Raw genomic sequence first — 68,933 nt, forward strand, 5'->3', positions numbered from 1 at the left:
TCTTTATTATTCAGTAACCTAATATGTTCCTGCATTATATAATATGAATGATATGATAGTTAAATACAGCGGACTCAATAAATTGCTCCAATATAATTATGTGCTTCCTTTTCAAATTCAGCATATTATTAAATAAACTGAAGAGTTCATTAATACCACGTACAGTTAGAGCATTTTTCCCAAAATCTCTAGACCCAGCAGAATCCCACTTAACAATGCCACATGTAGATAAGATATTTACTGCTATCTTAGACAACAATAAGTTAAGTGGATTAATGGTGATTAGTGATCATTTTCCAGTCTTTGTTGTTAGCAACAATTTCTATATAAAAAATAAGGATAAAAGTAATCCACAGTTTAAGAGTAAGAACAGAGGAATCCCTCAAATCTTTCACAGAGGACTTATTGAAACATAACTGGGAGTCTGTTTTGCAAGAACATAATGTCGATATAGCATATGATAATTTTTCTGAATATCTTTAAAGTATTATACAATAAAAACTGTCCATTAATAATGTTCTCTCATAAAAACAAATACTCAGAAGCTCCATAGATCACAAATGGTTTACAGAATGCCTGTTAAAAAAAAAGGACAAATTATATAGAGATTTATTAAGGCATGGGTCTTTGGAGGGAGAGAATAAATATAATATAAAAATAAATTAACTGTTATAATATGAACAGCGAAACAGGATTATTACAGTAAATGATTAGATAGAAATAAGAAAAATATCAAAGGAATTTGGAATGTATTGATTAATTTTATCTAGAAAAGCTCGGGAAAATTAAATTCTGCAGTTTTTTGTAAATAACGATGATAATTTTAAGGAAATGAATGATGTTGTACATAAATTCAATAAATATTTAGTGAGTGTGGGACCCAAACTGGTAGAAAAAATCCCGCATTCTACAACAACTGGAGCTCTGAATGAAACATTAATCAGTAGAAATCTTTATTCAATGTTTCTCACTGCTGTGAGAGAAAGGGAAATGAAAGATATTGTCAATAAATGTAATAACAAGAGGTCAACTTACTGTGATGGCATTGACGTGACAGTAATCAAGAAGGTAAGTTATTCCAATTTATAAATCCAGTGACATACACCATTTCACAAATTATAGGCCTTTTTCTCTACTTTAACAGTTTTCCAAAATTTGGGAGAAATTATTTGTGGATAGATTAGATAGATGCATTAATAAACATTAACTGCTTTTTGAAAGTCACTATGGATTTAGATCACAAAGATCTACAGCAATCAGTCATTGAATTGATAGAAGTCACCAGCGCCTTATATAATAAGAAATCTGTAGTTGGTGTATTTGTTGATCTAAAAAAAGCTTTTGACACAATAAATCACAAAATATTAATTAAGAAATTGGAGTGTTATGACATCCAGGGAGTACTACTGCCCTGGATGAAAAGCTATCTAAGCAACAGGCAACAATTTGTGCAAATGGATGACTGCCAGTCATTGTGCTTGGACATTGTTTGTGGTGTCCCCTAGGGGTCAGTATTGGGTCCAAAATTAGTTTTCCTTCATATTATTGTCATCTGCAAAGTTTCTAGAATACTTACTAGGGGTGTAAATCACATCCATCATGGCGATTCAATTTAGTATCGATTTTCTGACCCAACAATTTCATTATTTTTGATACTCAAGAATACACCACGATACGATTCGATTAATTGTTTGTTTTTTTTTTGTTTTTTTTTACCTTTTTTGCAGGCAAGACAATCTTTCAAATTTGAAATAAATCAATGAAAGCTGTAATATCATTATCCGTTTTTTTGAGAAACAACAGCAAATAACAGAAGTAGAAAAGTTCTACTCCACCTATTCCTATTAAAACCTCATTAACTAAAAAAAAATAATAATGCCCCTGCGTTATAGATTCTAAAAGGCTTTGCATCAAAAAATACTGCACAAAATCAGTGCAATGAGTGCAATGCAATACCTCCGCTCCAGAGTGTTGACGTCCCGACCCCTCCACAGACACTCCGCTGCTCCTCTCCCAAATTGTAGCTGACCGCAGACAGGAGGCCGGCTTGTTTTGTTTTTATGACCGAAATTGCGGAAAACAACTCGTGAAGTTTGACCCGCTAGAAGAGCGAGGTGCGCGGGAACGCTGGGACCCTTTTTCCACCTGGATCTCCGCTCTTTTTGGCCCTTGTGTCCCTCCGTCGTCGGACTAAACTCGCCCCAACTTCCTCTCTGCCTCGACCGTATCTAGACCCACAGCGTGTAGCACAGACCACGCTTCAATTTTTAGCATAAATCAAAAATGTGTCAAGCTTACTGCAACACACTGCTGCAGGAGTATAACCAGGAAGCGAGGTAAGCAAAACAGGTTTAGCGGCACCGCAGCACGGGAGGAAGAATTACGCCCAGGAGCAAATGGATAAAAACAGACCGGAGGGAAAAAAAATATAGTTTTGTATCGATGCATCGATCCAACAGCCGACGATCTGATGCATCGATACAAAACGATTATTATTTACACCCCTAATACTTACATTTGTTTTGTTTGCCGATGATAGTAACATCGTTCATACATGTGATCAGCATATTTGGATCAGCTTATGGCTTACGTCAACTTTGACTTATATCGACTTAAGATATGGTTTGATATCAACAAACTATAATTAAATTTGGATAAAACCAAGTTTATGTTGTTTGGAAACTGCGAAAATAAAGAAAATTTACGTATTCTGATAGATATTGTGACAGTAGAGAGAGTTAAGGAATTTAAGGTCTTGGGTGAAATTAACGCTAACATCTGCATTACATCTGAATGTCGATGTAAAATAGTGTAAATTAATGTATATATATTCATCCATCCATCCATCCATCCATCCATCCATCCATCCATCCATCTTCCTCCGCTTATCCGGGGTCGGGTCGCGGGGGCAGCAGCTTAAGAAGGGAGGCCCAGACTTCCCTCTCCCCAGCCACTTCTTCCAGCTCTTCAGGAGGAACCCCAAGGCGTTCCCAGGCCAGCCGAGAAACATAGTCTCTCCAGCGTGTCCTGGGTCTTCCCCGGGGCCTCCCCCCGGTGGGACGTGCCCGGAACACCTCACTAGGGAAATGTCCAGGAGGCATCCTAAACAGATGCCCAAGCCACCTCAACTGGCTCCTCTCGACGTGGAGAAGCAGCGGTTCTACTCCGAGTCCCTCCCGGATGACCGAGCTTCTCACCCTATCTCTAAGGGAGAGCCCAGCCACCCTACGGAGGAAACCCATTTCGGCCGCTTGTATCCGCAATCTCGTTCTTTCGGTCATGACCCAGAGTTCATGACCATAGATGAGGGTAGGAACGTAGATCGACCGGTAAATCCAGAGCTTCGCTTTTTGACTCAGCTCTCTCTTCACCACGACGGACCGGTACAACGCCCGCTTCACGGCAGACGCTGCACCAATTCGCCTGTCGATCTCCCACTCATTCATATATATATATATGTATATATATATATATATATATATATATATATATATATATATATATATATATATATATATATATATATATATATATATATATATATATTTATATATATATTTATTTATATATATATACACACAATTATATACATATATTAATGTACACTTGAAGGACATGAGGCATGTTGATCTAACCACATTATTGTAAAATATGTGCTTCATCTTCTCTTCATGTATAAGGAAGTTAGTGCAGCTCACATTGGTTCCTGCTGTGTTTTATTTACCTCTCTTGCAGGCTTCATGCAAAGGTGAAGGGAAGTGTGTGTGACGTGCGTGGGTGTGCGCTCCGCTTTGCAGCAGCAGCTCCATGCAGGCCACATTCCCTGAGGCACAGCAGTTGTATAGAGGAGTGACACCATCGATGGTGGCAGCATTCACCTGCATGAGCATGTGGAGTCAAACCCCCGCATTGCATTCCTGATTGTGAAACTTCAAGCATCAGTAGGACGGTACTTACATTAGCTCCAACACTTAGTAACGCTCTTACACACGCTACGTGTCCTGACAGACAAGCTTCATGGAGGGGCGTCACATGATCGATGGTGTTGATGTTTGCATGATATCCCTGCAAGCAGACACAGGATGGGAATCATTGCTGACTGCAGCTTTGATGCAGCAGAAAACAAACAAGTTTAACACCCAGAAACAGGTCTGGCAGCCAAGCCTCTGTATTGCCAACACAAAATAAGATTATGGGGGCCTCAATCAGTTTATTTGCACAATCTACTATAACATCATTACAGCTCTGGCAGTGGTGTTTACAGTCTCCTAATTGTATGCATAATCTAGTATTACTAAAAAAAGAAAAGAACTAGTATGAATTTTATAAACATGCCATGTGGGATCTACCTTTTGGCTCAAACTGCAACAATAATGTGCAAAAATAAACTTGTGCAAGAAACAACATAGAATATAGCTTTGACAAAAACATAAATTAAAATGTAGAAAAACAGACACAACTGAATCAAACAAACCACCAAATATCAAAATGAAATTTTCTCCAATTATCAGTTTGTCTGAGACATCTACATTAGTCATTTCCTGCCTGTGTGTTTATCTGAACTCAAGATCAATTTTTTTTTTTTTTTTTTTTTTTATGTATAAGTCATTGGTTTAATATGGATTTGTCAGGATCTCTGCACTGATGCCTGGGCTGATCATTTCACACACCTGCTTAACTCCACTCAGTTCTCATTACTCGCTCATCTGATCCACCTGAATGAGTCGTATATAACCTGCCTTCAGACCAGTCAACAGTACCAGATTATTTCGAGTCATTGGTGAAACTTATTCCAGCATTCTTAGCTCTGAGTTTCTGATCCTGACCTGTCTGCCTCTCGACTTCTGAGCCTGCCTGTTCTCATCTGATTCTGATTGCCTGACCTGTCTTCTGGTTTCCACCTAACCTGACTAACTGCCTTATCTCTGCCCGCTGAGTACCGACCGGATTTGTTTCCAGCCTGCCGTCATCCACCCTGTCAGCTGCTCTGTGAATCATACCTGGAACTATGACCCGACTCTGTCCTGGATTGTCCTTTTGCACTTCACCGTCTCTCTGATCTCCTGCCTCTGACCATGTACAATGTCCCCTACCTCGTCTTTTACTGTTTATCCTGCTCATGTACGTCTTCACGATTCTGACCGCCTGCCTGTTGTTGGGATATATTGCCAAAATGGAGCTAAGCCAGTTGGGTGAGCCATCTGAAACCATCCCCCTTTTCTTTTCCACTAAGAAGAACAATGGATTCCCGCCACAAAAAAGAACAAAGGATTTCCAGAAGACCACTGTACCGACCCACGGTGGGAGGTGGTCCCCTTAATCACAGACCAATCAGCTAATACTCACACAGGAAGTGCCCCCACGTCACTCGTGGTTTAAAACCCAGAGCGCGGACTCCATTTTTCCTCTTTGTCCATGGGTTTTCAAAGCCCATCAGGAGAGGCTCATTTCACGTGAAATACCAGAAGAAAGCTAACTGGAAGTAGCTTTCGTTTTTCCTGCGTCAAAAGTCACGGATCGCAGTGTTCCATCGTGCATAGCGGCTGCGCCAACTGGGGAGACGGAAGCCTTTGAAGCTGACAGCGGATTGAGTGCGTCTTTTCCCTTTTTGTACGGACCGGCTGAGGAGGACGCTCCTCGCCGATCATTTCCGCAAAATTCATCCTCCATGACTTGAGAGCACATCGAGCCCTCTGCTGTAGCACCGAACTGACTGAACTTTCCCGAGGGCGGACCCGGTGCCGAAAACTCTGCGTGGCCGCAACCAGGCCACGGTTCCCTTGGAAACACCACTCCTTCATGGACCGAAGGCAACTAACAGTAAATCAATTTCCTTTCCTTTTCGATGCATTAATGAGGTGCTGCGCTCGGCGAGATAGACAGGTAGATTCAGGGATTTGAATTAATGCTGATTTTTAAACTGTGCTGGTTATAAGAGTTGGTTCATTTGGTTGAAGTAAGTGTGCTGTGAAACTGCAAGTGATATTTCTTTCCCATCTTTCTTTTCCTTTCCTATCTTCTTTTGTTTCTACCTTAAGACCATTATAGAATTGCCACATTCAACCACGTGGGGGCCATCTTGATTACAGACTGCCAACCCCCCCACATTTTTTCTTTGTTCCTCTCACCACGTGGAAAAGGGGGAGTCCCTCATTTAATTACATGCCCTTCTCACACACAGGTACACTGTTTGTTAATGTGTTTTGCTAAACGACTTCTGCTTTTTATCATTTACCAATTTTTAAGCTGGATGTATTAATTTTATGATTAATTGCACTGTTATCATCATACCTGCTGCTAACGGACATTAGAGAATGTATTCATATCTGGCATATTTGAATGATCTCAGAAGCCAGTAAACGGACTCTTATGGTTTTATTCTTTTGTTTTCTATTTTGTTTTATTCTTTATTTTCGATTTCTTTAAACTAGTCATTTAATCTACCTCGTGTTTATTTTTCTAGTAGCGTGTAGTGTTTGCATAGATGTTAGATTTTCTGTAATCCTAAATTATTAGAATAAAGACTTTGGTTAACTTGTAGTGGTTATGGTCTTTCATATAGCGGAGGATTTATCACTCAGGTCAGATCCACCCCCCTTTTTGGTAATAGTGCGAATAAACAGAGATAAAAGGTTCTTTATTGATAATTAATAGCTCTGCTGGCCACTTAACCTGGGTCACTAGATTGGTGGAGACCTGGATTTTAACAGCCGGTCCAGGAACCCTCCAGAGGTGCATCCGCCACCCCGGTAAGTAGATAATTTAAAGCTACAATTATCCAATTAAGAACACTAAATTGATTTTACCTTTCGATAATTAGCTATAACTCCAGTTCTAGTTAATCATTTATTCATTATCTGCAGGATATTATTTTGCACATCACTGTCCTCCGATACTCCAGTCCTGCATGTGGGATTCTCTGTTTGACAACCGCCTCACTGGGTTGGCGGCCCGCCAGCAGGGCTCTACCTCTACTCCTGGACCAGAACTGGACATTAAGACCAGAGGTTCCCGCTGTAGACACTGACACCGCCCACTCCATTTCTCCACTCCATGAATACTGGGTCCACCAGTTCTGAGCCGAACAGGTTAAAGACATTTTGAACTAAGTAAATTATTTTAACATACACTATTTTATTTTGTTTTATATATATTAAAAAAAAATCATTATAAATTAGAAATTTATGAACATCCTACCTCAGCCAGCAGCCTGCGTAGGACCAGGAGGCGACCCTGAGAGGCTGCGTCATGAAGTGGAGAGCGATCTGCCCAGGAACCTGCATTAGAAAACACAGCATTATTCTTCATTTTTAAAAGTTTATATATCTCCTTTACTCATATTTCAACAGTGTGCTTGTTCAGGCTAGTTAGTCAGAATGGAACAGCAGTCATCATTACATGTTAACATTGACCACATCAGTCAGCTTCTGCTTAACATTTACCTCCATGTAGTCTCCAAAAACACATATAAATCAAGCTGCTGTTAATACATGCTCATATAGAAAAAGAGGGAAGATGGGGAAACATCTTGGTTTTAAGTAAATGAGGGTTTTAGTACTTTTATTGGCAGACCTATTGATAATGTTCAAAAAGCACTTAAATAAATCCCCTAACATAAACCAATGATTTAGACAAATAAAACCTCCAATTCAAAAGAGGTGGGCTCCTATATTGTAGCATCCGATGTTTGGTTAAGTGATGCATTTTGGTTATGTGCTGTATACTGCTAGAAAAATGTCAACCTTCAAAGTCAGAGAAATCAATATGTAAAGTGTAAACTATAATATGGTTTTCAACCGTGCTTCCCTTCCTCTTTGCACATAGTAGTTTAGTTTAGTTTAGTTTTACTAGTCCTAGTTAAGAGTTCTAAACTGAAATACGTTTGACTTGGAGCTGAATGATTTTTGTTAATAAACTCTTATATTTTGAACAGAAGTTGTGGTGAATTTATTCCGTGTATGTGCAGAATTAACTGTTTGACCATGATTAGTGCTCCAATCACTCTTTCATCTAGTGTTCTAACACACAGTTGGTAGGGCTGTATGTTCATAAACAGTATATAACAGCCGAAATAATATCTGATTAAATAAAGGTATTTGCCAGCCCTACCGGGGAGGGAAATAAACATCTTAAAGTATCAAAACAGTAGGATTAGAAAGCAGAATATTTTCTTACTAACTACGGTATCAAAGCCATATATGGCTGCCCTGCATTTAAAATGTACTGATAGCAACAGTAAGGAGAGTTTAAACAGCAGCACTTATGACAATTTACAGCAAATAAACGCTATTACAACCAAAGCAAAAATAATTCCACTGCATTACATTTTGATCACATGATCTTTAAAGAAAAGGATAATTGTCAGATTATTTGATTCAATGATTCAATTACTTTGGCAGATAATTGGTTATTAAAATACTCAGCAGCTGCAGCCCAACTATACACCCTGTTTTGGTGAATGTTAGTGCTGACTCTGTTATTAAAAGGTCAATCATATCATTATTCTGACCTACAACAGTGTGATATTTTTCTATAATCTAGTTAAGTTAATACATAAATGAAACTGAGATTGACAGCTCTCTGCATGTGTTTCTTGTTTAATGTTACAGTTAAATATTAACAAACTGACACATTAAACTCCTTCAATTGGCATCTAAGGTCCCAAGTCTTGCCTTCACTTAAAATTAAGGACATTTCTCCTTCAAATCTACTAAAAAAAATTAATGTTTGGAAAAAATAAAAGCTTAATCCAATCACTAACAGGCTCTAATTACTATTTTATTATTTTATGAAAAGCAGTTAGAGTTTCTGCAGTCCTGCTACCATACTGTCTGTAGATCAGCTGCAGGATATTTTAGGCTTGCGCCATTAGATCTCTCTGGGCCATAATACGGTGAGAAGCTGCGCAGGATTAAATGTCAAACACTGAACTGCTCCCAGTCTGAGCTGTTCTTTCATTCTTCCTGTTTTCAGGCCATCCTGTCCCCATGCAGCGAACCTACCTTGGCTGATCAGAACCCCCCAGCAGGTCCGCTTCCTCTCCGGGGAGTCACTGGATCCAGACTCCGGCTCCGCTGCTCGTTTCCTGGACATCCCTTCTCCAGCTGATCCTGCAGGGACTCCATGTACCGCGGCGGAGGCTCACGTGCTGCAGTCAAAACAGGACAACATGAGTCAGAGCGAGGGGAGGAGCCAGACCCGAAGATCACTCTGATTGGCTGACATTATTTGATAGTTTTTGCAGAATCAGGAAATAACAGTAGAGGAAACAAGAAGGATTTGGTTTTAATGGTACATTAAAATTATAATTATATTATATTATATTATATTATATTATATTATATTATATTATATTATATTATATTATATTATATTATATTATATTATATTATATTATATTATATTATATTATATTATATTATATTATATTATAGTAAAATATAACATGTGAATATCAGAATTCAATTTTAGTCACTAAAAACTGACCAGCTGTTTGCATTAACCTCCAGCAGATGTGATCTAATCCAACTGTAGTTAAAAGCCTTCAGCTGATCCAAAATGCTGCAGCCAGAGTTCTGATGGAAATTAAAAAGAGAGATCATATCTCGCCTATCCTGGCTTCTCTTCATTGGCTTCCTGTTAAATCCAGAATAGAATTTAAAATCCTCCTTCTCACATATAAAGCCTTAAATGGCCAAGCTCCATCTGATATCAGAGATCTGATTGTTCCTTATGTTCCTAACAGAGCACTTCGCTCTCAATCTGCAGGTTTACTAGTGGTTCCTAGAACTTCTAAAAGTAGAATGGGAGGCAGATCTTTTAGTTATCAGGCTCCTCTCCTGTGGAACCAAGTACCAACCAAGGTAGTTTTCCTCCCCACTGTCGCTGCATGCATGCTCAGTGTGATGGATTCAAGTAGATTTGTGATGGATCAAGTAGAGCCTCAGGCCGGCCGAGACTCTTGATGTTAATAAGGCCTATCTTTTTAGCCTAGCTTTTTATTTTATGCACTTTTATCTTATGCTATTTATTATTCCATTTAAATTTATTTATGGGTGGGTTTCCTGGTGTAAAATATGCAAGATATTGCTTCCTTACAGCTGCATCAATCCTGATTGTTCATTTTTAGGATTTTAGTTAAGAGACAGCAGATGGGGGTCAGATGTCATATGTAGAAGGGAAAGAGTGTTATGTAGTTGTGCTTCTGTGACTGTAGGTATCTGTCCTGTGTCATGTACTAGGGTTTGCAAAGGCTTTTATTTAATGCTTATGCATTTAGCAGATGCTTTTATCCAAAGCGCCTTACAAAGTAGACATGCATTTGTTTAAATTAGCCAACAATGTAAAGCACTTAGTGTTACCAGTGGCATGATAGTGTGCTTTATAAATACAGTCTAAAATGATTTGATTTTAAAAAGCCTTAAAAATATTAGGGTTTGAATTGACACAATGTAAACAAACAGAACTGAACCAAGTCACTGTCCATAACTATAAGTCACTTAAATGCCATTTAACCAATAATATAATGTATACACATCGAACAGCTGATGAGTGACACAATTAAAGATGATTGCTTATTATAGTGAACATTTCTATATACTGATCAATAACACACAAATAAAAGAAACTAAGTGATTCTTAACAAACTACAGAAATACACACTGGTGTTTACAACATTTTATGGCAAGTTTCAAATCTTTAATTTAAAAAATAAATACATTTTATAACTATGTAAAAGTATCTGAAAGATGTTTGATAAGATCTGATTATACTGTCTTAAAAATAAATAAATAGAATAAAATAATAATAAAAAATATGCTGCCATGAGTTAGCATGTAGTTTAATATTGATTTATACCAATAACTTATTGTATTACATAGAGTAATTATAGTAATATTTTCTCAGTTGTGTTAGATCTGGATATTATAAAATAGGTATTATTAAAAAGACTAAATTGAACTGATTAAAGTTTGTGGTGCATCTAGAGCCACAATCTACAGAGGTTTGCCTCAATGCCGTCAGAGAGAGTAAAACAATAAATTAACTTTGGTGAACCTGATTTATTTATTGTTGATGGGAAACTGTAGTAGTTTCGCCAGTCAGCAGGGGGCGGTAGTGACTCATCAGAATGGTTCCCCCACGGTTTGGAAGGGAAGAAGGACTGAGCGCTTATTCATCTCTACATCTGAACATCTACAGAGAACATGCGATGAAACCAGTTCAACCAGTTAACCCCAAACATTATGCACCAGTAAAGTAACACCACATACAGTCTGAACGGAACCGATGATTGGATTAAATCTTATTTTGTTTTTAACACGACGGTCTCTGTAAATCGGAAGTGGCGGAGCATTTCCGGGGAGCACTTCCTGTTCCGGCTGGTCTCCATTATTGCCTCCTATGAGCTCCTGCTGCCTGCTGAAAGATGAACACGGTTCTGTCCAGAGCGAACTCGCTGTTCGCCTTCTCCCTGAGCGTCATGGCGGCTCTGACCTTCGGCTGCTTCGTCACCACAGCCTTCAAAGACAGAAGGGTTCCTGTGGACATCCACGTCTCCAAAGTGATGCTGTAAGAGTTTGATTAATAGCTGCTGTTTCTGGCTGCTTCCTTCCTGTTCTGCCGCCTGCTGATGCTTCCCAGCTGCTTCAGAGATCGAGGCTCAGCGCTCCGTCCACCTGATGGTCCTCTGCTGTCAGAGACCTGGGAGGATCTGGGCGATTCTTTTTTCTCTAGATTGAAAACTTTGTTTCATAGAAAGAATTTAAAAAATCCAAATTTACCTGCTGCTTTAAGCACATTTATTCACCATTTCCACAACCATCTGGACCCTACCTGTATGGAAGTGGCTGCATCATGCTGTGGGGATGATTTTCCAGTGCCCACCTGAGCATTACTAATATCTAACCCAAACAGATGGAAAACTGCCTGCTGAAGCAAAGTTTGTTGCCCTGCTTGGTTTATTTCCTTCACTGCAGGTTTGCTGCTTCTTCTTTGTCTCCAAAAAAGCTTCTTCTTTCCATCTCTGCTGCGTCAAAGCATCTAGACCCACGCTGGACATTCAGGTCCAGGAGCTGCTCTGTCAGACCAGCATACCCATAATCAATACGCATGCGTAAGACGTCAGTAACCTGAAAATGTTTCTTTTTAGAAACTGAGTGTTTGGATGACGTCCGGCTCCAGATTTGATTTTGTGAACTAAAATAAGCTCCACTTTCCCTCAGTGATCATCTTCTCTTTACAGGAAGAATGTGGATGACTTCACAGGACCCAGAGAACGAAGCGACCTGGGGTTCCTCACCTTCGACATCTCCGCTGATATCCTTTCCCTGCACCGTGGAGATGTTAGTAGAGCTCTGTCCAGGCGCTGCAGAGAGAACACCGGATTCTTCTCAGATACCAGAGCTCTGCTGGCTGTCATCATCTCCTCTCTATAAGCAGTAAACAAACACACGTCTGTCCTAGAAAATGGCTCTAGATCAGTGAGAGGTCAGAAAATGAAGCCATAGGTCATAAGGTCAGAGGTCACAGTAGATGGTGTTAATGGGGTACATTATACTGGGTTTAAACTGACTGGATTTATTGAATCAATGATCTATGCCCATGAAGGGGATACATCTATTATAGAACTACAACGGATAGATCTGCCCCTACAGATCAGGACCATTTTATTTGATAGCTGATCTAGAATCGTCTTCAGTATTGGGATCTCTGCTCTGGGTCCCGCCCTTTTCATGATGTCATCGCATCTCATCACTTCTAAAGGCTGAATAAAGGCCAGACCTCTGGAGTTTAAACACAGATATTCATTACCTAGATCTTAGCTTAACAGACAGGCTGCTGCTCTGAGCAGATTAGCTGCTTAAAGAAACAGCTGCTCTTTACTGTCTGCCCTCCGTCATGAGAGAATGTGGGCGTTTGTTTACAGTGCAGACGCAGCGCGGTTTAGGCAGCTGCTTCCTGGGCCTCGTTTCAGAAAGTGGAATCATTCAGAAGGGTGAATAAGTTCAACATAGAAATATCCAATTAATCCCTCCAGTTACTCCATGTGATCATAGGGATATTTTAACATCACTCTTTTCACCAGTCATTATTGAATCAATTAATCAGTTATTAATTTATCTAATGATATTGTAGCCACAGATCCCTCATATGTTACAGAGATAATTTTTTCTCTGTGCTGCCTTTGGTTGTCATGCTGAAGATAAACGGTCAGAGTTGATGTTAAAATGTTCAGATCTCCATGGATCGATCACATCGTCTGCAGAGCATCATCCCTCTGCTTTGGTGGGGAGGAGAACTTTCCTTCCATCCATCCAATACAGATGAGTTTACCTCCAGACTGAGGCTGAATCACTTCAACCATCAAATAGTTCAGGTTTTGTTCACTTTCTAACGGAGCTTTTCACAAAGGAAACATCTAAAAACTGACTCAGCATTTAGTATCATAGGCTACGTTCACACAGCAGCCTGAAGTCACCCAAATCTGATTTTTTTGCCAATATGCCACCTGGATCTGATCTTTTCATTTAAGTCTTAACAGCACAGATCCAATTTTTTCCAATGCGACCCAGGCCTCCTGGCTCTGTGGTCCTGAATCCGATACGAATCTGATCTTTTTAAATGCGACCTGTGTGTGAACAGCCAACTAAACGCCATTAATACCCAACAAACGTCACTACTCTGGGTCTTGCTACGAAGAAGCTGCAAGCAAAACAACAACCATGGTGGACGATGATGCAGAGTGCAGTTTTTATGTTTAATCCTCTTGAAAAGATTAAGTTTTTAAGGTTGGGAAAGATCACTAGTTGTTCTCCAGCTCTACCATCCATGTTTACCTTCCTAAACACAAAGCACGCTGGCCTGTGACATCATTGCTTCCTCTACTGCGCAAGCAGGACACTTAAGTTATATGAATGCAGTTCACACAGAATATCACATACAAGTTGCATGTATTTGAAAATGTGAACGGCAACGCAAAAAAAATTGGATTTCACAAAAAAATGGGAATTGAGCATAAAGGCCTGCAGTTTGAACGTAGCCATAGAGTGATTAGATGCCTTCAGCACAGACATCATTAATCAGAGATGAATGAATCCAGTAAAATATCACTTTATGCTTGATGTTGTTGAAGGAACAGGGTTTAAATCTCATGAAGTAGATTGAACAGGTTATAACGGTTTTCTATGATGTGTTTTGATGAATCTTAGCTTAGTTCTGCTGTCAGTCATTCCTGTAAATGAAATAAAGGTTATTAAACACGTGTTCATTTATGGAGGTAAACATGCTTTTATTGCTCCTTAACCTTTCCCACATTTGGAGCCGATTTTCGACTGGAACGTCAAACAGCTGTTCCTCTACCTGTCTGCTGAATACGCCACAAAGAGCAACGTAAGTAAAGGACGGCGCTGAGCTTTGAGCCTGTGTGGCTGGATCAGCGCTGATCTGACTGCTGAACAGCAGCAGGTCGTTTATCAGTGACTTGACGAGGAAACGTTTCAATCTTTGTGTTTTAGTCTCTGAACCAGGTGGTGCTGTGGGACAGGATCGTTCTCCGAGGGGAAAACACCAAACTGAACCTCAGAGACATGAAGTCCAAATACTTCTTCTTCGATGACGGAAACGGACTCAGGTCAGAAACATCCCGCTGGTTTTTATTTTCGATCCTTTTCCCTGCAGGTCTGTTCACCAGAGCAGCTTATTTAGCCTGATCTGCTTCTGATGTTTAACCCTCATGTTCCTGAATGGGATTGGCTGACTGTGGTGTCTGTGCTGCGTTCAGGTCCAATAAAAACGTCACTCTGACTCTATCCTGGAACGTCGTGCCCAACGCTGGAATCCTCCCCCTGGTTGCTGGAAGCGGACACATCAGCCTGCCTTTCCCCGACCAGTATGAGGCGACCAAGAGCTACTAGACAGCAGAGACCCGGCGTTCAGCAGACTGTTCACACATTGTTCTTTAGTTTCTGTGTTTGTAATAAAAATAAAGGGAACTATCAACGTTCTGTGTGGAAAATGTTGATTGTTGGTATCACAGGTTTGATTGCAGGGGATGGATGGATGTGAAAGAAAACCCCATGAATATGAATGTCTCTCTGTGAGGTCTGACTAGCTGCCATCAAGTATGAATCAGCTGTTGTCCTCAGATAGAAAACCTCTAACCAATCTGACTGGATGATCTGGTTGGATTGTTTCTGTAAATTTCCTTGAGATGAAATGTGTTGTGAATTGGCGCAATAGAAATAAACTGATTTAAATTGAATCCATAACATGATCAGCAGGTCTGTTTATTGCTAAAGCTCTGATCTGCTCACTTTGGGTATATTTACTCTGTATGTAAAGAAAAATCTCATATTAGGAAAAAAATGCTTTAAAACAAAACCATGATGGTTTATAACCATAGAACAACTGTAACTAACCAGGTTTATGCTTGTTTTTAAGGTTGATCAGTTTTTAACATATGATCATGGTTTATTTTATAAACTGCTCCGATTCACCATTTCTGTCGCCTCTAGCCACTGCACAGAGTTACTTCAATAACTTCCAGGTTAGTTTGGTTTCTAAGGAAACTGTTGTCATCAAGGAATTGACTTCTGTTCTATCTGACACCAAGCATGTGGTGACAGTGGAGAAGAAAACTCCCCTTTAATAGGAAGAAATCAACCAGGCTCTGTGTTTCTGCAGGCATTAAAAAGGAACGTAGAGGATTGCATTTTGAGTTTTTTTTTTGTTGCTGCACAAAACATGTTCTGTATGAATAATAATACATTTAAAAAAATGCAATACAGAAATGAAACTTTAATAAAAATGACTTGATATAAAAAAGATAAAGAATTGATAAGAATCCTTTTTCAAAGATTTTAGTTTTTCCAACATTTTCTGTGAGATTTAGAAATTTCTTTCTTTTCAAATGTGTCTCTGTGTTGCCCTGCGATGGACTGCTACCTGTCCAGTTTGTAACCCCCCTCTCCCCCATAGACTACCACCCCAGCTGTCATCCTGACAAGGACTAAATAGGAAAAATTGGATGGATGGAATAATTTAATAATAGAAAACTGTAGGTTTTTCTATAAATGTGCTTAAATATCAGTATTTATTCACAGTAGAATAGAATCTCATGTCAAAGCTTCAACCAGGTCAAACTTTTTAGGTCAGAGGACGGAAATGCAGGGATGACCTCATTGGTTTATATTGGCTGTTTTCCCAGATATGTCTAAACTGGCAGAAAAATTATTTCCACACATAAAGTTCCTAACTTAACTTCCCGATTCCTAAATGTGCCATTTATTGGCTATGAAGGACAAGGTGGTGGAATAATGTGGATGATTGATGGTGCCATTGACGCAGGGCGCCACCTGCTGGTCATTTTAAATACCTGTCCTCATCAGATCAGGTCATGTGCATCTGACCTCTGATTACTATAATTGGGTTTCTGACTTTGTTAGAATAATTTTTGACTGTCAACATTTGATGCGTTTCTGCAGGAGATGAAGGGATGACATACGTGTTCTGGAGATGTACAGCACAGGTGTTCTGTGTTAAAAGATTTAGCAGAATGTTGTCATGATGGTTGATGGTAAAACTGATTAAACATTTACATCATATGTTGCACATCTGGCCTCCCTCAGTAACTTTTAATAAGTTTTCATGATTTTTATTTTCATGTCTGTAACAGTGCAGCCACATCATTTCCAGCTCCTGTCATTTATTCCTCACCATCCGGTTTTTCCTGGTCCTTCAGTGCTGCTGCTCAGCTCTCAATCAGCAGAGAGAGCACCTGACAGTGAGGGGAAGTCGTATCCCTCCCACAGATATGTGCCTTACGTGGTAGTATTGGGGCAATAATTATGCAGATTTATATTTCTCTGGATGCGCGCTGACTTACACACAGATGGACTGCATCTGGTTTATGAAGATCATTTAGTGAAGTTAAGAATGTTTGTTGAATCAGATATATTGCATTCATAAAATCCCAAAGTAGCAGAAAAGATGAGAGAAATTTATGAAAATGTATGATGCATGAGGCCCAATGCTTCTAGATCTGCTTCTGCTGCTATAATGTACCATTAAAGGAAATACAGAACAGAGGAATTATCTTTTATTGATACTCTGCTCAGATGGAGCCAAACAACATCTGCTTACAAAGATCTTCTATTTACAAAGAAAACACCAAAAAAACAGACGGGCTGTTAAATGAAATCACTAAGATAAAAGTCCTGTATTATGTGGGCCGCAGTCCGGTCTGACCGCTCCACTGTCATCAAATGATGATTCTCTGCGTTCAGTCCAGGCGTTGGATGAGCTTCTCCTCCATCATACAGAAGAGGGCAACATGGGACAGGTCAGAGATGAAGGCGTCGCAGGCCCGTCTGCTGACACCCTTACAGCCTCTGAGGTCCAGCAGAGTCAGAGAGGAGAACCTCTTCAGGTAGGACAGGCAGCCGTCGCTCAGCTGGTTACAACCTGTCCAAACACAAACAGTCAGGCATCAGAAAGACGCGTTTCCTCTTATTTCAGATCTCCGGTGCTCAGACACCCACCAGCCAGAGTCAGCTCGCTGAGGTTGTTGCGGGTGTGAGTCCCAGCGGCTGCCAGCAGCGTGATACAGGAATCCGTTATGTTCTTGCAGTGAGCCAGGTCCAGAGTCTGCAGATGGGGCATGTGGCGCTGCAACAGCCTGAGGGTGGACTCGCTGATGTCCAGGCCGGACAGACGCAGCGTCACCATGTTCCTCAGCCTGCTGCGCGACGACTCCAAACCTGCAGACACGGATTCAGAGCACAGCAGTGGATCAGTGCTGGACTCATCTCCACGTTACACATTTGTTTCATTACCATCACCATTAGCAGAGGGAGACGAAAACAGGATCTACATAAAATATTCACACAAACTATTACAAGACAAATTATTAATTTAACAGCCATCCCTGAGTTAATCCAGATAATCTCAGCATTTCCAGAACTTGTTTGCATCTTGTAGTGGTGGACTCCTCCAGGCTCTGAGTGTAATAATCTAACAGGCAGGTTAACTAAAAACATCCATAAACCGATTAATGTAACTTAATTTACCAAATAAAGATCAGTTTTATTGTGATTATAATAGTTCTGCTCAAAGGATTTTTAAGACAGGATTTTCTGGATATCATGGGTCAATTAAGCCTTGATTCTGCTTCACCAAAGCAATAATACATGTCACCATGGTGATATTTTTCGTGCAACTAGCCTGCTCCAGACTGGTGAAGTTAATCCTAGTGCCTCATCTCTTCAGTCAGCATCCCAGCGATCCCAGAAACTAATGGCTTTATTATTTTTAACAAAAAGGATGGACCAGGTACACTGATAAATGATCTAGAAATAAGTAAAACATTTCTTAAATTAAGTGTCTTTACCCTCAATTTGAGTAAATAAATGAGATAATTTGCTAATGGAATTAGCATTTTTACTCTTAAAATAATATAATTCGATAATATACACTTGAAATAAGAGAATGAAATTCTGCTTCCTTATTTTAATTGTAAAGACATAAATTTGGGCCATAAAAATAGCTCTAAACACTTTCTTTACAATTTTTATTCTCCTAAATATTTTTTTTTTAATGAATGGTTTAGGATGAGCTGAGCAACTTTATTTGATCAGATTTGTTTCCATTGTATCGTTAATAATGGAACAATTATCTAAAAGACACGTACAAACCAATGTTTTCCTCATTTTCAATATTTATATCAATTAATAATTAAACAACTTAAACTGTATCATTTATTTAGTTCATTTCTGCCACAACCCCTGCAATAACACTGTGCCACCCCTAGATGGTGCTCCAAGGCTGGGAAACACTACACAAAAAAAAAACGATAAACCAATACTATAGCAGAAAAAAAGCCACTAATACTGGCTGTAGATTTCAGGAGGCCGATATTTGGTCTGGATCAGCATCTCTGTATGGATCCACCAGAACCAGCCTCTGATACCTGAATCTGTAGAAGAACCACAGTCACCCTGGGCTTAAAGGGATAGTTCGGGATTTTTGACATGAATCTGTATGGCATCCCCATCACCAGTGTCATGCAATCACACCGACTTACCCCTGGCAGCATCCTGTGAGCAGAGTTCTCGTCCAGCTTTGGTCAAGCCGAAAGTAGTCCAGCAGGTTTGCTAGACCCAGCGAAATAAAACGTTTCTCTTCCCAAAACATTATGTGTTCAAAAGAGTGATATTTTTGCATCCCAAAAACATTGTAGTGGAAAAAGTCACACGTCGTTATCAATTGGTCCTATTTTCCGCTCATATTCAGAATTCAAACCTCTGAAAGTTCTTTAAATATGAAATTTGTTTTTAATTCAGAGTAATTTTCATGTGAATGTGCTTTACTGGAGGCATCCATGTTTGTCAAAGAACACTACTGCCACCTACTGGTTTGTGACGTCACGGTGCGGTATCGGCTGTTGATCAAGTCCCAGTGCTGTATCTGGTGTTTGTCACAACGCGCTATTATCCAAGTCATCTTGAAAACATTCTTCTTCCAAATGTTGGCTACATATTACGTGTTTTTAATCTGGCCAGAAGTTCGATGGCGAATCCTTCCTCTTCAAGTTGGCAATCCAACGATGAACCCGTCCGTGGAGGATCAGGAACAGGAAAGGTGAATAACTCCTTATTTTTTCACTTTTACCCGATGTATTCCAACATGCAGCTGCCATGCACGTGGGCATTGTCAGTTTCACTATAGCTCTGGTGATTTTCAATGGTGAAGTCCTCTGGAAATCTTCAATAATTGTTGTTGATTGCAGATGTGTCTAGTAGTTCCCATTGATTTAGCTTGTAAAGCGGGGAGAATGGCGCTAGGCTTACCGCACCGTGACGTCACTGCTGGAAGATGGCAGGAGGGAGGGGTTACTATATTTGGGGAAAAATGGCCGCTCCCAGACTCAGTGATCGCAACGAAAATTACTACTTTTATTTTTTTACTGATTAGCACTAAATTCATTAAATCACCGCAAACGTCTTAGTTTTAGGTATAAATAATGATCCACTGATCATTAATCCATTAAAGAACACCTGAAATATATTGAATATTAAAGCCCTTCTTATTGAAGCGACTGTCCTTTCAGAAACAGAACCTCTGATTTCTATGGTTCTAAAGCCCAGAGAAGAATGAATGCCACTCTGGGAGGGTCTGACGGCGTCATCCGCTGACCTGGAGGAGTGACGATCTCTTTAATCTGGGCCTCTCTGATGCCTTCACACCAGCGTAGATCCAGCAGCTGTAACTGGGGCAGGGTGGGGGAGACCAGCGCTGACAGACAGGACCAGGGCAGACCGGTCAGCCTCAGCTCCCTCAGACCTACAGAAACATCCGGAGCTGCAGTGAGACGGCGTTCTGGTGGACGGGGGAGGAGGGTTGGTGGTGGTCTGTACCTGGGAGTCTGGTGAGAAGGCAGTTCAGCTGCCTCATGGCCAGCGGCGTCCAGGACAGGTCCAGAGAGGTGGGATGGCGTTTGATGATGCCCGCCAGCGCCTGGTTACTGAGCGGGTTGCACCGACTCACATCGATGTGACTCCACAGGCGTTTGTCACAGCTCCTACACAGACGGACAGGAGGAGGTGGTTTAGAGGGAAGCTCCCAGCTCAGCATCCAAACCAGAGAGGAGAGACGTACCATTTATACCAGGCTTTACAGACGGTCATACAGGCCAGCAGCTCCGCTCTGTTCAGGTATCTGAACACAGACACCCAGATCTCCTTCTCCCCGCCCCGATCGCTGCCTGCGTCCTTAAAGGACGGCAGAGACAGCAGAGAGGACGGAGCAGGAGCAGCAGCCTGGTCTTCCTCAGAGGAAGAGGCAGAGTACGTTCTGCTGCTTTTTTCTCCCTGACTTCCTCGCAGACGAGGCCTGAGAGGAGAAACAAAGGAAAATTCATCACGACACAACAAATGTTTTAGATTTTAACACAATTCAACCTTTCAGGATCTCAAACATGCAGCTGCATAACTGATGGTTCATCCAAGGGACCCAACTCACCTTTAATATCCCTATAAATCTCTGAGGACCTTCAGGACTGAGAATGTTTCTACTTTGCCGCCTAAATATTTGCTGATCATCATCAAGCAAACTGAAGGAAGAGGAAGCTTAAAGTCGTTAGGGAAGCGGCCGTTCCAACCGTTGCATTTCTGAATTCTCCCGAGTGGTGCCCGACTTTACGCGAGTGAATAAAGTGAATGTGATTGGTCGATTATCAAAGGGGCTGGATTATTGTGGCAGAAGGTTCCTATGCAAGTTTGGTTGTGGCCGGTGTCTCTGAAGCATTATGCTAACCAGTTAGCAACTTAGTGCTAGCAGGTTCCCAATGGGAAATTCCATTGGGACCAAGTAGCACTAAATTGGTGACTTAGAAACGACGCTGTAAAGGAACGCTATGGACAGAGGAAACATGCAAGAGGAGGAGAGTTTAGTGTCGGAGGTCGTGGATGAGTCTCCTCCGTCATCCATTTTTTATTTAGAGGAGGAAAGCGGGACGAAGATGTTGTGGAAGAGGACGCCAGGGCGGCAGAAGCTTGGTTTGGTGTAGAAGGCTTCCAGCCGTACATGTTTGAGCCCTTGCCTCGCAACGCTGCCAGTTCTGTTAGCTCTACGCCTGCTGAAGACACAGACGTCCATCCCCGTGAACACTGGAAGGAACTCAATGGGAAAGGAAAGGACTCTGATTTCAACCGTTGCGTATATTAGCTGCGACATATGAATCAAGATGCTATGACCGAAACCAATTGATTGACAGATGACCGGTATATGATTGGCCGAATTTAGGTGTTCAGACTGTAGCTATAACTAACTGGCCTGCATAACGAAAAACATACAGATTTTAAGACAGGATTTTTTATTTTATTTTTTTTATATTTTATTTTTATTTCTAAAGTTTGGGAAAATATGGTCTGATAAAGTGAACATTTATATAAATGTTTAAGCCAGAATGATTCGACATTTAAATATGATTTAAACCCCCAGTGATGCAGAGAAGGTGAGCTCTACCTGCCGGGTCCTCTGGGGGTGAAGGTGTCGGCAGAATCAGCACCTCGGACTCTGGAAGGTTTGGAATGAGCCGCCTTCCTCTGGATGAAGCCCTGCTGACCGCCTCCCCCTGCTGCTGACCTCAGCCCCATGGCGGCCTCCAGCTTCGGCACGATGGAGCCTGAACAGAGCAGACAGGAAGCTCACGGGTCAGAGGAACCTCCAGGGTTCGGGTCTAAACATGACAGATTTCTGAACAAGCTGAAGAATAAAGCAGAGGTCCAGTTAAAGGCGTCTGAAGCTTATTGACCAGACAATGAGGCCATGGAGGAGATCGGATTCCTGAAACTAATGCAGGATGATGAGGATGTTCTGATCCGATCCCAGGTTGTGGCTCATGGATCGGATTTAATTCAGGTCTGCTTGGTTCAGCTGGTTTGTTCCAAATCAAGCTTTTCAGCAACAACACAGACGATGCTGAAGCTCCTTGTCTGTGGGCGTGGCCTGCTGGGCTCAAGCTGCTCAGATCATCCAGCTCAGAGAGACTTTGATCATTAAAGGGTTTTCATGATGGAGCTTCTGTTCTTCATTAATTCTCCTGTTTCTGTTCTAAAGCAGGTTTTTGTTTCCAATGATTTATCCTCATGAGTTCAGCTGCCTGAACAGCAGCGCCTCGCTGACCTGTGAGGAGAGCTGAGGCTGTCCAGGAAGCAGCTGGCTTAGCCACGGGGAGCTAACACTGTAAAGCAGCGGTCCACAGGTGAGCTATAGTCGGTCCATCGACCCGTGGTCATCATTAATGATGTTTATTAAGCTTAATGTGTTACTTTACTGGCGGAGCTTTCGCCAGATATTCATCCGGATCAGAACTACAGAAAAAACAAATCCTGACAGTCATGTTGGATTCATGCTGAGTGGTGCAGAGTAAAAAGAAAAAAACAGGGTCCCAGACCAGAAGCGGCACCCGGGTCCCTAAAAATGACTGTTACCTGGGTCCCTATAAAAGACTGTTACCGGGGTCCCTGAAAAAGGACCGGCCCCAGAGTGAGGGTCTGCTCACCTGACTGGCTCTTGGTTCTGTGAGGCTGCTGCAGGGTGACCGTCAGGTAGGAGCCGCTCAGCAGCTCGTCGTTCAGGTCGGACACCAGGAGAACCGGAGGTTCTGGGTCTGAATCCCAGCGACCGTCCTCCTCCTCATCCTCCTCCTTTTTCAGCTCTTCATCTTCAGCGGTGTCCACCTCCTCTTCTTCAGGGTCGTAGTCCTGCCCTTCGCTATCCTCGTCTTCATCGTAGTCCCTCCTGCGTCTCCTGTGTTTGTGCCGCAGATATTCCTTTTCTTCCTCGCTCTCGCCTTCTTCTTCATCATAATCGTCATCATCGTCGTCGTCGTCATCATCATCGTCTTCATCGTCATCCGACTCTTCTGAGTCGTCGCCCCTCCTTTGCATCCTGGAGCCTCCGCGGAGTCTGACCCGGCCTCTCCGCCCCGCCTCCCTCATGGCCACGCCCCTCTTTAGTCTGAGGCCCGACATGGAGCCACCCGCCCCCAGCCCCCCTCTGCTCCCTTTGTGGGACAGGCCGCCCCGCAGCAGACCTCTCCTGTTGGCACCGAACGCCTTCCTGGACATGTGGCCGCCTCCGTGAGCAGAGAGAGCCAATCTCCTTCTGTGCGACGCTGGAGAGACAGAAAAGATCAACATGACCTACAGCTGATTAACGAGGAGCTTCAGCTTCATGTTCTGACCCAAACCCACAGTTATCGTCGTCACTGGCCGAGTCCTCCCCATCCTGGCTGTGGAGGTGGCGTCTGTAGATCTTTGCGATCCGAGCGTCAAGCAGAGACGAGGATTTCCTTTTCTGGACATGAGTGGAGGAAAGACGCAGGCTCAGAAACTTCAGCTTCATCAGGTTTTTATATAACAGAGCAACAGCTTTACTGTGGCGTCCCTCAGGGTTCTATCCTTTCACCCCTACAGTTTCCCTGTGAGGACGACTGCTAGCGTCTCCCCGACAACCTTCCTCCATTGTCTTAGTGACATCAAGGCTTGGTTGGTTTAAAAGTCTTAATGAAAGCAAATGCAAATTCTGTTGTTTGGATCTGTTGAATAAAGAACATGTTTGTCCTTCAGACACCAGCTGGAGGTCAAACCTATAATGGAACAACTGCATCTATTTGATATGAGACTGACAGCTATCCCAGCATGCACTGCAGCAGCAGCAGCTTCCAGGTTAGCGCTCACAGAGCTCAGAGTATCAAGTTAAAAGTTCTATTTTCTGTTGCTGTTGTTCAATAAAAGTACGTTTTAAGATCATTTTAGGCGAGAACATTATACTTTACGCGTCACTATATGGTCCATCTACTGATTTAATGAATAATTAATTCTGGATAGAAAGAGAGGTTGATGCTACAACTACAGAGAATCAGAGGGAAAAGCTCAAAAACTCTTTTTTTTTTTTTTTTAAAACGTCAGAGGAATGAAACTGATTTAAAAAAACAAAACAAAAAAAAAAAACAGGCAGCTACTGATCTGAAGGGACTAAATACACCTAAAGTTTATTAGATGCAAATGTTTAAGAATGAATAAAGATATAACTTTTCTTCCCCTAAGCAACTTTTACTACTTTGCTTAGCGCTGTTCCATTACCTGAAAAATGTATTCTATCATAAAGCAAAAAGCAAATAAGGACAAAGTTAGAGATGAGTAACTTCTGAGGACTCACCAGTGAATCCGCTCTGTCTCCTTTAGACTGTGGGAGGAAACAGAGAAAATAATCATTAAGAAGGCTTCAGTCCAGGAGTCTGATCTCTGCAGTTTGATCATCAGGCTGATCCAACATGGCAGCTCCTCTGGGAGGGCAGCCTAAATCAGCCTGCTAGTGTTAGCTTACCTCTCTGTCAGTGATGCCCTGGACACATTTGGGGCACTCCCAGCAGCTGGGCAGGTCTTTGTTAACCACGCCGTCACCCTGAACCTGAACAAACAATCAGCAGCAAATCAACAGACAGCATCTGGACCCAGACTGAGGACAGACGGCAGGAAGACTGAAGAAATAACTAAGGTCTGATTGTTGAACATCTTTCTTTCATTATGTATAATTAGACATTTTGTTTATGATGCATTTAAAGAAGATTCTCCCCACGATAATCAGCAACCTTTTGATCTTTATCAACATGTTCTGGGTTCCTGATGTTCGGTTGGTTCCTTTTGTTTTGATATTCAATCAGACCAGTGAGGTTTCAGTTAAGAGTAATTTTCATGTGAATGTTCTTTGCTGGAGGCATCCATGTTTGTCAAAGAACACTACTGCCACCTACTGGTTTGTGACGTCACGGTGCGGTATCGGCTGTTGATCAAGTCCCAGTGCTGTATCTGGTGTTTGTCACAACGCGCTATTATCCAAGTCATCTTGAAAACATTCTTCTTCCAAATGTTGGCTACATATTACGGGTTTTTTCTCTGGCCAGAAGTTTGAGAATGGCGCCAGGCTTACCTCACCGCAATGTCACTGCCGGAAGATGTCAAGAGTGAGGTGTTACTATATTTGGGTAAAAATGGCCGCCACCGGACTCAGTGATCGTGACGAAAATGATTATTTTTATATTCTTACTGTTTAAGACTAAATTCATAAAATCACCGTGACCATGTTAGTTTTAGTTGTAAATAATGATTCATTGGTTATTCCTTGCTGACCGGAGTTTTCCTTTAAAGCTACAGTGTGTAATAATTACAGGGATATACAGTCAGAAATGTAATATATTATACATAACTATGTTATTTATCATCATCTACGAGCTCAGCCTCTTAACCTTAATATTTGCGTTGCCTTAGAATTCGTTATTTATAATTACATAGGAGCGGTTCTCGCAGCCATGGAGGCAGACATCTTTGCGCTACGGCAGCGCAGAGCCAACAAACTAGCAATTGCAAGATCGCCCATTACGCTCGAAAGTAACTACGGCAAGTTGAGAGAGATGAACTGAAATCTATACCCTACTCAGACTAATGAAATACTATCTGTAAAATTATCTATGTAAACAAACCTCATCACTTGAGAGGGTACGTGATGCGGACGTCGTGGAAGACATTTTGTCCCGTAACGCTCACCGTACTGTTGGGGGGGAGAAGCGGTGGGGGGGGGGATGTTCATGTTGCTGCAGTCTGCAGTCTGACCGCTAGATGTCGCTGAAAATTACACACTGTAGCTTTAATATATTACCCAGTTCTAGCCTGATGCCTTTAGTTTCGGAGACCTGATGATGTCGTAGAACGCAGACCTCTCCAGGTTACCCACAGAGGGATAAATAACGATCTTATTAACTCCAAACCAAAGAGGAACCTCCTGACGTACCGTGAGGCAGGCGGGATGGACGATCTGGGCACAGCTGGAACACTCCATCAGGGTGAGGGAAGGGTCTCCAGTTTCCTCCTGATTGGGCTCTTTGCAGATCTCACACACAGCAGACAGAGGAAGGCCCGGCTGATGCAGACAGAGAGGAACCAGACATGATGCTCAGAATCACCACCTAAACCACGCTTATCTACAGAGACGCAGTCATCAATGCTTCTAGGGGGAGAGGTGCTCTATTCTGGTATGAGCTGCTTTTTCTCAGGCAGGTACAGAGAAAAGACATTTTTACCCGATTTGTTTTTTAGGATTCATGTTTCTTAGAGAAAAGGTCAAACAATGGAGTAAAGTAGAGAACAATCAGCTTTTTTCTTCTTCTGTAGATGGTTTGAGGACCAAATGTAGATTAATTTCTCCCTCTATGGACCTAAAAGGCCGTCTGCTGCTTACTGAGAGGCACTGCCGCAGCACGCAGGTCTGCTTGAGCTTCCCTGGTCCTCCAAACTTCTTCATGTCTCTGCAGAAGTTACACTCTCCACACTCTGGCCTAATGCAGGCCTCACAGCGCTTACATCTGCAGGGAAATACAAGGCAACCATCATCATCATCATCATCATCATGGAGCCTGAACACAGACGAAAATGTTCTGCATCTTCAGAGATGACCTTAATTTCTATAAAGCAACCGACCCGACTCTAACCATCAAACACAAACGTTTCCGTCAGCTTGGTTACCTGACTCTGCGCCGCCTCAGTGAAGACATGGAGGCAGGTTTCTGAGGACGCTGGACGGTGGTTGCTGAGGGCGGTTTAGGACGAGGGGCTGGTGGCGGTGGGGGTGGAGGAGGAGGTGGCGGTGGCTGATACCATGAGGGCTGGTTTACAAACAGAAAGATTCAATTGTTAGAGAAGCAGAGAAAGGAGCAGATATGATGAAACATCTTTAACTTCAGCTGCAGGTTTTCTTTTCCAACTCCAGCAGCTGCTGCTTATGCAGCACGTCCAGCGCCTCAGATGCTCAGAAGCTCATCATGCTCTGCTTCAGCTGCTTCAAGAAGCGCTGCTCCTGCTGCTAGAAACGCGCTGCAAGTCCTTTTGCTGCGTGTCAACCATACACTTTGCATGTAAACCAGCTGCTTCAGCATCGTGGGGTCTGAATGTAGCATAATTCAATAATTTCCCTCATGACTTAATTTTGAGATGCTTACTTTTTGTTAGCTAGAAGCAACAGCAGCTTCTAGCTAACAAAAGGAGGCAAAGAAAAACTGTAAACAGTTCCTGGACTGTAATTGTTCTTATTTTACAGAGTTTCTGGCTGTAGGAAAGCTCACCCTGGGCGGCCACTTGACGATGGGTTTCCCAGTGTACGCCAGTTTAGGGTTGTCATTAGCGTGCTCCTTCAGCAGAGCCTGCAGCACAAAAACACAAAGAAGCAGATTATCAGTCATCAGTTCAAACAGAGCGGTCAAGAGGAAGTGGTGGAGGTTACCTTGAAGTGCGTCATGAGCGTGGAGGCGTTCTGGATTCCAGCTGGAACACACTTCTTGTTGGACTGCAGCGTCTCCAGTTTGCCGATCAGACTCCACAGCCCCTCCAGCTCCAGGGGAGTCAAATGGACTTTGGATGGGGACTTTTCAGACTGGGCGCCTGAAGGCTCTTCGTTCTTACCAGAACCCTCGTCCTGCAGCTCACGAGCTAAACCAAACGAGACCCACTGATTTTACTGAATCAATCATTTTATTTATTTTAAAACAGCCCAGAACATAAACAGCAAACTATCTGTATGTCTGCCCTCAGTGAGAGAGGAAGCAGCAACAATAAGGCTAGTTTAAGAAATCTACATCATTATATTTCAAGATATTATTCTTTTAAATGAATTAAAAACTGACTGAATAAACAAAAAAATGTTTTGGTACACATTATTAAAGTCATTTAGAAGAAACAACTAAACAAGTACCTATTAAGTTACTGCATTAAAAAAGCATAATTATGAAACATCTGATTTCTAATGAAAAGAGATCTAGATCTATCATTAACAGACAGGGTATGTCAGATCTTTTTTTAATGAGGTAGATGCCAAGTGTGATCTAGCTCACAGTGCTGCTAGCAGACCTGGGTGGTTATGCCTGCTCTCAGGCTAATGTTATAGCTAAGGTAATGATGGAGTCGCCTGGGCGAGCAGGTGGCGCAGTGGTTAGCGCACACGACCCCGGTACGGAGGCCTTAGTCCTCGACGTGGCTGACGCCGATTCTAATCCGACCTGTGATCCTTTACTGCATGTCTCTTCCCCTCTCTCATAGCCTCTTTACTGTCAGCCTACTGTCGAAAAAAAACAAGCCACTAGTGCTGTAAAAACTCAAAAACCTGTTCTGATTGTGATAAATCTCACAATCTGCCAGTCTGTTCAATTCACAGATAAACCCAAAGAGCCTCCAACTGCTAACAGAATCCAGAATGTTTGGCCGTTTCTCACTATGCATACTTGTGCTTTCTCGTGTGCTCGTGAAACGTTACCCCCCTCAGCCCTGGTGCTGTTCCAATGCACTAGAACAGCAGACTGAGAACGGACTAAGTCCCCGGAAGTTGTCCTGACCCCTTCCTCTTTACCCAGCATGCATCAGGGCAGACTTGTCTGTTCTCCAGACTGACAGCTGTCCCAGCATGCACTGCAGCAGCATCTTCCAATGGATCGCTCACAGAGCTCAGAGTATCAAATTAAAAGTTCTCTTCTCTGTTGCTGTTGTTCAATAAAAGTAGGTTTTAAGATCATTTGAGGCGAGAAAATTATACTTTAATCTCCACTATATGCCCCATTTACTCATTTAGTGCATAATTTAAAGAAAATATTCTGATGTTGAGATGATCGCGGCAACCAGCAAAGCTTCAAGGTTAACAGCAGCCCGTCAGCAGCAGCCATCTCTCTGCATGTGTGAAGGACCGCTGACTGTGATGGCGAGTTTTTTGATTAATTTGGCAAAATGTTCATTTGATTTGTGTTTATCTGACTGTGTTCATTATCATTCCCCCACTAAATGAAAAAAGTCAGAATTTATCATTACCTAGAGATTATTAACAGGCTAACTCCAGCCTAACTTTGAATCTAGTGATGTCATCAGTACGCCAGATTTACGCTGCATGCTCCCGTTCTCCCCGAGTCCAGACTTCCCTATGTTCTTGTCAAGAATATAGTTGGCGAGGACACGAGTCCGTACTCGCGTTCTAATGAATTGAGAAAGGGCCTTTATTTTTGGCTCATCTGACCACTACAGCATTTTTTCTTTAACAATCTGAATTTTAAAACCAACTCAACCGTGAGAAGAAAGGACACGACAAAGTATGTGCTACTACGCCACTGCTAGCCTCTCTGACCTAACAGGAAACACATAGCTAAGCAAACCAATCAGGCGTATCCAACTTCTTATTATTTATATTCACAAACTTTCAATGATTTCAAGGACACATGGAATCCTGGGTTGGTGCTGGATAATCTGTAAACATTTTCAGAAAGCTGTATTCATTGTGTGTGTCTACATACCTGTACCCAGGGAGTATTTCTGAAACTCAGGTGTGAGGTAAGAGGTCTTCGTGAGGCTGTAGACGTAGCGCTCCAGCACATACCAGCACATCTCATAGAAGAAGGGACAGCGGAACTTCATAGGAACCTGCAGCACAGGTGAGAGGACTTAGACCAGGGGTGCTCACTACGTTGATCGCGATCTACCAGTCGATCGCCAAGGTACTATTGGTAGATCGCATGACAAGGTGAGGCGAGATTGTCATGAACTGACGCTATGCAAATAAAGTTGAATTGTTTTGAATAAAAAGTAGACGTCAGCCTATCAGCCAAACCGACACTTGATTGATACACAGGACAACCAATCAGATGACAACCAATCAGATGACAAGCTTGTTAACTTTGCTAATTTTTGCATCCTAATTTTTCGCTCGGTTATGAAAATGAGTGGGGAAGCTGGACCAAGTAAGAAAAAAAAAAAACGTATCACTTTCATACAGAATGGGAGGAGGACTTTTTTTTCACAATGACATTTTCAAAGTGCGTTTGTCTCATCTGCCAATCAACCCTCGCAATACTAAAGAAGGGAAATGTGGAGCGACATTTTCGGACTCTTCATGGAAAATACGACACTGAATTCCCACCGAAAAGCGAGCTGAGAAAGACAAAGGTGAAGGAGCTAAAATCCCAGTTGTTGGGACGGCAGTCATTTTTCACACAAGTTACTTCTAAAGCTAAAGCTGCTACCGAAGCATCGTTACGAGTAAGTCACATCATCGTTAAAAACAAGAAGTCATTCCGAGATGGAAAAAGAGGCATTCGTTGAAGCAGCGGACTCATTGTTCCGGGACTTTAAAAATAAAGCAGAAATCTTGTCTTCGATCAAAGCTCTCCAGCTGTCAAGGAGTACAGTTACACGGCGCTGTGAAGCCATGGCTGAGGACTTAACGCAGCAAATGTGGAAGGACATCGGAGATTGCGAGTGTTTCTCACTGCAGTTGGATGAATCTACGGATGTAAGTGACACAGCACAGATGTGCGTTTTTATTCGTATGGTGTTTAGTGATATGACTGCAAAGGAGGAACTGTTAACATTACTGCCCATGAAAGAAAAGACGCGAGGAGAGGACATATTTCTGTCGTTTAAAATCTTTATTGAGAAAACCCAGCTGCCGGTGTATAAATTGGTGTCTATCACCACAGATGGCGCACCTGCAATGATTGGTCACTTGAATGGATTTATTGCCAAGTGTAGGCAGGACGATGCTTTCCCAGATTTTCTGAATTACCATTGCATAATCCACCAACAAGCATTATGCGCTAAAATGCTCAACATGAAAGAAATCATGGATGTCGCAACGAAAATTGCCTGTGCTATTCGAGCCCGGTCTCTTCAAAGACGGTTGTTCCGTGCACATCTGGAGCAGGCTGACTGCGACCACTCTGACTTGTTGCTACACACTGATGTGAGGTGGCTTAGCCGAGGGAAATTCCTGCAAAGATTTCGAGAGCTCTGCCCAGAGATTAAGGAGTTTCTCCGTGAAACTGGGCATGCAGAATACAAACAACTAAGTGACGGTGAATGGCTGTTAGACTTGGCATTTTTAACTGATCTGACAAACATGTTGAACGACCTCAATCTAGAGCTGCAAGGAAAAGACAAAACAGTGATCAATATGATCAGCTCAGTTAATGCTTTCAAACGCAAACTGCAACATCTGTCCTCAAAGCTGCAGCGTCATGATTTGGCATACTTCCAGAACCTGGCGTCAGAGCTGGAGATGCAGGGGAAGGCCTGTGTGCAACTTGACAGTGAACGCTACACAGAACAGATTGACAGCTGTATGTCAGAGTTTGAAAAACGCTTTCAAGACTTTTCTTTGCTGGAGCCAGTTGCAACATTCATGTGTTTTCCTTTTCTGGAAGATGTGGAGATTGATTCACTCTCATCAAAAATTGCAACACTATTTCACCTGAACTCTTCTGGAGTGGAAGATGAGATATTCACACTACAAGCTGACATTGAGCTGAAGTCCAGAGCTCATGGACAATTCTGGAACTTACTAGCAGAGGGAAAGTATCCCAACATGAGGAAATGTGCTATTTCCTTGACTGCATTTTTCGGCTCCACTTATTTATGTGAGTCAGCCTTTTCCTACATGAAGATAATTAAGTCCAAGTACCGCTCCACTATGACTGATGAGCATTTGGAAATGTGCTTGAGGCTGGCTGTCAGCAGCTACTGTCCTGACTATATATCCTTGGCTGATTCAATTCAGTGCAAGTCATCAGAGTGAACTCAGAAAATGGCAAAGAATGTACATTGTTATGTTGTGTTGTTCAACATATGTGGTTATACATTAAAATAAGTTGTAAGAATCCTCAATATATTTTTCTCAATAAATATAATGGGTAGATCATTTTGACTTGGTCATTTCAAAAGTAGCTCCCATGCTGAAAAAGTGTGAGCACCCCTGACTTAGACCCTGTCCTGCTTATTAACGGATCCAGAGACGGCGTCAGAACCTACCCGCGTTCTGTCCTCTATGTTACAGATGTTCAGCTGCATGGGGATGTTGAAGCTGTGCAGGAAGTTTCCTCCAAACACCATGGAGTCCACGGGGGTATAGACGGCATGGATCCAACCTGAGGGTTTAATCAGCATTATCCTCATCTCAAACAGAACCGCGTCGGACTCGTTCAGCTCTTAGCGTACCTGAGGGGATGATGAAGGTACAGCCCGGCTTCAGTTCGATCCTCTGACAGTCAGACACTCGGTCTCCCAGAAAAATGTCTCCCTGCTTTCCAGACAGAACCCAGTTCTCATAGAGCTCCAGGCTCGGATCCGTAGGAGGAATCAACCAGAACACCTAAAACACAAAAACTCTTTCTTTAACGTTTACATACCAACAGCCCGTCTTCATGTGGTTTTAGATCCCAGCTGTTCAGATTCCTTCAGTGGATTTTGTTCCTACCTTCCTCCCTTTCAGGATGTGGTACCAGACGGACGTCCCTCCAAAGTCGATGTGGAAGTCTGTGTAGCAGCCTTGGACACTCATCAGGCAGTACCTGTGGTTGGAGTCAGACGGGTCAGGAGGGTGGGGTCTGGGTTATAACTGCTGGAGAGGAGGGAGTGGACTTACTTCTGGACCTTTGGGTACTGCATGTCATTGATGGAGTTGGTTGAATCCCTCTGTCTCTCTTTAAGGTGACGAGGCCACATGTTGTCCACCCAGTCTATGAGCTCCACCTACAAACACAGTCAGAGGACCGATTTAGGAACAACCAGGCTGGCTTAAATGATGTCAGAGAGCTGTGGGATCCATGACGCACCGTGGTGGGTCTCTTGACCAGATTCTCCAGCTTGGTGTGGCTGAACTCCAGACTGATGACGTTATAGAGTTTATCTCTCTGAGACACAGGAGTCTCGTAGTAACGCGTCCACTGGGCCATGGACATCTCTGTCCCCTTCTGGGTGCTCACATCCATCACATCTATCATGCGTCTGGAACCTGAGCGGGATTAGAGGTCATCTGATGTCAGAGACGGCATTTAGAATTACAGACCGTCTGACTGGAGGGAGGGAGGGAGGGAACTAAATGGACAATATGGCCACCAATAACTGCCGGTAAAAATCTTACCAACAAACGTCTTGACGTCATTGACGCTGAAGTCCGGTTCTGGCATCCTGCAGAGAAACAGACCGAGGTTCAGATGACAGATTAGCTTCTGTTTGCCACCATAAACAGAAAGAGGATGTAGACAGAGGCTGTTCCTACTTCAGACCCAGGCCATCAGGCTTCTCAAACAGGATTGGGTCCCTCAGGCCTCCTCTCTGAACGAACTCATATGTGAAGTCTGTTAAACAAGGAGGAGCAGACAGAGACGGGCTGGATGAAGGTCTGATGATGGTTAGAAACGACACGCCTACGGTCCACACATACCTTTTCCTTCCATGCGGACGATCCGGTCAGAACTGAACCTTTCGCTGCTGACTTTCTCCTCCAAGTCGAACGTCCTCCTTCCATCGATCTCCTCATCAGAGATGCCATCGTCATGGTAACGTCTTCTAGTTCCGGCCCGCTGATGTGGAGCACAATAAGGAAGGAGAAAAAAAACTAAATAAAGTGCTTATCATCATTCCATCTCTATTCTCCCACTCTGCAGAATCTGTTAGTTCAATCTCTAACGTTCTGCTCTCTCTGCTTTTTCTCATAGTAGCTTCATCTGGTCTGTTCCTGTTTGGCTGTGACTCCATCCTGGAGAGAAATATCAGCTGTGCTGCTGCCATCAACACCTTTGTTTGTTGATGTTGGAGCTTGGCCTGCTTTTCAGTGTAGTCCTGTTTCTCTGACTGTGACTAACTGGATGTGCTCTCTTCATCCTCTGACATGGGAGCTGGCTCGGAGCTCGTCTGCCTGGCTGTGTGTTTCCTGGACGGGGCCGCCTTTTACAGCTGCTTTTTGTATCTCTGCTTCTGTCTCCTTGAACCCCAGTGGGCCTCAGCAGATGGCCGCTCACACTGAGCCTGGTTCTGCTGGAGGTTTCTTCCTGTTAAAAGGGAGTTCTTTCCTCTCCACAGTCACTGCTTAGTGTGTGGGATTAAACTTGAGTCAATGAGTCGATTCAGTCAGCTGGTTTTCCTATAATAGAAAACTTTGAGTCAATTTAACTGGTGAACTGTAAAGTGCCTTGAGATTACGTGTGTTGTGAATTTGGCGCTATAGAAATAAAATGAATTGAATTCAAATTCCAGACTGTAGCTAAACCAGGAAGAAACTCCAACCTTCAAGGTTCAGAACCAGAACCCAGTAACAGAATAAGGTAGATGATGCTGACCACAAAGGAGTTTCGGTGAAATGCTACAGACAGCACGATGAGGGGAGGTCAGGCTTCTGATGGAGCAGAGACCCTGCTTTCTCTGCAGAGATGGACCAGCGCTGAACGACCTCATCACTGCCTGATGCAGTTCCTGTCCGAGTGTGACTTTAGAGGCCAGTTCAAAGATTGTCCTCAAGCGACACATTTAGTTTAGCTGCTCAACTGAATGTTCCTTAGAAGGCATTAGACTCCGTTACACACACTAAATGAGAACACAGATAAAGGCTAACTAACAACAGAATGAATTCTACAGGTGCGATAGGAACTAGGCCAGCAAATAATGATTATTTTGCAAATTGATTGATCTTTTGGTTATTTTTCGATAAATAATCAAGATAGCCAAAGGTTCCTTAAAGAAGACTTCCTACAGAAGTTAAAAAACAAGTGTTTTAAGACGCTTCGCTTCCCATCCAGAAAGCTTTTTCAAAATGTCTGGAATAGCGTTGAGTTTGAGGCTTTATATAGTGGACCAAATACAAAGCATTGTTTTTGTTTAGGAAACATGCAAACTGAAACAAACAAACAAGTCCACCCCTTTGAAATGGGGGTCGTTTGGTTTCTTTTGTTAACCTGCAATGCCCCATACCTGTCTATTAGAGACTGTCATTTTTTCGGGAATCCCACGGGTCATGGGATTCCCGTGGAATTCCTGTGGGATGGGAGTCAGTATTAGTAACGATCACGGGATTGGGACGGTACAGGATTAAACATTAACGGGAGCAGACGGGAGCGGGAGCAAACCAATAGTAACTTCCGCTCTGAGTTTTTCACCCGCGCTCAAAAACAACAAGAATGGGAGTGGTGCAGGAGCGGGAGTCATTCTGAATGGGAGCGGGATGGGAGTGGGAGTAATTTCACCAGGAGTGGGACGGGACAGGATTTAGATTTCTACTCTGGCCCGGGATCGGGATGGGACACCATTTTTTTCTGTGGGAGTGGGACGGGACAGGAGTGAAAATCCACTCCCGTGTCAGTCTCTACTGTCTATGTCTCTGAAAGGGGGGTCGTTAAAGGGAATTGTTGGTCTGGCTGAACAGGCGAGGTCATCTGTTCCCCTGTAAAGGGGTTGGGGCTGCAATGATAGCGGGAAGGAATCAATTCTTTCACTGCATTGTAGGTTTCTGAAAGATGAAACCTGAGTCCACCCTCTCTGTTAATGGTTGTTTTCTCTTAACATAAATGGCTTCCTTCACACCCCTCTAAAACCGCCCGTCTTCTTTGTCCAAAATGTGAACATTCTGGTCCTTAAAGAAGACAGGTGGATTGAGAGATCCAATTCCGGTTCATATTGCATGTTTTCAAACAAGGCTTTGTTTTGGTCCACGCTATAAAGCCTCAAACTAAATGCCATTTCTGACATTTTCAATTGAAAAAGCTTCCTGATGGGAAGATAAATGTCTTTAAACTTAGAATCAAAGTCCAGTGGATTGTTTTTTTTGTAGCTTTTTTGGAATGACTTGAAGAGTTCTAGATAGAGCAGATTGATAGATGAAACATTTTTTTTTATCTTAAAGGAAAGCTGTTTATTAATTTTACAATTTTGATATAACTGTTACTCTAATTTGGTCACTTTGTCAGCTAAAGACATGTTTTAGAGACTATACTCCAGTTAACGATTAATCAATTACTAAATTAGTTGACAGTGATTTCAATTATTGATTAATCACGATTAATTTAATTAATTGTTTCAGTCCTAGTAGGAAACTTCTGAGAGAAGATGCAATAAAAAGAGACGTCTGCTGATTCAGTTACACCGAGACCAGAGGAGACTGAGGATACAATGAACCCATCTATCTAAGAGGAAACAAGAGACCTCTCAGATTATGAGAGTGCTAATCCCAGACCGAGCTCTAATCCAGTATGACAGCATGTAGGCCAGCTGCTGGACTTCAAATTTCCTCATGACGGAAATCATTTACTTGAAAGCAGCATAAAGATTTAGATTCCACTGCTGAGCAGCAGCAGATTCCTGATGGTCGCTTTGTAGAACGTCGTAGAAGCAGAAGCCTGGTATGCTGGATACTGGCAGTGAAAGAACAGCCTGAAACATGAAGGACTTCAGGAGCAGCACAAATCTGGTTTAAAGTGGGAAATACCTTCAAACATTTCATTACAGAGGAGGACACAGCTGTAAACCGAATGCTATATATCCTTCTATAACTTACTGATAATCCCAAATTGATTATCAATTATTTCCATACAACTTTAAAATAGCAGTATGGGATCCACAGAAGCTTGTTTTGGGAAATCCCTGATAGAACAAAACTCAGCGGAAGGAAAAGTGTCTCAAGATTAGATTTCAGCCCAAAGGACAAAAACAACAGGAAACTAGAAACCGGGGTTTTTACCAAAACAGAACTAGTTATGCAACTAGAAAAGCAAAGTAACTTTAAAAACCTCTACTTTAAGCAGTATGCTGAATAACAATGAAAAGAACAGTTTAAATCCAGATTAATATAAATATCCATGCCAAATGATGCAATGTGATCAGGAGCTTCCCTTTTTCACTTCCGGTATCTGGAGGCTGATGAACTTACCAGCCTTTTGCTGTAGCGTGGCTTTGAATCATCCATTTTCACTGGGGACCCTGGGACTTTCTCTACAGATAAGGAGCCAGAGCTGTGGGGCCAGAGCAGCCCTCTATCCTGCGCCGTGGGGCCAAAGCTGCCCTCTATCCTGCGCCGTGGGGCCAGAGCAGCCCTCTATCCTGCGCCGTGGGGCCACAGCAGCCCTCTATCCTGCGCCGTGGGGCCAAAGCAGCCCTCTATCCTGCGCCGTGGGGCCAAAGCAGCCCTCTATCCTGCGCCGTGGGGCCAGAGCAGCCCTCTATCCTGCGCCGTGGGGCCAAAGCAGCCCTCTATCCTGCGCCGTGGGGCCAGAGCAGCCCTCTATCCTGCGCCGTGGGGCCACAGCAGCCCTCTATCCTGCGCCGTGGGGCCAGAGCAGCCCTCTATCCTGCGCCGTGGGGCCAGAGCAGCCCTCTATCCTGCGCCGTGGGGCCAAAGCTGCCCTCTATCCTGCGCCGTGGGGCCAGAGCAGCCCTCTATCCTGCGCCGTGGGGCCAAAGCAGCCCTCTATCCTGCGCCGTGGGGCCAAAGCAGCCCTCTATCCTGCGCCGTGGGGCCAGAGCAGCCCTCTATCCTGCGCCGTGGGGCCAGAGCAGCCCTCTATCCTGCGCCGTGGGGCCAAAGCTGCCCTCTATCCTGCGCCGTGGGGCCAGAGCAGCCCTCTATCCTGCGCCGTGGGGCCAAAGCAGCCCTCTATCCTGCGCCGTGGGGCCACAGCAGCCCTCTATCCTGCGCCGTGGGGCCACAGCAGCCCTCTATCCTGCGCCGTGGGGCCACAGCAGCCCTCTATCCTGCGCCGTGGGGCCACAGCAGCCCTCTATCCTGCGCCGTGGGGCCACATGGCTCTTTGATAGTAAACAGAAAGGCGGGGACCGGTGGACCGTTGCTTTGCTCTGATTTAAAGGGAATTAACGAGGCGGAGAAACAAAACAGAGAAGTGCCAATAGTTGAACAGGTGTTACGACTCGTCCCAAAAAAGCGTCTAAATTACTGAACAGAATTTAAAAGAAATTATTTTAGTTTGACTAATTTCTTTAAATTCAGGACCAACCGGAGCTTTGTTCTTAGCAGAATCCCGTTAGGTCTCCAGAGTTTAAGGAACTTCAGACCGGAACCCCGCCGTGTCCTCGGGGTGCACATATACGCATAAAAACAAGTTTAACCTCATTAAAAGCCAAAAACGTTAGCCCTGTGTGGGACTCCACAGCGCGTAAAGATGCGAGCGTCTCTAAAAGCCGCCATTTTCTGTTCCATCGCATAACAATCCTAGATCCCGCCCACCAACTCATTCTGGACCAATCACACATCAGCTATCGAGAATCTTATTGGCTGATAGTGGCAACGCTCGCCATGAGACAAGCGTGACCGGTGATTGGACGAGTAGAACAACACTGGTGCTCAGAGCTCGCATCTCATTGGCTATCATTTCCACTGTCATTATTGGCTGGATGAACAAGCTATCAATCGGAAGGCTAGCCAACCAGGTGACGATGCGACACATCGTCAACACCGCCTTAATCACCAAGTAAAAATTAGCCATCAGTCATATTAGATACTTGGGAATCCATGGATTGTAGAGGCGCTTACCCCCATGGTGAGAGAGAGCGGCCCCTCCCTTCAGAACGGGAGCAGCGAAGCGGCAGGCGGAGAAGCCTCTGAGCTGCTGCTGTTGCTGCTGCTGCCAGGGTTCACATCCAAGTCATGCTTCAGCCCAACAAGGAAGTGGGTGGTTCTGATAGAAACGCAACGTCATCATTCTATCAGAACCGTTGATTGGCTGGCTTGTGTTGCAGGATTGCTGTTATTGGTTGGAGAGGCTTGTCCTTCAAATAGGTAGATCTGACCTACGGCAAGCCGGAGACAGCGCTATCCTGCTTTTGTCTAAAGACTGAAATACATAAATGTCTGTTTAAGCTGAAAATATTTAGCCAAATACCCAAATGTCATTAAAGAGCCAGACGGGATCAGTAATATTAGTCCAATATGTTGAAAAGGAGGCAACGCCAAATATATTTTTTTATTGAGATGGACTGACAAACAAAAATGTTTCTTCTTTTGTAATCTAAAAAAGAAAGGGACAAATTTATACAAGAGAAAATTTTCTACTTTATTTAAACCTCCTTAACTGATTAAAGCTTAACAAGGACACAAAAACACAGTTTCTTTGTAGGAAAAGCTAACACTGCTTCAATCACAACAGAAGAAGAAGAATGTTTAATAGGTTTTAGCTGTTTCATGTCCAACCTGTTTCACTAATGTTTGTTTTCAAATCAGATTATTTCATGTTTTTTGTTTTCTAATTAACTAGACTGACCCAGAGAACGGGCTTGCACCCTGACCAGATTACACGTCCATTAAGGCTTATTTTCACACTTAAAAGAAGCTCAGCAGGAGCAGCAGGAGGTTCATATCCAAACATGAACCAGTCGATCATCACTGCTGAAGGGGGCTGCCATAAAAGCTCTAAACAGAGGTGCATTAAGCACAATAAAATATGCTTAAAATGATTTCATTTTCACAGCTTTATCATAAAAACACAATAAAACAAAGACCCACAACAAGTAGAAATCAAGCCTCAAGGCAATGATGCAGTCGTCTAGAAAAAAACCCATAAGTAATATTGTTAAACATATATATAACAAACTTATTCAAATCTATTTTAATTTCATACCAATAATTCTAACTCACTAAGAGGTTACATTAGAGAACTTAAACCTGCTGGCTTTAAGGAGTTGATATCTGTCTTATAGGAATCATTTCATGAACTTTAATTATTAAATACAGTACGATAAAAAAATTGTGCCTCTTAAATTGTAATTATATTGCAAATGCAATCAATTGCCCTAATCTGGAGTATTGTTAAAGGAGGAATGCTGTGACTTGGAAATGGTTTAGTTTAACAGTTTTATGGTTAGATCCAGTTTATTTTAAGATTTGCAAGAGTTGATAAATAATGTTATGAATAAATCCGTCCATCTAACTTTCAAAGATCTTTTTTTTTTTGGAAGAAGGATTTTCTTAGATATAACAGTGGATGTTTTACTGTTGTGAGACAACCCCTGGTTAGGAAGGTTAATATAAGCTTATAAAGACAATTAAATATAAATGATTGATCAAAAATAAGAAATGCTTTATACCCGTGTATTTCCCTTTCTTTCTTTAAATTGAGCGACACTGAGCAGAGTCCTTTAACAACATTCCCCTGTTTCCTGCTGAAGTGGGCCTCAGTGGCCTCAGACAGAGATCTCTATTTAAAGAAGCTGTAGACAAAGGAGCCGAGGATGAGGGCCAGAATCGAGCAGCAGCAGAAGATCATCATTTGTTTCTGGAGAAAAGAGGGAAGCAGTTTGGTTAACAAGACAGCTGGAGTTAAACATAGCTCCTTTATCCAGAATACAGCCTGAGTTAAAACCAGAGAAGAAGAAAGCTGTTTCCTTTGATTGACATTTCCTTCACTTGCTCCTAAATCTGAACCCAACTTCTGTCTGCTTGACTTTTCATTTCTTTTCCTTTTGACATCTGATAACTGATCTGGTTTATCTGGATCTTTACTGTTTAAACTTTACTCTGATGTCAGACCAGCTGACCTGTGCAGTATGGAGTGAAGACTTCAAAACCCTAAAAATATACTATAAGATAAATACTATGAAAATTATAGATATATTGCAAAAAAGTAAAAAAAATAAATAAATAAATCTTTCATATTTTTAAAAAAAATCTTTTGATTTTCTCAATGAGCTTCATCAGGTGAACACCTGAGACGATCCCTAGATATAGTTATGATGATAATAATCCTCTAAACAACCCTGCCTGAGGGGGGTGTGCAAACTTTTGGCTGCTGGTTGATTTATTTTGAATAAATCTCCAGTGAATCTTGTTCCAGGTTTTGCTACAGAGACCATGTTTATTAAATGATATTTTAAAATCTATTTAATCCAAAAATGAACCTTGAAAAACTTCAAATTTTGTTTTAAAATGTGTCTTTTTTAGACTGAGTTTCAAAGATTGTATTCTTTTCAAATGTAATTTTTTTAATGATTCACTCTTCTCCCATAAAGATTGTTTTTGTCTACATCATTGTTGACCAATAGAAATGCATCGTTGCTCCTCTCTCCAGAGGAAACTCCACTTCCAGACATGAAGAATGCAATTATTTATAATACCCAACCGAAAAACAGTAATTTGAAAAAATTCTAAATTTTGAAAACTGCAAAGTTAAATTGAAAAAGTTTTTTTTAAGCTAAAATAAAAAGTCTTTTAAATTATCATCTCTGGATTTCTTTTTATATTTTCATTTATTAAACTTCTTCTCTCCAACAATAATGTAACAACATTCTCTCCATATAAATCTCTGTTTGTGCTTTAATCCACCAGCCTGTCCCGCAGTCCAGCTGTGCCATCTAAGGTCTCCCTGTGGTTGGCTTTAATAGTGAGCATTAAGGCGGCAGCTAACAATTATTTTGCAAATCGATTGATGTTTTTTTCTGATTAATCAAAAATAATTGGGTAGCCAGGTGAAACTAAAACGTTTCCACATGACGAGTTCTGCATAGAGCATATTGATGGACAAAAACCTTTTCTTTTTTTTTTAGGCAAAATGTTTTCATATTTTTATACAATCTTGGTATAACTGCTGCTATAATGCTACGTTCAGAGTAGAAGCAGCAGAAGCGGCAAAAACGCACCTGCTGCTTCATTTTTGATGCTTGTACAAGTTTACTTCTGACATGCAGCTGAAGCATCTTTGCTACTCTCGGCGCAAAGTTCAATTATACAACTACAGCAGCTGCTGCTTCTGAAGCGCCTCAGATGCTCAGAAGCTCATGAGGTGCCTCTCCTACTGCTCAAAAGGTGCAGGATGTCTAGATAATGGATGCAGATTTAGTTAATGTTTCTGCTGAGACAGCTGGAAAGTTAAAATGCGAGTTTAAAAGTTTGGAAATGATTGTTTAGGATGGAGCGGGCTCAATGTTTGGTTATGAAAATAATGCAGACACTAAGGACTGTAGGGAACATTGATCTGTAGGAAAAAAAGAAAAGGTTAATCAGGTAGTCTGTAATATAAATCAGTAAAAGAGAGAAACATTCCTGCTTTATTTCTGATCTGACAGTTACGTTGGTTTTCAGGATGTGTGGCAGCAGAGAGGACAGAGGTTCACAGACTGAGTGGAGCAACACAAAGGCTGAAGTGTTCATCCCATAATGATCTCAGTCCAGCTCCTAAGCCTCTCCCTGCAGCCCGCCGCCATCAGTCATTCTGAACGTTTCCTGCTAACAGTGAATAATAATGGGCATGAACTCACCCTGCGCGCCTCCTGTTGGAACTTGGCAGCCTTCTTGGTGTCAGCCACTGCCCTCTCCACGAACCCCACAGACTGGTCCATGTTGCTCTCTATTCTGTCAATCATTCCTCCCTGGAGGTTTAAAAATAGAGAGCACAGTGAGACTCAGTAGCTGATATCAGCATCAAACTGAAATCTGCATAAATCTGACAATATGTCAGAGTAAGTTCCTCAAATTGCATCAAATTATAAACATTTCTCTATCTTATTGAAAAGTCATGTGTTAGGAAAACACCTTCCACCCTCTGCACCAGACTGTATATATATATACACTCACCGGCCACTTTATTAGGTACACCTGTCCAACTGCTCGTTAACACTTAATTTCTAAGCAGCCAATCACATGACGGCAACTCAGTGCATTTAGGCATGTAGACATGGTCAAGACAATCTCCTGCAGCTCAAACCGAGCATCAGTATGGGGAAGAAAGGTGATCTGAGTGACTTTGAACGTGGCATGATTGTTGGTGCCAGAAGGGCTGGTCTGAGTATTTCAGAAACTGCTGATCTACTGGGATTTTCACGCACAACCATCTCTAGGGTTTACAGAGAATGGTCCGAAAAAGAAAAAACATCCAGTGAGCGGCAGTTCTGTGGGCGGAAATGCCTTGTTGATGCCAAAGGTCAGAGGAGAATGGCCAGACTGGTTGGAGCTGATAGAAGGGCAACAGTGACTCAAATAACCACCCGTTACAACCAAGGTGGGCAGAAGAGCATCTCTGAACGCACAGTACGTCGAACTTTGAGGCAGATGGGCTACAGCAGCAGAAGACCACACCGGGTGCCACTCCTTTCAGCTAAGAACAGGAAACTGAGGCTACAATTTGCACAAGCTCATCGAAATTGGACAATAGAAGATTGGAAAAACGTTGCCTGGTCTGATGAGTCTCGATTTCTGCTGCGACATTCGGATGGTAGGGTCAGAATTTGGTGTCTACAACATGAAAGCATGGATCCATCCTGCCTTGTATCAACGCTTCAGGCTGGTGGAGGTGGTGTCATGGTGTGGGGAATATTTTCTTGGCACTCTTTTGGCCCCTTGGTACCAATTGAGCATCGTTGCAACGCCACAGCCTACCTGAGTATTGCTGCTGACCATGTCCATCCCTTTATGACCACAATGTACCCAACTTCTGATGGCTACTTTCAGCAGGATAATGCGCCATGTCATAAAGCTGGAATAATCTCAGACTGGTTTCTTGAACATGACAATGAGTTCACTGTACTCAAATGGCCTCCACAGTCACCAGATCTCAATCCAATAGAGCATCTTTGGGATGTGATGGAACGGGAGATTCGCATCATGGATGTGCAGCCGACAAATCTGCGGCAACTGTGTGATGCCATCATGTCAATATGGACCAAACTCCCTGAGGAATGCTTCCAGCACCTTGTTGAATGTATGCCACGAAGAATTGAGGCAGTTCTGAAGGCAAAAGGGGGTCCAACCCGTTACTAGCATTGGGTACCTAATAAAGTGGCCGGTGAGTGTATATATATATATATATATATATATATATATATATATATATATATATATATATATATATATATATATATATGTGTGTGTACACATACAATGAGAAGAAATATGGTTTAGTGAGACGCTGCAGCTTTCATCCGTAGTTACTCTGAATTTAAATGTTCGATGGCCATTTTAGGTTCATCGGTTCAGAAAAAGAAGTTGAGCAGGAGTTGAGCTGTATGGCTGGAATAGCTCTGTGTTGTATTTATATCTGTAACTACTGCAGGCTAATACTGAGTCAGTGCGACCTTTTGATGAGAGATTTGAGAGAGCAACTTTTGATGGTTTTGATGTTTACCTGGTTCTCCACCAGCATGGCGATATCAACAAACATGTCATGGAGCTCTTTAATGCTGCTCTCCAACCTCATGATGTCTTTATGACGAGCCTCGATCTCATTCAGGGCCTGCTGGTTGATCTTTGACTCTGTAATCTGAGGAAGGAGAAAGAGACTAAATGTTAGACTGCTATAAAAACAGGCAGACAACTAGGACAGTCTTTTGGCTTTTGGGAGAAGCAAACACAATCAGTCTCTAACTGTTGAAAATGAAAGTAATTGAATATTCTGATATGGTCTGTTGGTCTTTCCTGTCATAGACAGGTTGTGTTGGTTGAGATGAAACAATAGGAATCCAGCAGCCTGTGATTGAAGCAGATAAATTTGTTGGCGTCCCTGGTGGAGATGTTGAGAATTTTATTTTGTATCACCATTGTGCTTCATCTCCACATAGTGATCGCACCTGAGCAGAGGGCCTTTTAAATTGTAAATACCTTTGGGACAAACAGAATCTTTGTTTTACATCGTACCTCTGCCCCCTTCTTAAGCCCCTGTCACACCTTGATGATTTAGACGAGTATACGTGAATTAGAAAACATGAAAAATCAGACAAAAACACTGGCATACTTTGAATAAGTTATGGGTATGTTTGGTATACGTTATGAGCACGACATACAGCAAGTACGTAGGCTCTAAATTTCCCGACTTATGCCTGGTCTGCAATACATAGGCCATAAATTCCAGGTCAGTTTTGTGATCCGTGACATACATTCAGAGTAAGTTACTCACAGGTCATGGCGACTGCATACTTATCAAGAACTTCTCTCCAACACATGTCAACGTATCTGACGTGTTCCAGACGAGCGCTGAACGTGTTTCTAACTTCCAGCTACTGTATAATGGCGTATTGGCAGCGTTTTGGTATAAAGGGGGTTCACAGGAGGAAACCGTCAGTTCTCCTCCAGACCTCATCCCCATCATAGGGTGAGCCAGAAGGTGAGTGTGATGGATCCTCCCTGCGTTCACGCCCACCACCAACAAACTTCCTAGCAGACATGACGCTCAATCTGCTGCCACCAAAAACCTTATTTCTTTATTCTATTATTTTTGGCTGGGTGGCAAATACAGCGATCAAAGACATCTTTTTATACAGACAAGGCGCCTCCTGAAGGGAGCAGCTTTAACTGATGATTTGTGATGCCCATGAAATGATGATTGTGCATCATTTCATGGCATTACGCTGCCGTGCATTATGCATAAGTTAGGCTATCTTTGGACACAAGTTCTGGACTCGTTATGAATACTCTATGTATATGCAAAAAATTGAAGCTCAAAAAATTGAAAGTTCAGCGCATGTCAGCATTTTAGGAGATTCTGAGACGTTGGGCATACACTGGTTAAATCAGCGATGTCTGACAGGGCCCTAACCACAATGACCTCAAGCATTTCTTGTAGTATAGCTCAAAACCTCCCTTTAAAAACATGCTAAATAAAGACACACAACAACACACAGTCAGTGTTTGGTATGATTAATTCAGTTTTTATAGCTACATGATTACATCTGCATATTCTCCTTCCAGCCTTTTGCATGTTCTGATGATCAGTATATAAATATATTTGTTTATTTAGGAAGCCAGACATGCTGAATGGATTATGTCTGCTGTTGTTCATTCTAGCTTTTTGGTACACCTAGTTAGAGGATCAGCTTTGCCAGCAACCCTGCCCTTGTCTTTAAACACAAATTTATCGAATAAATCTGATAAGCAGCAGGGGTCACAACAGTAAACCCAGTATAGTTAATTATATTCTGTGAACTAAAATGGAATCTCTTGTAGAACAACCTGGCTCTGTGAAGCATCGGTATAGAATCTTTAATTGGCTTAACCTTAGAGGAAATAATTTATTATTGATGTTGCACATATACTCTGTACAAAATCATTATTGATGAGTACATTTATACTGGAGTGTTTGGCTGTACAGCAGGATTTTACAGTTTTCAAGAACTCATCTTGTGTTGTGGGAATGTTAGTGTCTTTAGCAGAACATGGTAAAAAAAAATCCATTGTTTGTTAGAACTAGCTGAACATTGCCATTTTAATGGGATCTTTTCAGTGAAATGGCTCATTTGACCTCCCGAGTTGTACACCGGACCTATAGGACATACAGGTCTTACCCCAGCAGTGAAGACAGCAGAATTGCCCCCCTCCAGCATCTCCTCTAACTCCTCATCTGTAGTTTTCTTCCCCGCTACAAATAAAATGGAAAACAGTTTTGTATTAAAAAGTCTTTGTAGGGTCAAAGGTCATCCTGGGCTACGTCAGTAGGGGTGCTGCTATGGGCTTAAGCTGCCAGAGGAGAAACCGATTATTTTCCTTTAATTACCTTTTTGTTTTTTTATCAGAGCTAAACCTTAAATCCTTAAATGTCTTGGATTTATATTTTCAGTTCTTTTCCCCTCTTTGCAGACGCCTACATTCTGGAAAATAATCATTTGGGATCAGTACTAGAGTTAGAACTAAGTAGTTAAATCTGATCTTAAATTCCTTTATAAATCAAGTGAATTTGGTAGCCCTGTTTCATTATTTAATTGGATTTTAAGCTGATCAAACACTACTAAAATCTTCGAGGAACTTTATTTCAGTCCATAAATATAACAGAAAACATAGACTAGAACAAACGCTTTGTTATAACTAAGGGCGCTATACACTGATTGATAGAAAAGCATAGAGATTGGAGATAGATAGTTTTGTCTTAACTGACTCTGCATCAGCAGATTATTAATTTAAACCAGATTGTTTTTTTTTTCATGTTCATTGAATCACATCAAAGTAGAGAACTATCACATTTCTTAAATCTCCAATGCATCAAAGCGCTGTCGCCTTGCATTAATAACGTCCTTGGTTAGAATCTGAATAAAAAATATTTTTTTGCATTGAGTTGGTTTCTTCTCTCTACATATGAAAAGGTTTTCCTTGATACTCTGGTTCCTTCCAAAAACATGACTGTAAGGTCGCCGTTTGGTAACTTTGAAAAAGTAGAAGATTTATTTCATATTACAAACTAGGAGAATCTGTGTCAAATTAGTTATTTATTATTTGATGTCATCCTCAGAATAAATAAACAGAATGGCTAAAACTGGAAATACCAGAGGAGAAGGTAAAGAAAATCAGAAATGTGGTGGAAAACTGCTCAGTTTACCGTAATTGTAACGGAAGCCGAGACTTTCAGTCTAAAGTTTTAGAAATATCTTTTTGTTTTTTTCAAAAAATACCCTAATATTGTAGTTTTTCAGGACTATTAAAATCTGCAATAGTTGTAGTAAGCACTAAGCACCAAACAAAGAGTTCTTTATATATTGAAACAAAATGAATAAGTTAAAATCACAGTAAAACATCTTGATGAAAGTGCAGATGGATTTTGCAGTCATAACCAGAATGATGTGAACCTGGTTTTCCGTGATCTTGTTACCTGTTGATCACGAATAAACAGCTACTTACTGATCTCAAGCTGTCGGGCAATCCTTCCTTTGCTCTTATCCCTGAAGTCAACCTGAGCCTCGTTGTACTTTGTCATGACCTCAACAAACTTTTTAGCCAGAATTGCATGCTGTGGGGAAAATGGAGATGGCATTTAATTCTGTGACCATGTTAATGGATTTCTTTCTACTCTGTCAGTGCAAAGTTCATCTTGGATGTAAATATCTGGACTTAATTTGGGTTTCCTATGTTTTGCCATGATTAAGATCCGAGGTCAAATAGTTTTCTACACCTTATTTACAAACACCTCTAGAACTGCTGTACCTGCTATAAAAGGAAATGCATAACAGTAAATGTAGAAGCACAGATATAATTAAGACATGCATTTGAATAGTCAATTAAAATCAAAAAGGGTACCTTTAAAAATAATAACTTTGATTATCTTGGAGAACTGATGTTTAAAAGTCAACATGAAAAACAGAGATGTGTTATTTTACACTTTAGAGGCAGAGAGCAGAAAAGCTCCTTCGCTGTTTGCTTTAAATTCAAAAGCTCTACTTTGACTGTAGCAGCCGATAAGGTTATCAAACCGGTGAATATTGCTGAATAATGTAATAATTCTGAACATTTTTATTGATATGAAGCCAATAAGATTATAACTTGCTGAAACTGTAATACATTTATTATTATTATTATTATTTACATCAGTAGTTACTAATTTACTGACTGGCCATTAGTTTCATTGAGTTATAAAAAAAAATACCAATAAGTCAGTGGATTATGTAAATGCATAAGCAGAAAATAATCTTAATTTTAATTGCTTTTGCGCATCAAACATAGGTATAGTGGACAATGTGGTGCTCATATTCCTTCACCAAGGCTATAAATTAAATAATAGCAGCTTAAGAGTCTTTAGTAGAATATTTGAATTAAATATAATTATGGATGAATTTAATACATTTATCTGAAATGCATTTGGTAGATAAATCCATGTGTGGATTATCCAGAAATGCTTCTGTGACCTATGTAGACACTGTTAGATAGTTAGCGTCACACTTGTCCCATTTTCAATACATTTATTTTCTTATTAAAACCATATAACATAATAAACATTGGCCAAATGTTTTTGCTCCTTTGGCAAAATCATTTTGAATTGTCAGCAAGTTATCAAGTCATTGATAATTTTTTGCTATTTCAAGGCCTGAAGTTTTAAATTGTAGAAACGATGACACAGGAGCTACATTTGATCCAGTCTTTTACTCAGAATCAACTAGTATAATAGTTCAACAATCGGGATAAGCAGCTCAGAAATATCATGTTTTTCATATTTTTTCAATCAAAACATCTGGTCATCTGGGTGTAAGTGAAGCCCCCTTGTGGTTTGCCACAACATCATTGGCAGAAACAATGTAATTGGCCATAATTTCATTAAAAGTTGCTGCAAGCATCCTAAAATCATATAAGGTCAGAGTATAGAGGCCATTACAATCAAAACAAAAATAAGTGATTAAATTGTTCAAACCCCTACTGTTTGACTATAGTCTAATCCATGGATGACTCACTCAGATCAATCTGATTATAATCTGATTATATCAATTTTATAACTAAAATCATACAATCAAGAAAGCTCGAATTAAAAATATAGTTTATCTCTTTGTCCGCTTTAAGAGATTATCAATAATCGAACCTGAATTTCTTATATAACTGCAGCAGCTGATTTGCCTAGAAATTACGTTCTGCTAAGTGATTTTTTAAATATAATTAAGACTCAGGATGTTTATTTCCATCCATAATTAAATGTTTTTACAGGAAGTAAACATAATAACTTATCATTTCAACAGAGGGTCATCAGGAAAGCAATTAAACAGGATATTTTCATGAAAAACTGAATCTAAAGGCAAAAAATACAAAGAAAACAGAAGAGAGCCAAATGCAGTACCCTGAGGGATGCCCTACAGTAACAGGAGATTTGTTTTGTTTTACCCAGAAAGTTCTTGTCAGTGGATGTGACTGGTACCAATTAACTGGGTGCATTTAATACAGTTCTTTGCACACCAGGATTATCTGATGTGTCAGAAGCAGTAGATAAATCAATCAGCACCAAGGTAGCATTCATATCCAGGGAATAATAGGGAGGAAGGGTCAACAGAATCATACATAGCCTTCTCCTGCATGTTTAAGCTATGAACAGCATCGTCTGACCTGAGATTTGCGTATCCTGAGGTCTGCTGAGGCCCTTTCATCTGTGTTCGTCTCAAGCTGCCGCTCAATACCTGAAACAAACACAAGGAATAAGAAAACATTAGAGATTTAATACAAAAACATGTACCAGAGCGTATCGACTTTAAAACAATTCTATGTAGCGATAAATGTAAAAGAATACACTGTAGGAAAGGAAGAACAGATACTGACTCTTCAGCTTGTTTCTTGCATTGTTGGCTGACTTTTTAATCTCATTGGTGAGAGTTTCAACATCATCCTGGGTTTCTGAGTTCAAAAGGTAAAAGACACTGGTTATAAATAACCCAGTTAAAGACGTACAGTAGGTGCCCAGGAGACGGTCAGAAACAATTACTTTGGTCGGATGTAGGGGCCGACAGGATGGTGGAGTACAGTTTCTTTATTTCTGTCACGCTCTCATCAATCTTGTCAATGCAGGTACGAATATCTTCAATCTGAAAACAAATACAAACTCAAACCACGGCGAGGTCATCATGCAACACACACAGCTGTCCTAATGTCTGGGGAAGGACAGGGACAGGAAGAGAGTACTTGAGCAAAGAAGTCGTCCATGAAAGCCTCACTCTCCACAGGAACCTGGATGTCATCTCCACCAGGATCGCTCTTCTGTTAGAAAGATGGAGAACAAGTTGGACAGCAGTTAAATCTCCTCTATGGAAGTAAATTAGATTAGATTCTGCCCATCCTGGAATACAGTTTAAAAACAATCCACTGGTTTGAAGACGTTTCGCTTCCCCTCCAGGAAGCTTTCTCAATCAAATGTCTGAGAAAGCTTCCTGGAGGGGAAGCGAAACTTCTTCAAACCTTGGAAACCAAGTCCAGTGGATTGTTTTTAAACTTTTACGGAATGACTATGACCTGAAAGACTGAGAACCTTCATCAGCATCCTAGAATACAGTTAGGAGCTTTATTCTCCCACCAAGGGAACCTCAAACTCATGAAATTATGCCTGCTGATTTCTAAATAAACAGCTTAAAGATGTAAAAGATAAGGTTAGATGGAGACAGACAGCTCTTTCTAGTGAGCAGGAGAAGATTTAATTAAACAACATACAAATTTAGTGAGTCTTTTAAAACTGAGAACTTGTGAGAGTTTGAATTTCTCTGACCCACACAGTGTTTAAAATATTCACACCGACCCAGATATTTCCATACAGTCAACTTCCTTCTTTAATAGTAAATGATGCACACAAAAAAAATCCTAACCTTGACAAACTGCCAATTGCAAGCATGTTTGTGCCGTAGTTGATTATCCTAATCAGATCAAAGCCTGTTATTCTGACAGGACCCAGTGGATTTGATCAATACTATAAACCAGGCATCTGCAACCTTTAAAATCCAAAGAGCTGTTTTCCCTGAGTCCTGTTTTAAAGTGATGTTTAAAACTGGCTTTTATCAATTAATTTTTTATCAAATATGCTCTGAAACTCACAGACATGTTTTTTTCTCTCAATGTTTACATCTGATCACATCTGCACTTTAAGAAAAGGAAATGTAATTACAGCTGTAAAAAAAAATGAAATTTTGTATTGTATACAATCTGTGGATACGAAATGAAAAGTCTAAGTGTAGGTCTAAGTCTAAGGAAAGTGAAGCCATTGCAATCTTAAACAACCAGCGGTTTAGTGTGTTTTCAGGTTTCCAGTCCTTCAGGGTTGCCCCCTCCACCATTTGGATTCATCTCATCTTAACATGGAACATTCAGAACAACATGGAGGCTTCTGATTTTCTATTGGACTGAAATTCCAGGAGCAGAGGTGCGAACTGGTTGAATTTCCTTTAATAGTGACATTTAAATGTACATGATTATGTCTTAATGCTCTTTACTGGTTACCGTACTTCTAATTGGAGATAATTGTTTAGAAGTAACTTTGCTGATTTCTGACAAACAAGCACCAGAAACAGACCAACTGTTCTATTATTTTCTATTGGCTGATCTGCTTTTTATTTTGGAGGTGAAAAGAAGTCCCATAAATAATCGTCACCGGCAGCACTTTGCAGTGTTTTAGTAGATATATATTAGCCACGGTTTTAGACGCTTTATGCTGTGACAAAAAACAATTAGTGAATCTGATCTTATCTCATTTCCAAATACCAGAGCTGACGAACAAATCATTCAGTCACTCAGCATTGGAGCGGCAGTTTTACCCACTGCTTCTCCACTCTGGCCCCGGGGCCATGAGGGAAAACTAGGCCCCAAGATCCCGAGACCCCATAAAACCCCTCATTTAGATATGGAAATACAGTTCTTACTTATTGGCATATATTAGTTCTGTTTTTGTATAAAATGTCTCTGTTGAAATGCCATCAGAAGCTTAGAGTGTTATGTGTGTCTTCAGTCCTGACTACATTAGATCAGTCCATCTTATTGCACACGTGCAGGAAAGATCCAGGAAGACAGCAGCAAAACTTTTTAAAAGCAAACTGCATGAAGAGGCAAGAGCAGGAGAGAAAATAAGAGGAAAGATAAAGAAAATGTAAAGATGCAACCCCAATGGTTCTGAAGAGAGGAGAAAGATGAAGAGCAGAAAGCTGCTCTTAGAGTTACAACGAATGAGCAGCAGCAACCACACGCACAACATGCAGGAAGCACAGCAATGACGTTAACACCTTTTTTTAGCAGTTGTTTTTTTGGGCTTAGATACCAAGGCTGTGATGGTTCTCATGTCAGTGCAAATGGATGTCCACATTGCAAGGCTGACGTTAGGAAGCTGAGGCGGAAGCATTTTCTTGGAAGAAATAATGTTCACATTTATTTAACATCCTTTGGACGGAGCAAGATAGAGCTCTCTGTGACTGAGGCATTTCAGTACATACATTTTTACACACACACACACATTTCCCCCAGGGGAACAAACCCACCCCCTGCATAAAGAACTTCCTCACACTTGAACATTTGGTTATTCCCAAGAAAAAACACTTCAATTCATCAAAGACATCAATTTTAGCCAAATTAACATTCAGAACAGGTCTCCTGTTCACGTCATGAGGGCTGTGTAAACACACACACATTAAACATCAGCTGCAAGCTGGTATTCAGACAGCCAAAAAACATTTTATCTCACAAAACAGGCCAAGGAAAAACATGATTCCACACAAGATTTGCTGAGACCAAGACTCACAAAAACAGGTTTTCGGGAGAAAATTATTAAATGGACAAAAGAGAACATGGAGAGGAAGATAACAGAAAAGATGACAGGAAGAGAGAAAGAAGAAGTAGAATATGAGGACAAAGACAAAAGGAGAAGAAAAGCACAAGAAAAAGAGGGAGAGAAAAGGAACAACAATTAGGAAGAGGAGTAAACAGGGAGAGATAAAATGTAAAGCATGGGACAGGAAGAGAGGGACAAAGGGAGAAAAATAATAATTGTGTGTATTCAAATGTCTGTTTCTGGCCCCATGCCTGATATTTGCCCCCTTTTCTAATTTTAAATCCACCATTGTTCCTACCTGAGTGATTTGTGTGGATCTCTGGCTTTACTGCTAAATATATGTGAAATTATCTCCATCTTACTGGGTTGTGATTTCTAGTTTCTCTCCCCATTTGTTCAGCAGCTGTGTTGATTTGACAATTTACACGAGGCCTGGAAATGAAGCGTTGTGCTACTGTGACTGTAGCTCTGTGTCTTTATGGTCTCATTGTTTCACAGCAGGAGAAATAGATGCATACCTGATCCCATCACTCCCAGTATATGTCCAGTTAATCTCATTTCAGAGACGCCAACTATAAGTTAGACTGAATTCAGCTCATCAAGAACACAGGAACCCAAAGTGTAGCATCAAAATATAAAATCAATGTAAAAGGCTTAAAAAAACCTATTAGGATAAATATGAATAGTAAATATATGAACTATCAGAAATTTTGAAAAAAAGCATAAAACATTAGTAATGCAAAAGTTTGGTTAATGTTTGTCATTCTAAAGTGATGGCAGAAACCAGTTCAGGCCTTCAGAGTCCAAAAGTGTCTCATTGAGCGTTTAAATCTTCATGAGAATAACTAACAGTGCAACCGTACCTCCTTCAGCTGGGCCAGGCGGTCCTTCATGTTGCCAGGAACTGATTCAGCAGACAAACAGTAAAATGTTGATTAAAATAAAATAAAACCAGCTCTGATTTTTTAATATTTCCTCTGACTGAGTCCCTTAAAGCTTTGATACAGCAGCTGCTGACCCAAACAGGAATGTAAGAAGTGAGTTATTATTCCACAGATTGTCCAGATTGCTTCCCTCTGACACAACCTGTGGTCCTTCTACGCTGAGGAGCAACTAAGCCTCTATCCTCTAAGAACGGATTAAGACAACCATTTTCAGGAGGATAAATCTCTCTCCCCCACCCCCACAAGCCCCTCCCACACCGACAGAAAACACAGGCTGAAGGTAGCACAACCAGCCTATTAAAGGCTAATTACAACTGACCACTGGGCCATTTAACACTATAGTAGATGTTTTCAACATTTCTTATACAATTTAAATCTAAATTTTGCACATAAATAACAACAAAATAATGAAGAATTTAAAGGATGTAATTCTGCAGTATTTCTGCAGAACATTTTTTTTATATTTCCATTAAATGTACAACGTACAGTAATATTTTAACCTGCCATATAGTTATGCTTTAACATTACAATATAGCTGGTATTAGTAAAACATTATATTTACTTCAGTAACCATTTCAGTTCAGTTCAATTCAGTTTTTAATATTGCACCAATTCACAGCACATGTCATCTCAATGCACTTTATAGAGATATTTGAACCAGATCATCCAGTCAGACTGATGAAAAGTTTTGTATCTAATAAAAAAACCAATTGATTGCATCAACTCATTGACCCGAAGGCAATTCCTCACACTAAGGATGCTTGTAGCGACAGTAGAGAGGAAAACCTCCCTTTGAACAGGAAGAAACCTCCAGCAGAACCAGGCTCAGTGTGAGCGGCCATCTGCAGAGGCCGACTGGGGTTCAAGGAGACAGAAGCAGAGATAGAAAAAGAAGCATAGATACAAAAAAGGCAACAGTCAACCAATTCAACAGGCGGCCCCGTCCAGGAAACACACAGCCAGGCAGACAATCTTAATGTCGAACATCTATAAACAAAGGTGCTGATGGCAGCAGCACATCTGATATTTCTTGTAATAAAAAAATAATCTTTTCAGTAGTAGTTTTAGTGCAGCAGACCATTCATATGTTTATGTCGTTGTAAGGTTGGAGGTCAAAGAAAAAAATCCTTTGGACACAAAAAAATGGCCAGGGCAGCAAAAAAAAGGATACTCACCAAGTAGAGATTGGACTTACACCCCAATTATGTGACGAACCTATAACATTTTGTCTCCTGCACCTTAGGCAGAAGTCCACAGTCCTGCTCCTGTACAGGAGCCAATTTACCCATAGTAAAAAGCCCCCCTACTCTGTACTTTTGAAGCACTCCCACTGAGCACCTTGAGGGCCTGTGTTGTACGGTGGGCCAGAAAGGTCACCCTAATACAAAAGCCACAAAACAACAACAGCCACAACACAACACACCAACACCCACAACACAACATAATAACAGCCACAGTGAAACAAAATATCAGCCACAACACAACAACAGCATAAATCAGTTGTGGCTGATTTATGGAGAAAGGAGACAGATGTTATCTTATAACAGATCAGTTCAGTGGAAATCTACCATTTTTCTTCTGTCCTGTATAACTGAGGAAATACCCAAGAATAAAAACAAATATTGTAGATTTTCAAAAATGATATTATAGATCATTCTAGAACAAGTAATCAAAGACAGTTTGAGTCTGCGGTCCCTTAGGTTACCCTGTAAAATACAATAAATCAATAACCTGCAATTGTATGAATAAAACAAATAAGTACAATTGCAGGGTTTTCTCAATAAATTGGAATTATAACTGAAAAGTTATGTTATTTCAGTAACTCATTTTTATATCTATATTATACAGTATTTGCTTCTTTCTGTATCTCTGCTTCTGTCTACTTGAACCCCAGTCGGCCTCAGCAGATGGCCGCTCACACTGAGCCTGGTTCTGCTGGAGGTTTCTTCCTGTTCAAAGGGAGTTTTTCCTCTCCACTGTCGCTGCAAGCATGCTTAGTGTGAGGGATTGCTGAAGAGTCAGTGACAAAATGCAGGTGAAATCATCCCTGCTAGCTCCTCCAGGTGAAGCATGTTTTGCAAATCAGTAACTTGTTGCAATCAACTGGTTGTCCTTGATAGAAACTTTTCATCAATATGACTCTATTGTCTCTGCAAAGTGCCTTGAGATAACTTGTGTTGTGAATTGCAGCTATAGAAAAGCATATTGAAAGTAACAAATTACAAGAAATCTGCATAAATGCTGAATATGAGCCTGTTTGTAAGAGATGCGTGCGTCTAACATCTGCTTATTGCAGGACCCCTTGTCAGTTGAATCGAGCATATCTGGAAAAACATAAACCATAAAGGTATATTATTGTTTAAACCTTTCTTGAGATAAGCTTTATAATAACTGCTTAAAATGTCAGCACGGGTACCATGCACTTACCATTGGTCCCTTGTCAGTTTGCTTACTCAATGATAAACAAAAACTATCAAAAATCTTTATAAACCAAATTGTTTAGCTTTTATTTATTTCATTCCATGCCACATCCTGTAACCTCTGTAATTTCTATTGGAAAAGGCTGACTTATCTCTAGTGTTCGGCAGCTTAACATGTCAGGCCTGCGACAGGGAAGCAAATATTCTTTCCTCTTAGATGCTCCATGCCTCTCTTGGATCTTAAAATTCCTGTAAATTCAAAGACAAATGTTGCAGAACGGTCTGATTTTACAATAATCAGTTCTAAGAGGTCCACCTAGTCTTTAATTGCTCTGCAGATTCTAGTCCATGATCATGTATGGCCTTCCATTCACTGCATCACTCCACTGTGAACCTCTCCAGAGAGGAAGATTTTTGGAAAGAAGAATGAAGCATGTAGCCGCTGCTTTTTCCGCATCAAGGTGTGGTCAGGATCACATCTCCCAGTGGGAAAGCCTCGTAAAGTCTGTAGCAGATGGGGATTTTTGCAGTAGACCAAAACTGCATTTTCTTCCACCAATGTTCAAAGTTAAAATCGGGGGGTGGACTGTGCCGGACACCCGTTATATTCAATGGGCCCAGCAACCTGGGACAGCAATTAAATATTGTTATTTCATGTACTTTTCTATTCCCAGCCAGCTGGGAGTTTATATTTCTGATACTTCAAGATGGTTATTGCCTTCCCCGGTAGGGGTGGTAAAATATCTTATTTAATAAGATGTTATTTTGGCTGTTATATACTGTTTATGAACACACAGTCCTACTAGCTGTGTGTTAGAACAATAAATGAAAGAGTGATTTGAGCACTAATCATGGTCAAACTGTTAATTCTGCACATACATGGAATAAATTCACCACAACTTGTGTTCAAAATATAAGAGTTTATTAACAAAAATCATTCAGCTCCAAGTCAAACAGATCTCAGTTTAACACTCTCAACTAAGACTAGTGAAACTAAACTAAACTAAACTAACTACTATGTACAAAGAGGAAGGGAACATGGTTGAAAATCATATTACAGTTTAAGATTGATCTTGTGTTTGAAAAAAGGTTTATCTGGGATATGATTAAATTAGTTTTTCACTAATTTAGAGAAATTGGAATGTTTTCAGACCAATTCACAATGCAAATCCATGAGTTGAATAAAACATTATTTGGCCAAATAATGTTTTATTGAATGATTTGCTTAATCAAGAACCAATAATCTTTAGTTAATGATTCTTTACCCTCTTTGAAATAGCTAGCAGCGAATAGACATCAGGATTCCACTAAATGACTCTTGGTCAGACTTGGTAATGGAAATGTAATGAGCATCTGAGGAACACATGAACACTAATGTTATATCAGTGTTTAACCCCTTAGTGAATAAAGCTTGTCCAAGCTTCAGCGACAGCTCAACAGCTCAACTGTAGCATAGTGTAGCATGCAGTCTATTCTGTTAGCATTCTCTACTCTTCTCTACTGTATCTGTCAGATACAGGACAGATACAGATACAGGAAATCTTTCCTGCCATATGCCATCACATTGTACAATAAAAAATAAACTCTTGTTTCAGCATATAGTAACCAGCACTGTACTGTACTGCACTTCATGTTTTTAATACATTATTTATAATCTGTTCACTGCACCTTAGGACTGTTCACTGTACTTTTATAATGTAAATACGTGGGGATGTTATGTGATTTTTTTTTTAACTTTTTCTTTATCTTTTTGTGTTGTGACTGTCTCTATGTGTAAAGCTGCTGCTACACTGCAATTTCCCAGCTTGGGATAAATAAAGTAATCTATCTATCTATCTACTCATCAGTAAACAGATGTTGTTTGTTCTGTCCCTAATCATGCCAGACCTGTAAACCTTTTTTTTCCTCAAGTCCATTGAAGGGTTGAGTTTCATCCAGCTGCAGCTCAGCAGTCATGGCAGCAACAACCAGGGGTCCTCTTTGTCTCAGTCGTTCATCAAGACAGGGTAGGCCTCCAATCTGGCTCTATAAGTTCTGAAACTCCAGAGAAACGTGTTGCAAAAGGTCTGTTTTGCAGTAGTTTGGTTCTGGCTCTGTGGTTTTGTCTGTCGTCACACAGAGGGGGTTTTTCACACCCCTGTGGGCTGCCATGTGACTTGTCTGTGGACGTCTTGGCTGAATGGGGGGACTGCAGAAGTCCCCCAGCAGTAATTCACCAAAGCTGCATGTTTTTTTTACTGGTCATCATGTCAAGATGAAATATGGACACTGGTTACCATGATTATGGCATATGGCACAACACCCCCTTTTGGTACTTCAGTTTTAATTATACCTGATCAGTTCAGTGCTGGGGGGCAGGGCCGGTTCTAGCCCTTTGGTTGCCCTAGGCCCCCCCCCCCCACACTTTTGCCGTGAGAAATACCAGTACTGTTTTCAGCATCTGTTTAGTGCTTCATTGAGTTGTGTTTACAGTTCCACAAAGAGTGCTGTGCGGTGAATTGTGCCTACAGTTGTGCAAAGTGTGTGTTACAAAATTGCAAATTGAGTGCAAAGCAGTGCTTGTTCTTTTAGTTTTGTGAACTCAGTGAGTGGATTTGCTATAAGTATTAATAGTTTTAGAAATTGTGCTATAAGAATCAAGGTTGTGTTAAAGCATTCAGAAAAAAACTGTAACTTAGCATGGAGTGATGCATAGACAAATACCAGAATAGGTTTCAGTACCTTTTCTTTTTTATTATTTTAAATAATTTATTACACACTCAAAGTTAGGACTGTGCAAAAACACTTTTAACCATCTGTAAGGACACTTAGGTAGAGTATAACTAAAAAACTGGATTGAATCATTGAATGAATTTATTTCAGAGAATTAACAAATTTAACACACATTAAACAAATATTAAATAAATCAATTTCAGAAATTACCAAATAACAATAAAAAATAATAAATTTAAGAAATTCCTCAACCAAGGACTACATAAAAAAGTAATTGATAAACATTAAATTACATTTTCTGTTCCAGTTCAATTAAATCATTTGAACATAAATAGAAATGAGATAAACAAAATTTTCCTCTAAATAAAATATATCAGGTATATTTACCCTGATTTCTGACATTGATTAGTGATTAAAGAAAGGATTAACCCTCTACAAACAAAAGTGCTTTTATGAATACCATTACAAAATTAAAAGTTTGAAGTTGTTGGTTTTTTTTTGTTCACATATTCTATGATGAACAGCCATAACTTCATATATTTTGATGATTATTTGTACATCCCTTTTGAATACTCAATGCAGATAATCACTACAAAATATTTAATTTATATTAGTATCTTCTACTCATTCTCAAGCTAATAATATAGCACATAATTCTGCTGCATATATACTGAGAAAAAAATGATGTCAACATTAGGGATGGGGATCGTTAATATTTATTGATATCTGTGAGAACGGGGCTTCTCCACCCCCAGCTCATGTCAGGACTGGCCCTCACCAATAAAGGTTAAAGAAGACGGAAACTAGGCAACTGAAAATATCGTGAAGACGGGTGCGTATTTATTTACAGTGCGGAAGTGAGCATACAAAAATATGAGAAACAAAAAACTGAATAAACGCAAAAGAAAACCGGCCTCAATCAGGCAACACAAAATATAAACTATAACAAAGACTTTAAATACAAACTTCCTTGCACTTACTTTTCCCTTAAACACAGTCTCGCAGCAAACGTGTGTTCAGCTCACCCTCTCTCACTAGAATGAAAAAGCCCTGCCCTTTTAAAAGGCTTACAATCTCCAACTTACATCTAATTGGCTCAGAAATCAACCAATAGGAAAATAATGTTACAAAAAGTATTAAAAACACACTTTTAAATCCCCATACAAAATATCATAATATTCCCAAACCAACAATATAAATACCAGAAATGACACAGACAATATTTACACTCATACATGTTTGCAATCCATCAATACAATAATATTTTCCCCAAAACATTCAACTTCCGGGTGCCAAAAGCTCTCTCCACTGCCAGATCAGTGTATAAGAACTTTGGTTCCGAGAGGCTCTGGTTTCCTCCCGGACCTGATTGTTGACGCACCAGAATGTGAGTAGAGCGGAATGTTTGAATGTAACGTGGGGGTTATTGCAATGCGTGTGGATTACGGTGTCGAGACAACGGGTACCGCGCTGCTCGCTAAGATGGTGAGTAACTGAATGTTCGGACCGAATGTACATACTATTTTGCGTGTGTGTCATCTCGCGCTAGCCGCGGTAAAGAGGAAACTTGTAATGAACAAATGTTTGGCAGGCTACAGGTGCTACGTGCGCATGCGCATGTGTGTGTGTGTGAATGAGAGTGTCTGTGAGTGTCGGCGAGTTGAGTGTAGGTAGGTAGTGGCGTTTCTGTGAAAATGTAGTTATGATGTAATTACCATCCCTGGTCATTTTCACATTTCCTCCCCCTTCGGTTGGCTCGCCATCCTGGCGAGACAGGAAGTCTGCTACCGGGTTTTCTGACCCCGCCCTGTATTTCACAGTGAACCTGAAGGGTAGCAAAGAGGGAAACCAACGTGTAATACGTGCATTAGAGTCTTTCATTCTCCCCAGCCATTGCAACGCTCTGTGGTCAGTCTCTAGCAAAAAGTCTCTGCCCAACAGGTAATACTTGAATGTCTCTAGTGCCCATTTCACGGCAAGGCACTCAAGCTCCACCACTGAGTACCTTGTTTCCCGGAGGAAAAGCTTCCGGCTAATGTAAGCCACCGGCCTCTGTTGCTCTGCCTCCCCCTGGAGAAGGACTGCCCCCAAACCAACCCCAGAGGCATCCGTCTGCACAGTAAAAGTCTGCTCAAAGTCTGGACTCTGCAGCACAGGCTCACAAATCAGAGCCCCTTTCAAATCCTGGAAGACCTGCTCCTGCACCTCCCCCCACTCCACTTTCGCCGACCCCGACTTACGAGTCAGGTCAGTGAGGGGTGCAGCCCGGGTGGCAAAGTTCGGAATGAACCTCCGATACCACCCGGCAAGGCCCAGGAAAGAGCGGACGTCCTTCTTAGTCCGTGGTCGCGGGCAATCTCGGACCGCCTCGACCTTGTCCTTCTGCGGCTTGATCACCCCATTGCCAATGATATGGCCCAGGTAACGAACCTCCTGCTGGGCCAGGGAACATTTCTTAGGGTGGACGGTCAAGCCAGCCTCGCTGATGCGCCGGAACACCTGGGCCAGGTGTTGGAGGTGCTCCCCCCAGGTGGCGCTCCATACCACGACGTCGTCAAGGTAAGCTGCGGCGAAGCCCCCCATGCCCTCCAGGACATGGTCCATTAGTCTTTGGAAGGTCGCCCCCTGCAGGCCAAAGGGCATGGTTGTGAACTGGTACAGGCTTTGAGGGGTGCGAAAGGCAGTGTATTGCTTTGCCCCCTTGGCCATCGGCACCTGCCAATAACCCCTGCAGAGGTCAAGGGTCGTGATGTACGACGCCCTCCCAAGCCCCTCGATCAAGTCGTCCAGTCTGGGCATTGGGTAGGCGTCGAATGTAGACTGAGAGTTCAATTGTCTAAAATCAATACAAAAGCGGATGCTGCCATCCTTCTTTGGGACCAGCACCACCGGACTGCTCCAACTGCTGCTGGACCGCTCAATGACCCCCAGCTGCTTCATGACATCCAGCTCCTCCTGCAGGGCGGGTAGCAACCGCTCTGGGATGCGGTACATCCTCTGCCGCACTGGATTAGTGTCTTTAAGCTGGAGGTCATGCTCCACCAAGGACGTGCGCCCAGGCTGCTCGGAAAACAGGCCAGGCGGGATGATGGCCTGCAACTCCTCTGCTTGCTGCACTGTCAGGTGGGAGACATCCGGGTCAGTTGGTGCAGCAGCTGCAGGGAAGAACTGCTCCTGCGGCTCCACATCACCCTCCACGTCCTGCACCAGGAGCTGCAGGCTGGGCGTCCCCCGTTCATGCCACTCCTTTAGCAGGTTAATGTGGAAGGCCTGCTTGCCCTTTCGTCGTCCCGGCATCTCCACCTCGTAGGTCACCGGCCCCAGCTGACGTGCTACGGTGTAGGGACCTTGCCAGCGGGCCAGCAACTGGTTCTCCGTCGTTGGCAACAGCAAGAGAACCTGCTGCCCTGGTGCGAAGCTCCTCTGCCTCGCCCTCTGGTCGTACCAGCGTGCCTGGGTCTGCTGGGCCTTGGTCATGTTCTCCTCCACCAAGCTGGCCATCCTCCCCATCTTCTCCTGGATCCTCAGGACATAGGAGAGCACGCTGTCTGGCTCCTGGAGTTTTGGGGTCACCCAGGTATCACGGAGTAGATCCAGTGGGCCCCGGACCTGGCGCCCATACAGCAACTCAAATGGGGAGAAACCAGTGGAAGCCTGTGGTACCTCCCTATAGGCGAAAAGGAGGTATGGCAACCACTGGTCCCAGTCTTTGCCGTTCTCTGCTACAAACTTTCGTAGCATTGACTTCAGGGTTTGGTTGTATCGTTCCACCAGCCCATCAGTCTGGGGGTGGTAGGGAGTGGTCCGTATCCCCTTAATCCCCAGCAAACTATACACTTGTCTAAGTGTCTTGGATAGGAATGCGGTGCCTTGGTCTGTCAGTATTTCATGTGGTATGCCTACACGAGATATCAGTTGTAACAGTGCTCTTGCAACTGACCCTGCCGTTATCTTTCGAAGGGGGAATGCTTCCGGGTAACGTGTGGCATAATCACACATGACTAGAATGAACCTGTGTCCTGACCTGGTTCTTTCCAAGGGTCCTACAATGTCCATCCCTATCCTCTGAAATGGAACGCCTATGATGGGAAGTGGTTGCAGAGGAGAGGGTCTAGCCTTGTGTTTGCTAGTGAGTTGGCAGGTTGAACATGTGCGACAGTATTTCTGAACATCAGTGTAGAGCCCTGGCCAGTGAAAGCGTTGTGCAATTCTCTCTAGGGTCTTAACAGTACCCAAATGCCCCGCCCAGGGTATATCATGACCGAGACCAAGCACTTTCTCTCTCAGGCATTCCGGCACAACTACCTGCTCTACACTGCCATCTTCAGGTTGGTGGTAGAGTAGGCCATCTCTCACAAAATAATATTCACCAGTTAGCCCCTTAGCCACACCAGTTTGCACCCCATCAATTTCTGTCACCTTAGCAAATGCATCCTTCAAAGAGTCATCATTCTTCTGCAGATCACTAAGATTACGGGGAGGCTTCCACAAATCTCCATCAACAGGTTTCGGCAACTGGCTGACAACCTTATCTGCTGTGCCTTGCAGCTTAGCACGTCTTCGCTGCCTACGTGTCTTGGGTGTTTTCGTGGCAACAGGGGGGTCAATGTCACACTGGCTATAGGGCAACATCTCACACACTTCTCTCTGTGCTTCTTCCTGAGCATCCTCCTCAGCAAACTGCTTAGCCATGGCCCTTGTTACGACCATGCTAACAGGGACTGATGACAACACCAGATCAGGCAAAATAAGGACGTCCTGACCTAGCACTACAGGATACCGTAATCCTTGTACAATGCCTGCCCTCAGAAAAAAGGCTTGCCCCTGAACCTCCAGACAAATATCTACCACAGGGTACACATGCTCGTCTCCATTCACACAACACACCCTAAGCTGCTCTGCCACCAATACAGCTGACTTATCAATCAGGTGTGGCTGGACTAGGGTGTGTGTACTGCCAGTGTCAAGTAGCGCAAATGTGGGCTCGTCATTCACTGTTACAGGAATTGTCTGCACTTTGGATACAGCATCATCTGCTCTCGGGACATTACAAAAACTGGACCCCTGAGGCTTCCTGTTCGGGCAGTCTCTGGCAATGTGGTTAGGTTTACCACAGTTATGGCATGTAAAAGGCGGCCTATGTGTGGTAGTTGCGGGTGTCGGTTGTCTAGGCGGTGGTGTGTAGGGGCGTGTAGGAGGCCTAGGTGATGGGGTGTAAGGGGAAGTGTAGGTGTGGTGCTGTTGCCTAACCTGACCTAACCCCCTAGGACCAACTCCCCCACCAGGAACCCCAGACTTACCATTGCTGGCTGGTCGGCTGTAGTTCTGGCCCCGGAACACCTTCGGACCCGGTCGAGCTGCCAGGAACGCTTCCACAAGTTCAGCTGCCTGCTGGCCAGTGGCTGGGTTGTGCTCCTTAACCCAGACCCGGATTTCAGGAGCTAGGGTGCGCAGGTACTGCTCCAGGACGAGGATTTCTCCAATCTGCTCCACAGTCTTTCCTGCCGGTCTCACCCACTTCTTGTACAGGTCCATCAGTCGGTTGTACAGCTCCCGAGGGGTCTCCTCTGCTCGCACATCTGGCTCCCGGAAACGCTGCCGGTACGTCTCGCCGTTGATTTCATACTTGGTGAGGATTGCTGCCCTCACTTTGTCATAGTCCAAGGTGTCATTCATGTCCATCGCAACATAGGCTGCACGGGCCCGTCCCGTCAGGTACGGGACCAAGTAGATGGCCCAGTCTGCCCTCGGCACCTGTAGGCCATGGCCAGTCTTTCAAATGTTGTCAGATATTGTTCAATATCATCTCCTTCTTCCATTTTTGGCACTGCTGCCCTCGTCCAGGACACAGGAGTCAGTGTGGCTGGACCCATTGCAGAGGGTGGTGCTGCTTGCTGTGCTGGAGGCTGCGTTGGTGCAGGAGCTGCTGGCGCTGGAGCTGCTGCTGCTGCTGGTGGTGGTGGTGCGGCGGCTGGTGCGGGAGCTTCTACTGCTGGCGCCACTGTTGCTGGTGCCCCTGCTGCTGGTGTTGCTGCAGGTACCTGGAAACCTGGCGGTGGCCCCACTGGGTTGTGTTGAAGTCTCAGCTGTAGCAGAGCCCCATCGCCGTCATCATCTGGCTGCTGATGCTGCCCCTCACTTGCCTTTCGTCGCTCTCTCTCCAGTTCGTCGTGCACATTGTTGAGCTGAATCTGGACGCTGCGCCATCTCAATTCTTGCTTTTGCGCCTCACTTCGCTGGGCCAGCATCGACTTCTGTAGCAGGCTGTACAGCGCTGTCATGTCCAGGGTCTGCGGCGCACCATCTGCTCCGCCCATGGCTCCGCCCACGGCTCTTCCGGTCTCCTTATCAGCATCATGCTCCTCCACCTCTTCGGCTGTCAACTCCTCCACAGGGTCTTGGGGTAGACGCCGATACGCCATACTTCGTTTAGGCTGAACCCGTCTGCCTGTTGTCGTCGTCTTCTTCCCAGACTTCTTAGGCGCCACTGTCACCACTTCTGAACACCACTTGTGAGAACGGGGCTTCTCCACCCCCAGCTCATGTCAGGACTGGCCCTCACCAATAAAGGTTAAAGAAGACGGAAACTAGGCAACTGAAAATATCGTGAAGACGGGTGCGTATTTATTTACAGTGCGGAAGTGAGCATACAAAAATATGAGAAACAAAAAACTGAATAAACGCAAAAGAAAACCGGCCTCAATCAGGCAACACAAAATATAAACTATAACAAAGACTTTAAATACAAACTTCCTTGCACTTACTTTTCCCTTAAACACAGTCTCGCAGCAAACGTGTGTTCAGCTCACCCTCTCTCACTAGAATGAAAAAGCCCTGCCCTTTTAAAAGGCTTACAATCTCCAACTTACATCTAATTGGCTCAGAAATCAACCAATAGGAAAATAATGTTACAAAAAGTATTAAAAACACACTTTTAAATCCCCATACAAAATATCATAATATTCCCAAACCAACAATATAAATACCAGAAATGACACAGACAATATTTACACTCATACATGTTTGCAATCCATCAATACAATAATATTTTCCCCAAAACATTCAACTTCCGGGTGCCAAAAGCTCTCTCCACTGCCAGATCAGTGTATAAGAACTTTGGTTCCGAGAGGCTCTGGTTTCCTCCCGGACCTGATTGTTGACGCACCAGAATGTGAGTAGAGCGGAATGTTTGAATGTAACGTGGGGGTTATTGCAATGCGTGTGGATTACGGTGTCGAGACAACGGGTACCGCGCTGCTCGCTAAGATGGTGAGTAACTGAATGTTCGGACCGAATGTACATACTATTTTGCGTGTGTGTCATCTCGCGCTAGCCGCGGTAAAGAGGAAACTTGTAATGAACAAATGTTTGGCAGGCTACAGGTGCTACGTGCGCATGCGCATGTGTGTGTGTGTGAATGAGAGTGTCTGTGAGTGTCGGCGAGTTGAGTGTAGGTAGGTAGTGGCGTTTCTGTGAAAATGTAGTTATGATGTAATTACCATCCCTGGTCATTTTCACAATATCGATACCTTTATCGATACTCCTTATCGATCTGAGTCTTTATCGATACCACTATCGATACTTTTCTGTTATTTGGTGGAAAGACGATGCAGCAAAATTTTTTTAACAGAACTGGTATTGCTTTTATTGCTTAACAAGTGAGCATAACAAAAACGTTTCTAGCCTTCAATAAACGTGGCTAATGTAATAGGCCACTTCGAAATGACATAAAACTAACTAGAATATATTTTCACAATTGTTGGTTAATGTATTGTCTACTGTCACTTTTCATCATGTTTTTAGTGATTAGGAAAATATTTAACAAATAAATAATTGTATTTTAAATTAAATGTAATTTTTAATAAATGTTGGCATCAGTAGTTTAATTCTGTATTCTAAAATAGTTAGAGCAATATACAACTGTATTACTCATGTTTCTCGCCAAAAACAAAATTTCCCGTTTTCTTTACGTTACACTTGAACGCATCATGATAACCTAATTGTCGTTTTACTGAGCCAATCTGAACACATCATCACGCAGCACGTCTGAAACTTTATTTACTTTTCAAGCTAACTAGCTTGTATGCTTCCAATTACAAGACGGATTTCACAATAAATATTTTTAACTGACCGGACAGGCTACAAAGTCTGTGTGCGCGCTTACCAGTGCTACTCTGAGTGGATGATTAAGACGGGCCCGACTGCGGCGGCAGGAGGAGGAGTCTTTTCCGTTCAGCCATTCTCGAGTCGCGAGCAAAGTTAAGTGCCAGACTTCACTTGTTTTACTTTTAATATCTGTTTGCTTACAATTTCATTCCAAAATATTGGTGTACATGCTGCAGTGATTGACGTCACGACTTCCGGGTTGGAGGGCGCTTGAAAAGTGATCAGAATCTTTTCCGATTTTCTCTTAAATGTGAAAAAATAAATAAAAAAACGGTGGTATATTTATTTGTTCATATTTTGCTATTTATATATACGTAAGGTTAAGTCAAACTGACGGACGCTTCATAACCGGTTTAATTCGCTTTTTTTTCTAATTCTATGATTAATGGGAAGTAAGCCTAAGGGCGACGCTAGAGGGCGCCCCCAACACATTTGTCGCCCTAGGCAATTGACTAGCTCGCCTATAGCAATCGCCGGCCCTGCTGGGGGGTGTCTGGTCCTTGTGCGGGGTGGGGGACCAGCCCAAGAGCAGGAACGAGATGGGTTAGTGTGGCGGTGTCACCGCTCCCCGCCTCCCCATCCGGATTTTAGGTTCACCTATTGGGTCATCCGATAATCCCGAGACCGACCACCGATGCTACTGGGTCCTTGGTCCTGGGATTATTGGATGTGAGTGTTATGTGTGAATGTGCGTCCACGTTTTGTTTTTTTGCTCATCTTCACAGAGACTGTGTGGTGTGAGTGGGGGCATGAGGGCGGGAAGGTTTTTTTTTTTGTCAGGTTGGGGTCTGAACTGCTCCCTCTCCCAAGCACATCTCAAGTCTATGCCAAGTGCGGAGCCCATTTCCCCATCCTGCTCTCGCTGGATTCACTTCAAGGTGGCTGGCTGCCAGCAAAGCTCGCAAACTAGTCCCCGCGGCTCCGGCATTGTGGTGGCTGGGGGGCTTCCTCGGGGCTGTCTCTCCTCCTCCCTTGGTGGGGGTTGGATTTCCTGGGCCGGCCCCTCCTTGACGCCACCACTCTTGTGGTCCATTTGGGCGTCTTGGGCTTTGGGTCTCCCGGAGCTGGACTCAGTGCTCTGGGGGGGCGCCTTTTCGGCTCTCCACAACCACTATTGAGCATTTTTCCTTTGGATAAACTTTACATGCACAAGTGCACAAACAACTACAGGTGCTTGGTTCCTGGTACTCAGAGATTCACTTCCATATAGAAAAGCCCACATTCTTATCTTCAGGTAACACAGAATACATGTCAGATTAAATAATACTACTTTAGCGATAGATTCAAGGTGTTACTTTATTGTATGTCTTGTACCATGTCCATTGGTTGTGCTGTTCTTTTTACATCTCTTTGCAGGTGATGAAGCAGACT

General features: G+C 42.2%; 4 protein-coding genes across 5 annotated transcripts in view; 1 reads left to right on the forward strand and 3 right to left on the reverse strand.

Annotated features, from left to right (window-relative positions):
• LOC119772931 (ankyrin repeat and SOCS box protein 5-like) overlaps positions 1–9,165 on the reverse strand; it is an 11,630-nt gene extending 2,465 nt beyond the window's left edge. The window contains exons 1-4 of the mRNA XM_038269644.1: positions 9,003–9,165; positions 7,198–7,277; positions 3,958–4,065; positions 3,725–3,878 (exon numbers count right to left, since the gene is read on the reverse strand). Coding sequence (XP_038125572.1) covers positions 3,725–3,878; positions 3,958–4,065; positions 7,198–7,277; positions 9,003–9,093 — 433 coding nt within the window. The 5' untranslated portion in view covers positions 9,094–9,165. The remainder of the gene's footprint in view (positions 1–3,724; positions 3,879–3,957; positions 4,066–7,197; positions 7,278–9,002) is intronic.
• Positions 9,166–11,332: 2,167 nt separating this feature from the next.
• On the forward strand, positions 11,333–15,002 carry spcs3 (signal peptidase complex subunit 3). The gene is made up of 5 exons (XM_038269648.1): positions 11,333–11,568; positions 12,242–12,315; positions 14,312–14,388; positions 14,514–14,629; positions 14,780–15,002. Exons 1-5 carry the CDS (start codon positions 11,426–11,428, stop codon positions 14,910–14,912), a joined length of 543 nt encoding a protein of 180 aa, XP_038125576.1. The 5' UTR covers positions 11,333–11,425; the 3' UTR covers positions 14,913–15,002.
• A 2,071-nt stretch (positions 15,003–17,073) lies between these two features.
• kdm2aa (lysine (K)-specific demethylase 2Aa) lies at positions 17,074–39,035 on the reverse strand. 2 transcript variants are annotated; one of them, XM_038269660.1, is made up of 27 exons: positions 38,360–38,578; positions 38,085–38,201; positions 37,279–37,371; positions 33,805–33,943; positions 33,640–33,718; positions 33,502–33,548; positions 33,194–33,372; positions 33,004–33,110; positions 32,836–32,929; positions 32,577–32,730; positions 32,391–32,506; positions 29,882–30,008; positions 27,835–28,040; positions 27,677–27,754; positions 27,081–27,220; positions 26,797–26,920; positions 26,350–26,478; positions 24,889–24,972; positions 24,721–24,747; positions 23,754–23,856; positions 23,060–23,674; positions 22,021–22,180; positions 20,653–20,886; positions 20,412–20,575; positions 20,191–20,337; positions 17,538–17,756; positions 17,074–17,460 (listed from the first exon to the last, which is right to left on the reverse strand). In XM_038269660.1, exons 3-27 carry the CDS (start codon positions 37,312–37,314, stop codon positions 17,279–17,281), a joined length of 3,690 nt encoding a protein of 1,229 aa, XP_038125588.1. In that variant the 5' UTR covers positions 37,315–37,371; positions 38,085–38,201; positions 38,360–38,578; the 3' UTR covers positions 17,074–17,278. The 2 variants fall into 2 exon arrangements, with proteins under 2 accessions (XP_038125588.1, XP_038125589.1); XM_038269661.1 differs by lacking the exons at positions 37,279–37,371; positions 38,085–38,201; positions 38,360–38,578 and adding an exon at positions 38,896–39,035.
• A 1,039-nt stretch (positions 39,036–40,074) lies between these two features.
• On the reverse strand, positions 40,075–54,440 carry zgc:165520 (uncharacterized protein LOC571872 homolog). The gene is made up of 10 exons (XM_038269650.1): positions 54,184–54,440; positions 50,701–50,775; positions 50,504–50,603; positions 50,341–50,415; positions 50,131–50,201; positions 47,950–48,058; positions 46,626–46,699; positions 44,474–44,608; positions 42,612–42,722; positions 40,075–40,633 (listed from the first exon to the last, which is right to left on the reverse strand). Exons 1-10 carry the CDS (start codon positions 54,211–54,213, stop codon positions 40,556–40,558), a joined length of 858 nt encoding a protein of 285 aa, XP_038125578.1. The 5' UTR covers positions 54,214–54,440; the 3' UTR covers positions 40,075–40,555.
• Positions 54,441–68,933: the final 14,493 nt, after the last annotated feature.

This window comes from Cyprinodon tularosa, unplaced genomic scaffold (genome assembly GCF_016077235.1).
Source record: "Cyprinodon tularosa strain WSP-4 unplaced genomic scaffold, ASM1607723v1 ctg733, whole genome shotgun sequence".
NCBI classification, from domain to species: Eukaryota; Metazoa; Chordata; class Actinopteri; order Cyprinodontiformes; family Cyprinodontidae; genus Cyprinodon; species Cyprinodon tularosa.

Coding starts and splice junctions, on each gene's coding strand:
- zgc:165520 (XM_038269650.1), bottom strand. CDS start 54,213: ATGAAGGACCGCCTGGCCCAGCTGAAGGAG. Junction 50,416..50,503: donor GGCCCCTACATCCGACCAAA/GTAATTGTTTCT, acceptor TTTTGAACTCAG/AAACCCAGGATGATGTTGAA. Junction 50,202..50,340: donor TGCAAGAAACAAGCTGAAGA/GTCAGTATCTGT, acceptor TGTTTGTTTCAG/GTATTGAGCGGCAGCTTGAG.
- kdm2aa (XM_038269660.1), bottom strand. CDS start 37,314: ATGGATGATTCAAAGCCACGCTACAGCAAAAGGCTG. Junction 32,507..32,576: donor TACCTTCATCATCCCCTCAG/GTACGCTAAGAG, acceptor TTAAACCCTCAG/GTTGGATCCATGCCGTCTAT. Junction 20,887..22,020: donor ACCCCCAGAGGACCCGGCAG/GTAGAGCTCACC, acceptor TTCTCCTCTCAG/GCCTCGTCTGCGAGGAAGTC.
- spcs3 (XM_038269648.1), top strand. CDS start 11,426: ATGAACACGGTTCTGTCCAGAGCGAACTCGCTGTTCGCCTTCTCCCTG. Junction 12,316..14,311: donor CACCTTCGACATCTCCGCTG/ATATCCTTTCCC, acceptor AACCTTTCCCAC/ATTTGGAGCCGATTTTCGAC. Junction 14,630..14,779: donor GATGACGGAAACGGACTCAG/GTCAGAAACATC, acceptor TGCTGCGTTCAG/GTCCAATAAAAACGTCACTC.